At 45.4% G+C, this 72,089-nt stretch overlaps 2 protein-coding genes across 2 annotated transcripts in view; both read left to right on the top strand.

Annotated features, from left to right (window-relative positions):
* The window catches only part of stx19 (syntaxin 19), an 11,475-nt gene extending 10,108 nt beyond the window's left edge, over positions 1–1,367 (top strand). The window contains exon 4 of the mRNA XM_084309534.1: positions 1–1,367. This exon is cut by the window's left edge and continues 1,620 nt beyond it. The gene's annotated coding sequence lies outside the window, so the exon portion shown is untranslated.
* Positions 1,368–24,164: 22,797 nt separating this feature from the next.
* LOC311225966 (NXPE family member 3-like) lies at positions 24,165–51,638 on the top strand (the record flags this gene model as incomplete). Its single annotated transcript, XM_084311352.1, has 5 exons — positions 24,165–24,482; positions 39,194–39,495; positions 41,835–41,905; positions 44,562–44,768; positions 51,085–51,638. 5 exons carry the CDS (start codon positions 24,165–24,167, stop codon positions 51,636–51,638), a joined length of 1,452 nt encoding a protein of 483 aa, XP_084167478.1.
* Positions 51,639–72,089: the final 20,451 nt, after the last annotated feature.

Below are 72,089 nucleotides of genomic sequence, written 5' to 3'. Positions count from 1 at the left end.
TACATGTTATAGGCACCTATTTCTATATTTTATATAATTCAAAAAATTATCCCAGACCTGATAAAGGTTTCCTTTAGCTATCATCAATTCAAAGGAAGCACATTCAGACATCAGCTTAACCTGGTCAGTGAATTCTGGTTGAGTCTGACTCTTCCAGTAGAATAATTCTGACTTTCCACTCAGAAGAATTCTCAAACATGTCAGCGCTAAACCAAATTGTTCTTTATATATTTCTGATGGTAACTCTGATCTATCTCCCAGTAGACAACGTTGGGGATATCAAGCCCAATTTATGAAGTACCTAGTACAATAGCGAATTATGGTATTTGTTCATTTACTTACACCTCTAATGGACCATCATGCATTTGTTACTATGCCTTCCTATGCATATTCCTTAATGTTACAATTTAGATATTTGTGCCAAATTTGTCTTAAATTGTCATACTTCTGAAACTGAGCATTTTGCAACCATATTATAAAGGGCTGAGATTGAGTGAGCAGATCCAGGTAACTCAATAAAGAATTCCACCATTATTTCCCCCCCACGCCTGGTTTGATGCCTGTGGCGCCAATTCTTAACCTCCAAAAATATCCCAGAAATGTTCACTAATCTGTTCATAAAACCCTACCCTCATTCAGGTATTACCCCCCCCCCCCTTTCCTTTTTGTTTTGATAGATGGATTATTCCAATAGAGGAATATTGGGATATCCCAAAATACTTACTCCTCTCACCAATCAGACTACCCCCCAGAATTCTGTGACATGGTGTCAATCGGTTTGAATAGGACTGTGATTTCCTTTTATATTTGTGTTCATCCAAGTTGTGAACCATAGCTGGCCCAATGCTTGGCTAGCTTAACATGCAATATTATAACATTCTACATTGGGCAAGACTAGGCCTCCTTTACTTCCTGGGTCATAAAGCTTTATAGACAAGATAGTAATTGTCACTGGTCATCATGTATGGCAAGCCGTTTTAGCTTTTATTCTAATTGTCTAGCTAGCTGGGTACCTACTTAAACTGAGGAGGAGCAACTACCATTTTAATAGTATACATTTTCCCCAAAGGGTATGATTGATTCATTGATTTCCATTTATCTAGCAGTGGAGATATTATTTAATATGTATTATATTGTCCATGTCAGCAGCACACAGTCTATTCCCAAAATACTTAATTCCTGATGGTATCTATTTTAATTAGAACTGCTTCTGGATTACACACCTTGCACACCGGCATCCAGGGTGCAAACCACGGGGGAGCTAGGGGAGCCATGGCTCCCCTAGATGAGACATCAGCTCCCCTGAAAACATGATTTGTGAATTTTTGGGGGGTCTCTAAAATACTGACAATAAATGCTATATTTGCCATGCATTTCTAATTTTTCTGTAATTTTCTGTATCATCATCATCGTGTATAATGCGTAAAATTAGGCTATTTTGATGTACAGTATGATTCATGATTCACCGTAATAGATGGCAACATGCATGCTATTCTTGCGATTACCATTCGGAGCGTGGCGGCGCTGCATATATGGCAAGATTCAAGAGGTTTATTTGTCACATACATACACAAGTATAGGCTGTGTCGAGTACAAAAAGTGTCACAGTAAAGTCCTCCCTGCGAGGCACGAGCAGCACTGCTGACCCCCCCCCCCCCCAAAATTATGAGCTCCGCCGAAGACCAAGGTATGTTCGCACACTGCCGGCATCACCTCAGACTTATGCCAATGCATTTTATGACCAGGTATCTGTGAGAACTTTTAAATTCTGTCGAGAAGAATATGGAGCTTGTGTCCAGAATTGAGGTTGGGTCTGAGGTTAGCCAAAGAATGTCATCCACATACAAGAGCAATTCTCTGTCCCCTGCCTTCACTCCTTTAAAACCTCTTAAAAGGCGCCCCAAAAAGTGTCCGTTTTTGTTTTTGAGGACTGCATACCTTTTTTGCAAACCAAAATATACTTATACTTTATACTTATAGCACATGCATGAGCCTGGTCTCGTTTGAAAAATGACATTCTGAAGTTTCTGATTCAAAATGAACTTTTAGTGCTAATGAAATAGAGTAACATAGGTATGAACTTGAGTTGTAGAAAACTTGTTACTCACGTTTTTCTGTAGTAGTTAGTAATCCAGAAGTAGTATTTCCAAAAATGGAATCCATTGGTATGGCTGAAAAAACACGCTGGGTCCATAGCCTGAAGTCTTGTGTAGTACATGTCCAAATTTAATAAAAATCCGTTCAGAAATGAGTGATTAGAAGCGGTTTTGGTAAAAAGTGAGAGAGCTCAGAAAACGATTTTCTCATAGACTTCAATGCATTCGACAGAGAATTCTCTTCCTGTTTTGGCTCGTGACTTTTCACCTAGATCCCTGATGCGCTCATTCCCACATGGGGTACCATTGGAAAGCCCATTGGTTTCAACCCTGTCCAATAATTTTCGAGATCGCCAAATGATTGACGGAGGTAGAGGCTCGAGAGTCTGGAGTGGTATTTGAAAAAAATGTAAGTCTGCCATCTACTTCGGCGCACGCCTCCAATATCGTCATGTAACTCAAGAATGGATTTTGTCACCTGAAACGGCTATCAACAGGCAACAAATAGGGCTTTAATTCGATATATATATATATTGAATTAAAAGTAGTGTTGAGACTCGATTAAACATTTTAATCGAATTAATTCGAGACTTTATAGTCAATTAATAGAAATTAATCACATTTTAATCGCATATAAATATTTGATGCGAAAAGCAACATTTTTCAATTCAAATGAATTTTGGTATACGAGTGAATCAATGAATATACATTATACATACGTTTAAGCAGCAAAATCCTGTATTAGCTACTACACAGACCAACAGATCAATGGAATTTTTGACAAAGTGCAGCAATTGTAGGAATAATACATATATATATATATATATATATATATATATATATATATATATAGCGCAAAGGACATTTTGTAAACTCAAGCACTTTCGAGGTAAAAGTAAAACGCAGTACTTTCAAGTACATTCCAGAACAGTTGACCATTGGGGAAGAAAAATCTCTTGATTGATCTAAATTACTATTTTTTTTTTATGAACAAACCAGACTAAGAAAAAGTTATTTGCGATTTATTATACTTTATACTTATAGCACATGCATGAGTCTGGTCTCCTTTGAAAGGTAACATTCTTACAAAATAAATAAAAATCATCATGCGATTACATTTTTTTAAACTTTTAATTCTTTCTGTAGTTAAAAGTCCCAGCCCTAATTAAAAGATATGCACACCCGAGCCGCTAGAGGTCGCCATAGTGCCAGTGGGCAAATTGTCCTCAAGAGGGCCCACATGTAGGCCGTTGCATGTGTAGCAGTCTGGAAAATATGGTATATTATTCAGAACTGCTGACTGTGTTTATATCCCTTTTTGTACACAAAGACATTCTAACTAGTGTCATTGATTCACACGAACAAGGACACAAACGTCCCCGGCCAAAGAGCATGTGAATACGGATCATAAATGACAGTATTGATTCATATTTTACAGTGCGTCCCCCTTGTGACTGGCAGGCGGGACCAGCAGGGGGCAGTAGCAGGCAGAGAGTGGCGGAGAGAGCTGAGAGATGATAAAGGGAGGAGCCGAGCGGAAGTCGTTCTCTTCGGCAGTGAACTTGACAACGAGAAGTCACGTCTAACGGGGGGGCTCTGGATAGCCCCGTTACTGACTTTATGCCGGAGTGCCCCGTGGAACAGTGACGGGTGATAGGAAGTACTGGCTAGTGGATACGATATCCTAGCAGTACCAGTGTTATGATATTATGAACATTAAGTGCAGAGTCAGGCACTAAGAGTCGAGTTATACCTAGTTACAGTGAGCGGTATAGGTAGCGTGCGGCTAAGGATCACAGTAGCATTGCTCGTGTTATACCTAGTTACAGTGACGGTATAGTCTGCGTGCCAGAGACGTACGGGACATCCAAGCAGTCTGCCCGGGCGTCAACAGCTGTCTGCACCGGAGAGCAGCAGCACACCTGCTCCAGGCTGCCTGCAGGACACGGGGAGTTCTTTACCACCAGCAGAGTTCGCCCAGCACCAGCTCAGCCAGCACTGCCTCTCTGCTATAGCTCCGCCTGCTAGCACCTGCGGCGCGAGTGTTCGACGCCATCTTGCCACCAGGACGGTGGTGGAGCGGCGCGGCCGCCATTTTGGTAGAGTAAACATTAGGGCTTCGGCGCCCAGGATCCTATCGTACATTACACAGTGTGTCGCAGCCTACGGGCGAAGCTGGTGTTTGCTAACCACAGTGCATAGGGGTACCCCATAAACAGTACATGCCGGCATTAGCATAGGGCTTTTGTTTTGGTAATTGTGGGCCCACACTTTGGTTTTATTTCCTTTTCTTTGAGCGTGATACAATGTGTGTGTATTAATATTTTCCCATTCAATTAACCCTTCCCTGGGGGGGGGAAGTTACAGACCTGGTGCATTATAATTAAAGCCTTTTGAGGTATTATTCTGGCCGTATAATTAAAGCCTGTTGAGGTATTATACAGGGTGAAGACCCAGACGTGGGTGATGAGTCAAACACAGTGAAGCATATTATCCCGGATAGTAACCCAGAGGTGGGTGCATAATATACGTGTTTATGAGGTATTGAGTTGAACAGCAGGGGCTATAGTAGGACTTCAGCCCAATTGGCCAGTAGTATTAAATAATTGTAACTGAACAGTACAATTAACATAAAGACTTGAATGGGGTTCTGTGTGCGTGTCCATTCCTGTGCCCTGCATTAACTCTTTTGGTGTGGGTAACGTATATATATGGTTAACCCCTTCCTACCCAACTCTCCCCTTTTCAGTGGAAGGTTTCTAGGGTCATTGAGGGAGGGTACTGCTTGTGGGGGGAACTCAGAGTATTTGATTACAATTCAGTCACGAGGTGTGGGAGGGTCTAAGGAGCGACTGGGAGGAGTGGGAGCGTGTTGGGGAGTACTGCTGACCGCCCTGCGACAGGGAAGGAAGACCAGAGTACCAGACCAGGTTGGTAAATCCCGGGCCCCATCCACTCACACTACCAGCCTCCAGTCGACGCCCCAGGCCCAAAGACGAGGGTGCAGCCAGACAGAGTTCTGCTGTGTCCAGCTACCTCCTGACTGCCAGCAACCGTTCCCACGAAGCAGGGATAATCCACCCTGCTACATTTGGCGTCACGAACAGGATCAACATCCTAACTTACTCCCTTGACCGAGACCCGTAGAGAGACCCACGATGTCAAAGAAGGAGACCCCCGCCGCGCAAGAGATGGCGGCGAAGTTTGAGCAACTGCAGGAGCAGTGTCAGACTCAGGCAGCACTGCTAAAGCAGCAAGCCGCAGCGATGAAGGAGTTGACTGACCAGGCCCTCCGCACTCAGGCGGCCCTACAGGAGCTACGAGAGGGCCAGGCCGCCGCCACCTTGATACAGAAAGGGGAGGCCTACCACGCGCAGGAGAGGGAGGCGGAGTTAGAGGACCTGCAGGCGGAGTGTCGGAGGCAGGCGGCACTACTGGCGCTGGACACCGAGGTGAAGAAAGAGGAGGCCGAACGCATGGAGGAACTGACCGCACAGGTGAAGGCCCTGACGAACAGAACCCACACACTCGCCGGTCTCCTGGACCGACAGGCGCTGGTCCTGGAAAAGACCCAAGCCGCTCTCGACCGGGACGGCCGCGAACCCCGCACCGGCCCCTCTACCGTGTACGTCCAACGGGACCGAAAGTGCAGCGAGTTCGGAGGGGGAAAAGAGAGAGGAGGGCCGCTGGTGGAGGACTGGATCCAGGACATGAAAGCGCATTTCCGGATCAGCAGAGTGCCCGGTGACGAACAGGCAGAGTTCATACAACAGCATCTAAAAGGCGAGGCTAAACGGACGGTGCGCTTCGTGCTAGAAGGGACCGCCCCGGAGCCGGACGCCGTGTTCCGAGTGCTGCAGGAGACGTACGGAGATAAGACCTCGGTCAGTGCCCGCCTGAGAGAGTTCCTCGACTGCCGACAAAGAGAGGGCGAGACCGTGAGGGAGTTTGCTTACGATCTACAAGAGCAGATGCGCCGCATACAGGGCCGAGAACCCCAACGAGTCGCGGATCCTGCCGCCCGGCTGCAGGAGCAGTTTGTGGTAGGCCTGAAGGATGGGATGCTGCGACGGGAAATGAAGAGGTCCGTAAAGGAGAACGGGGGGCGGACGTTTTTCGAATTGATGATGGCGGCGATAGACTGGTCCGAAGAGGAGATGGTCCTTCCACCCACAGGGGGTGCCGGCAGGGGCATGATACGCGGCGTCACCGTGAAGAGATGCGAGCCACCTCTGGACATAGCCGCGCTACAGGAGCGAGACACGACCCCGGGAGGCTTCGCCGGAAGCCGACGGAGGGGAGACGGGCCCTCTACCCCGCGCAGACTACCCCGCCGGAGCGAGGATGGGAGACTGATCTGCTACACCTGTCAACAGCCGGGCCATATTGGCCGCGAGTGCCCTCGCGCGAGGGGAGAACCACGCCCGACGGAAGCACCGGGCGGTGCGGTTTCTCCCCCACAAGTACAGGACGCCACCCACACAGCAGCAGGCGGGTCGTCCGACCTGGCGACCGCCAGACCATGGTCTGAGGGGGGAGGTGTGGTAGCGTGCCGTAGTATTTGTAGGATTCGATACCACTGCGGCCGCTCCGACGGAAGCGCTGGCGCCCGGCCGCGCAGCCCGATGCGGTCAGAACCGGAGGCTGTACCCGAGAGACAGAACTATTACGGAGGCTTCCGACCAAGGAGTTTCCCCCGCCCCAGGCTGGTGCGAGAACGAGAGGAGAACAAGGGGAACAGGTCGGAAAGAGGTCAAGGGGGCGAGGCCGGCCAGGACCAGGGGCCTCGTCGGCGCCGCTACCGCCACAACTTCAACTACTGCCGCAGACGCTCGCCGGCCGGTGACAAGCCGGGCCCAGAGGGCGGCGATGGAAACGTCAAGAGGCCGTCAGTGTTCACGGTTCGTCCCGAAAGAGGGGGCCCCGAAAGGACCGTGCAGAGAGATCAGAGCAAGATCTGCTCCTTCCCGGCCTCCGACCCGGAGGAGCGGACGAGAGCTCCCCGAAGGACCTTGAGGAGAGCGCGGAGCTCATCCGAAGCAGACGTGGGTGGTGCCTTCGTTTACCCTCGAAAACCGCACCCTAGGGCGTGTAACCCACCCAGGGTCCCGCGGGTCGTCGCTGAAGCAGCGCCGAATGAGGGAGGAGAGGTAGAGTTGGTCCCCTCAGGGGAGAGCGGCGAAGACGGCGGAGACCGGGGCGAGGAGGGCGCCGCGAGCGGCCCCTCAGGGGCCTCGGAGGGCGAAGCCATGGCCGAGGACCTGCCAACCGAGACGGAGGAATCTGACATGGAAGTCAACAGCGAAGGTTATGTAAGGATCTCGGCGGAAGAAGTTCGGGCTCTCTTGCTTCGGGCTGCGGGGGGTCGAGCGGGCCCCATCCGTGCTCGCCGGAGCCCCGAGAAGCGGATCAATCCGTCGGAGCACCAGTGGTCGGCGACAGGACTACGTGCTCAAGAGTGTGTGAAACTGTTAGCATAATGTGTGATTGTCGATCTATGCGGGAAACTGTTGGTCTCAGGACCGTTTTCATGCATGCGTGGTTTTGTTGTTAACTTGCAGAGGACTTCGCAAGTTCAAAGTGGGGGGAAATGTAGCAGTCTGGAAAATATGGTATATTATTCAGAACTGCTGACTGTGTTTATATCCCTTTTTGTACACAAAGACATTCTAACTAGTGTCATTGATTCACACGAACAAGGACACAAACGTCCCCGGCCAAAGAGCATGTGAATACGGATCATAAATGACAGTATTGATTCATATTTTACAGTGCGTCCCCCTTGTGACTGGCAGGCGGGACCAGCAGGGGGCAGTAGCAGGCAGAGAGTGGCGGAGAGAGCTGAGAGATGATAAAGGGAGGAGCCGAGCGGAAGTCGTTCTCTTCGGCAGTGAACTTGACAACGAGAAGTCACGTCTAACGGGGGGGCTCTGGATAGCCCCGTTACTGACTTTATGCCGGAGTGCCCCGTGGAACAGTGACGGGTGATAGGAAGTACTGGCTAGTGGATACGATATCCTAGCAGTACCAGTGTTATGATATTATGAACATTAAGTGCAGAGTCAGGCACTAAGAGTCGAGTTATACCTAGTTACAGTGAGCGGTATAGGTAGCGTGCGGCTAAGGATCACAGTAGCATTGCTCGTGTTATACCTAGTTACAGTGACGGTATAGTCTGCGTGCCAGAGACGTACGGGACATCCAAGCAGTCTGCCCGGGCGTCAACAGCTGTCTGCACCGGAGAGCAGCAGCACACCTGCTCCAGGCTGCCTGCAGGACACGGGGAGTTCTTTACCACCAGCAGAGTTCGCCCAGCACCAGCTCAGCCAGCACTGCCTCTCTGCTATAGCTCCGCTTGCTAGCACCTGCGGCGCGAGTGTTCGACGCCATCTTGCCACCAGGACGGTGGTGGAGCGGCGCGGCCGCCATTTTGGTAGAGTAAACATTAGGGCTTCGGCGCCCAGGATCCTATCGTACATTACACAGTGTGTCGCAGCCTACGGGCGAAGCTGGTGTTTGCTAACCACAGTGCATAGGGGTACCCCATAAACAGTACATGCCGGCATTAGCATAGGGCTTTTGTTTTGGTAATTGTGGGCCCACACTTTGGTTTTATTTCCTTTTCTTTGAGCGTGATACAATGTGTGTGTATTAATATTTTCCCATTCAATTAACCCTTCCCTGGGGGGGGGAAGTTACAGACCTGGTGCATTATAATTAAAGCCTTTTGAGGTATTATTCTGGCCGTATAATTAAAGCCTGTTGAGGTATTATACAGGGTGAAGACCCAGACGTGGGTGATGAGTCAAACACAGTGAAGCATATTATCCCGGATAGTAACCCAGAGGTGGGTGCATAATATACGTGTTTATGAGGTATTGAGTTGAACAGCAGGGGCTATAGTAGGACTTCAGCCCAATTGGCCAGTAGTATTAAATAATTGTAACTGAACAGTACAATTAACATAAAGACTTGAATGGGGTTCTGTGTGCGTGTCCATTCCTGTGCCCTGCATTAACTCTTTTGGTGTTGGTAACGTATATATATGGTTAACCCCTTCCTACCCAACTCTCCCCTTTTCAGTGGAAGGTTTCTAGGGTCATTGAGGGAGGGTACTGCTTGCGGGGGGAACTCAGAGTATTTGATTACAATTCAGTCACGAGGTGTGGGAGGGTCTAAGGAGCGACTGGGAGGAGTGGGAGCGTGTTGGGGAGTACTGCTGACCGCCCTGCGACAGGGAAGGAAGACCAGAGTACCAGACCAGGTTGGTAAATCCCGGGCCCCATCCACTCACACTACCAGCCTCCAGTCGACGCCCCAGGCCCAAAGACGAGGGTGCAGCCAGACAGAGTTCTGCTGTGTCCAGCTACCTCCTGACTGCCAGCAACCGTTCCCACGAAGCAGGGATAATCCACCCTGCTACACATGCTAAGAGGTTCCTGCTTCCGCTCTTCTAGAAATATATTTCTAGAATAAAGTAAACAAACGCGAAAGTGGATCTCCTTGCTTCGATCGCCTTAAAAGCTGAAAAAGGGCACATTTGTCCATTGGTGTGGACTGATGCTCTTGGCTCTATATATAGATCACCAAAACCAAACGCTGTATTAAATGTAATAATACAAATTACATAATAATAAAAAAAAACACTTGTCCTATGCCTTCTCTGCATCAAGGGAGAAGGCTGCTACTGGGGTGTTTTCTTGATGGCTCATCCATATAAAATGGAGCAACCATCTGAGGTTGTCTGAAGATGACCTTCCCTTCACAATCCTTACCTGGGCCCTCATTTATCAACGTTGCGTACGCACAGATATGTGCTTAACCCGTGCGTACAACCATTTCTAAGCAAAGTGTGGGATTTATCAATTTGAACTTGAACTTGACTTTGTGCTTATATTTATGCACAGCTCGGAGCATGCGTAGCTGACGCCCCGTGGTAGAAGATCGTTACTGCAGACGGACGGCATATGCGCTCCTCAGTTCATGCATTAGTTTCAACGCGGAAATAAGCTTTCGTGCATTACTCCCGACACTGGCGCGTGTTCTGTATGAACCGTAATTCATTATAGTTCATTGTGAAATAGCGACAGTAGTGTAATTATAACGGGCTCATGCGCGAACAAGAGGTTGGCTTGCTTGTTTGGCACGGGGGGCAGACGCAGAACACCCACCTCCAAACGCCATTAAATATTGTTTCAAATAAAAAGCGACACACTATTATTTTGTGTCATGTTTCCAAATAAGATTGGCCACAACTAAATGCTTTCTACTTCAATTTGTTGGTTAGAATAGATTACCATTTAGTTTATTTTGAGATGGACTCTTATTTGACCAGCTTATTGAGAACTCCACTGGTTTGGATTCATAACCAATTGCAAAGTTTTGGTGCTCGGAGTTCTAATAATAATTACTGGATCATGGAAGGTAATTACACACAACACACGTGTGTGCGTGAGGCGACAAAACACAAACTCATTTCATAATTATGTACTCTGAAAATATGTGAATGTCCCCGAGTTTGGTGACTAGTATGGGGGTTATGGTGTTAAAAGCTGAACTAGTCAATGAACAGTAAGGAAGTAGGTAAAGGCGTCCATAGGCCCACAGTTGATGCAGTTGCTCACATCCTCCACACTGCAATATACTGAAGAATAATGATTATTTGTGTCATTTCAGGCTCCGAGCATCGACATCACCAGAGATGTTGCCATTCGGGGCTTGGTGATGTACCTTGTGGAATCTACAGATCAGCTCTTAAAGGCGTATGATGTAAATTGAAGCACATGTTAAAAGAGAGAAAAGGGTTGGGGGCAACTTTAAGCCTGAGGATGTTTTGTCAATACGGCCATTGGTTTTCTTGTCCAAAGGTTGGAAGGAAGGAATTTGGGAGATGTTCAATTATAGGACCTTCTCATGTGGCTGTACAGTCTAAAGTTTCTTGCCCTTTCAGGATGCTGATGGAGATGGTGTGTCGCAGGACCTAGCTGTACAAACAACAAAAATCTACACGATCAAGAAGGAAACATCAGAGGGTCCCGACGACATTGGTATCGTCATAGTGGCGTGAAAGTTCTGACTGCTCTGGGTAATTTCCCATGGGCTTGCTCCATGCTAGTTGGGTTGGCATATGCAGTGAATCTTGCCTATCCCAAGGAACTAAGGTACACAGAATTAAAGGCCTTTACATTTTTCTAACCTACGTTGAGTGAACCTGTATTATTTATGCCATTTTCTTTGGTTTTCTTCCTCTCTTTGATCTCAGGTACACATTCGAAGTCTTCCAGAAACTCTTCCTGGAGCTGGATTGTACAAGGCTGTCTCCAAAAGTGACCAACCTCAAGAATAAGATACTGGTAAGAAAGGTGACACTTGCAGAGTGAAAGGGAAAAGTCACTGTCAAAAATAACATTCTTTCCTTCAAGTTTTGGTTAAATGTGAGTTTCAGTGATCCGGTTACTGTAAGTAGTTGTTTCATCTCAGATTTGTCCAAATAGCCATACTTATTTGAGCGGAGAGGCTTCATGGTTTTGAATATTGGCACAGAACAGTTTGTTTATAATGTGCACCTTGTGTACACTTTACCTTGTGGGGTGAGGCAAGGTCAAGTGTTGGGGCATTTACAATGTTGTGAGACTGTTGTCCATTTCATTTTAAGCACCTGACATTGGTTTTCCTCCTCTCTTTGGTCTCAGGTACACATTCGAAGTCTTCCAGAAACTCTTTCTGGAGCTGGATTGGACAAGGCTGTCTCCAAAAGTGACTAACCTCAAGAATAAGCTACTGGCTTAAGAAAGGTCAAGTGTTGGGGTGGGGGTGAGGGGAGGCAAGGTCAAGTGGGGGGTGTGGGGTTATGTTGTGCTTAATTTTTATGTTTAAACTTGCAATAAACTTGCAATAAAATGTTTTGATTTTGCATAATACATGTTTACCTGGTATTCTTTTTAATATGCATGGTAATCTGTTGACCCAATTCAAGTAAACCGAGCACTGCAAGAAGACATGATATTGGGTATAGAAATGAAGAAATTATGGGAACAGTGACATTCAGTGTTATTGAAGTCCTATAATGCCATTAAAACACATTTGCATTATTCATTAGAGCAGGTAAATAAGAATTGCCATGTGTTGTAAATAATGTGTATACACAGTAAATTTTGCAGAGTACATTTTACTCAAACTGAGTACATTTTACTCAAACTGACTCAGTTTGAGTAAAATGTACTCAGTTTGAGTAAAATTTACTCTGCAAAATTTACTGTGTAGTGTTTACTTAAAAAAATTAAGTTAACTAAGGGAAACTTCATATAATTGAATAGATTTACTTAAAAAAATTAAGGCAACAAAGGAACACGTCATATAATTGAATACATTTTAATCACATAAGTTTGATTAAAATTGATTGAATAAGTGAACTAAATTTAAACAAAAAACTTAAGTGCATGTTATTAATAATAACAGTTCAAATGTGTTGGATTTAGTAATAACATGCCAAATCATGAGTTAATATAGCCAAATTTTTTTTTGCAAGTACAACTCAATTTCACAAGGGAAATTGATTTAAATGTACTTAAAATGTTGGGCTATATTAACTCATGATTTGGCATGTTATTACTAAATACATTTGAACTGTTATTATTATTAAAATGCACTTAAGTTTTTGGTTTCAATTTAGTTCACTTATTCAATCAATTTTAATCAAATTTATGTGATTAAAATCTATTCAATTATATGACGTGTCCCTTTGTTGCCTTAATTTTTTTTTAAGTAAACACTAGTCACATTATTTACAGTGTACATAGCTGGCCTCTTTTTGTTTAAGCTGTCTGGCCGATTTTCCCTATTTTCATATATATTCATATTTGTTTATTTGTCACATCTTTCATACAGTACAGTACTGCTTCCTGACGAACAACGGCTGGTGCAGTCCCAAGGAGGTGAAGATAATTTCATTTATCCATCCTTTGTTGCCCGTTTGATCTCCCACGGGAATTCACAGTCATAATAACAACAGCAGTTATATATTCGTACTTGGCTTATCGCGTCCCGCTCTTAAGCCCTATCGAGATACCCCTTATCTCATGTACCTATTGTACTCCATCACGAATAAAAAATACGTACACCCACACCTGACCTCTATGGAGGCGCAGCCTATAAGACCGTAACCATGGTCACCAATACACCCTTCCTCTATTTTCGTTCCATCATAACGGATGCAGTGCACCTTATGTAACTAGCGTTATGAAAAGATTAGAGAAATTGCGTAATGTTGAAAACTTACCGGAGGTTTGCTTGCCCCTGGCATCTTCGAGGCATGTTTCAGCGACACATTGGGCCTGTGCTGATGTTTCCTCGTCTGACGGCGGCAGACCAAGGGGCAGCGTACAAGGTTTGGCTATCAAGTCGGCTTGTACAAAGGTAAGGCCTGTGTCATTAGGCATCAATGTTGGTATTGGTAATGCTGTGGAGTATGTTTCGGCGCCAGGGCCGGGGTGGCTTGGTGATCGTTCCACTGCAGTGGACGTTTTCCTGGCCGCGGGATGCCGCTTTTCCCTCCTCTTGCCAGTTTCATTGATGAAGGTCAGTCGGTTGTTAATGTGGGGGGTTTCGCTGAGTCCTATTTACCTTTTTTACAGGTAAACGGGCTAACAACAGGGTGCAGGCCGGGTGTACCGTGGCTACGTAGCCAGGTAGCTTTGTTCCTGTGCCCCGGCGGGGATGAACGACATCCCACCCGGCCGATGCTTGACAGCGAATCGGCTCGGAGGGTGGCAGTATGGACGGATGAGTGTTATACTGCTGCAGGATGGTATTTAGCGGCGGCCAGTGTTATGGCTCAACTGGCTAGTTTCCTATCCACATTGGCGTCGGGTAGTAGGACTATGGATCCAGCCGACATTGTAAACATGGTTCATGTTTGTGGTGTTATAGAGATCTTGACTCAGTCGCAAGCTATAACTGCGGGGAGGATTAGGATGCTATCAACGTTGGTTGTTAGGCATTTTTGGTTGGAGCAATCTCCTCTTGGGGAAGAGGATAGGTTTTCTCTCCTCACGACTCCTTTTTCCACAGATAGTCTTTTTGGGCATTCTGTGGAGGTGCAGGCGGTTGTTGATCTGGGTCCTACACCGCCTCACGCTGTGCAGCCAGAGGTGGGAGCACGGTCTCGTCAACGACTGTGGCAAGATCCTCGACAGGCGGCCATGTTTCCCCCGTCAGTGGTGCCCTGGGTGGAGAGTCAACAGGGTCCCACAAGGCCGACAGCCTTGGCGGCCGAGGGATCGGCCATTTTGGGTGAATTCGAGTTTGGTAAAACAAGCCGTCGTCACTTTGCCGCGAGCAGCCCGCTCCCCGTTCAATCCTCTCTCTGTTACCCACGGAAGCGGGGCTCTGATCGTTCTCCTTTGGCTGCGGGCCGCGAACCTTCCTTGAAGCGCATGCGGCCCCATTCTTCACTTCTCATGGGGACAGGGGCTGACACCCAGTTGATGGCTGAGCCTGGGTCTGTCCGTGAGAATGTTCTGTCGCGTGGTTCCTGCACCACACGTTGTGTGTTGGATGAGCCTGGTGTTACAGCTGCCACTAGCTACAGTGGTCAGCAGGGGGACTCGAGGCCTCTTCTGTTGAATGCACAGCAAGGGTTACCCCGGCCTCGCCTTCGCCAGGCGGGGTATCGCGCTGATGCCTCCCACTCCCGTCACAGCGGCAGTGGTCTGCAAAGTAGAGGCAAGCGTGATTTGGGTGGTAGCAATATCACTGCAGGGCTTCGGCGTGTAGGAGCCGATGGGGTCCTCATGCCTTGCGTGTCTAGCTGCGGAACAACTCCTCAGCATGCGCTAGAGGGGTGTTCAGGGGGGGGGTGTGTGTCAACCAGTTTGATGACAGCTTCTCCCGTATCAAACCGGCCCTTTCTGTCGGGGTCCCCCCTTGGGTGCGTCGCACAGCGGGAGGGACCGAGCCAACTATCTACTGTTCCTTGCGGCCCAGCGTCAGTTGACGGCGGGTGCGCTGTGGGATTATTTTCACATATGGCGACAAGAATGCCATTTGGAGGAGTGCATAGAGAGAACGTTGAGGCAGGGGCTTGTGTTGCAGTTCGCACAACCCTACCCTCCGTTCTCAGGTTTGGTGCCGACCCTATTGTCAGGGTCAGACGCAGTGACAGCCCTGGCCGACGAGATCCGATCTCTGTTGGCGAAGCAGGCCGTCGTTGTGGTTCCGAGAGAGGACGCGATGTCAGGCGTCTACTCCCGTTATTTTCTGGTACCCAAGAAAAAAGGGGGGGTCAGACCTATACTGGATCTGTCCGCGTTCAATCGGTTGATTGTAGCGAGACCGTTCAGAATGTTGACCGTCAAACTCCTTCTGCTTGCTGTCAGAAGGGGAGACTGGTTCACCTCCATAGACCTGAAGGATGCGTATTTTCACATCCCGATTTTCCCTCCTCACAGGAAGTTCCTACGGTTCCTGTTTCAGGGCGTAGCGTACGAGTACCAGAGGATGCCGTTCGGTTATTCTCTGGCTCCCCGCACATTCACCAAGTGCGTGGCGACTGCGCTGGAGCCTTTACGTCGTCGGGTGGGTTACGAGTTCTATTCTATCTCGATGACATTCTACTCCGGAGGAGGTTGCCAGGTCTCATACCAGGCTGGTGGTGGAATTCCTCACCAGCCTGGGTTTTGCTGTGAATTGGAAGAAGAGTACGCCTCTTCCCAGTCAACAAGTGGAGTACTTGGGCTTGACGTTGAGGTTGAGGCCCATGATTGCAACCCTCTCGGAGCAGCGCCGGGTGTCTATCCGTCACGCGCTCGGGGGTTTACGTCTGGGAGGGACGGTCACGGCGCTGCAAGTGATGCGTCTGCTCGGCATGATGGCATCTGCTCACACGGTGGTTCCTCTTGGCCTCCTCTTCATGAGGAGGATACAGAGGTGGTTTTTCTCTATGAGAATAGATCCGGTGAGGGACAAATGGAAACGGTTGACGGTTCCTTTGTCGATATGGGGAGATCTCGTCCACTGGAGGAGGCTGGGTATCCTCACCATTGGGGTCCCCATGGGCAGCAGGCGCTCACACGTCACAGTCTTCACCGACGCCTCTCTCACGGGTTGGGGAGGGACCCACGCAGTGGGGGGCAGCTGGACGGAGGTTCATGCTGGCCCGTCTACCCCACACATCAATGTGTTGGAATTGAAGGCGGTCCTCCTGGTCCTCAAACGGTTCGACCACCTGGTGGTAGGCAAACACATTTTGGTCAGGACAGACAGTATGACGGCAGCGGCGTATATCAACAGGCAGGGTGGGACTCGATCCATCCGCCTGCTCCGGGCTGCGCAGTCTGAGGGCGCTCCACATTTCTGGTACAGAGAATATGGGCGCGGATATGATGTATCGGGGCGGTCCTCATTACAACAAGTGGGAACTCCGCCCCGACATAGTCAGACAGATCTGGGATAGGTTCGGGGAGGCCTCGGTAGATCTGTTTGCGTGCCGACGCTCTCACAAGTGCCCCTTGTGGTTCTCGCTCAGTCGTGCAGATCATCCCCCCTTGGGGGTGGATGCCTTCTCGACCTTTCCATGGCCGCCCGGTCTTCTGTACACCTTTCCTCCTGTACAGCTGTTGAATCAGCTGTTGGAGCGGATACGGAGGGAGCACAGGACGGTGATCCTGGTCGCGCCGGACCGGGGCACGGCAGTGTGGTTCCCGGTCTTGATCCAGCTTCTGGTCGCTCCTCCTTGGGTCATTCCTTGGTTGGCGACGGCCCTCTCACAGCACGACGGGTCTCTGTTCCAGTACCTGATGTTGGGCCAACGACTGTTGGTGTGGCTGGTGGGAGGGTGAGTCTGGCCAGTAATTAAAGTACATAACTAGCAGTGGTTTAATCTATCACAATCTTTAATACAGTCAGGGTTTTGTAACCCCTCAGTTACAGGTACAATACAGTACGGCTCAATACATACAATTGTTAAGGGGATGCAGACCTGAGAAAGGCGTTTGTCTTGTTTCCATCAGGGTCCCCCATTTTCATTTCATATAGACATTTATGACATACACAACATACATGACATTTATGGCATAGGGACATATAGGTATTTAGTACTGATACATTTGTGACATAAGCGGTATTCAAATATACAGTACTGTTACCCCTAGATCCTGACAGAGTATATACATATGATGGGGAGGGGACTGTACATTAGGAGGGGGTGGGTGGGTGGGAGGGAAATATACATATGGCGGGGAGGGAATATATACATGCGGTGGGGAGTAGAGGAGACTGTCTATTAGGAGGTGGTGGGGGTTTTGGGCATTTACGGTGGCCAGTTTCTAATTGCAGCCTCCCGTAGGTGCTCTTTAAGAGCGGTTTTGAATATGGGCAGGGATTCACATTCCTTTACAGCTTTGGGTAGGGCGTTCCACATTGTTGTGGCATAATTGCGAAACGTGTTTAGTCCCTTGTTTGAGCCGAATCTGGGTTTAACATGATTTGTTGAGCTTCCTCTGGTGTAGTGGTTGTGGTATTCGCTGACCTTTGGGAAGTATTTTGACATGTACATGGGCACCCCGGTCGTATAGTGTATCTTGTAGACCAGGCCCATTGCAAGTTGCTGTACTCTGTTGTCTACTCTAAGCCATCCTAGGTTGTCAAAGTGGGCAGGGGTGAGGTGGGTTCTGGGGTTCAGGTCAAGTAGTAGTCTGACCAGTTTGTTTTGTGATGTTTGTAATTTTGTTTTAAGCGCCTTTGAGGTGCTTTGGTACCATGAGGTGCATGCATAGTCATAGTACCCTTGAATGAGTGCTCCTGCCAGAGTCTTCAGGGTATTCTTGTTTACTAGAGAGGAGATCCGGTACAATAATCTAGTTCGTTGGTTGACTTTTTTTATTACATTGGATGCCATCTTGTCACAGGAAAGATTTGCCTCTAGGATGGAACCCAGGTAGGTAATTTCGTCTTTCCTTGTGACAATATTGTCACCCACTGCAACTGAGAAGCCGTCGGTCTTGCTGAGTTTGTTATTTGAACCGAAGAGAATGGACTCTGTTTTGCCCATGTGTAATGATAGTTTGTTATCAGCGAGCCATATGCAGATTTTGCCTAGTTCCGAGCTGAGGGTTTTTTCAACCTGCAACTTGTTCTTGTCAGAGACCAGCAGGGCTGAGTCGTCCGCAAACAGGAACAAGTTGCAGTCACAGGCTGACGACATGTCATTGGCATAAATTAGGAAGAGTAGCGGTCCTAGTATGCATCCTTGTGGAACACCACAGCTCACTGTGAGGGGGGGGGGATAGAGTACCGTTTACCTCTACCATCTGTTCTCTCCCCTCCAGGTAGGATTGCATCCAGCTCACTGATAAGCTATCAAAACCAATTGCTTTTAGCTTGTCCATTAGAATGGAGTGATTGACAGTGTCGAAGGCCTTTTGTAGGTCCAGCATGACCATGACCTGTACCGATCAAGAATACCACCAACCTGGTTGTGTGGCAATAAAGGAAACTTGAACTTGAACTTGAGCTGGGAGATTGTGTGTGTGAGAGAGAGAGAGGGGGGGGGGGGGGTGAGTCCTCAGCCCTTGTGTGGGTGAATGTAACAAGTTCCTAACATTTGATTTCCCCTATTATTTCATGCACACTTTATTCATTGTTTTAAATTATTATTTTCTTTTAAGTTATTGTCTGGAGTAACGTCTGCCTGTAGTAACATCTGTGTCTGTAATAACGTCTGTTTGTTCATGTTGCTCTTCTGTTTTTAAGCTGTATGTTATAATTCCAGTTCAGTTACTGAACATGGCGAATAAAGTCAACTTGAACTTGAACTTGATCTGAATGAATAGGCTAATTAATGATTATTATGGTTATGGTGTTACAGAACAAAGGCTGCTTCATAAATGATACAATGAGGAATAATTAACGTTGTCGTAAAGACTACAAGTGCACATACACACACACACACACACACACACATACACACACACACACGCACACACACACACACACAACCACATAACCATATAAACACACACGACCACATAAATACACACAACCACATAAACAACCACATAAACAACCACATAAACACACACCACATACACACTCACACTCAGGCACGTGCACACATAGAGCCCAAGGGGTGCTCGAGCACCTGCCATTTTGAGCCTCATAAAAAAAGTGCCCTTTAAAGGGGACATGTACTATAAATGTCATTTTTCAGTCTCTAGCATTGTATTATAGTAATAGGAGTTAGTATCAATGTGTTTTAGTCTCTAAATACCATATTGGCGGATTGCTCTGATTCAGCTCAGATAATTTCCTGCTCCAGTAAATTAGTCCATCCTGATTTGAAGGCCTGAGTCACGTCATTCAGGCTCTGGGTAGAAGACAGTGATGTGATTGGCTCTGTGGTTGTAGCTAATGCCCGCCCACTTCCTCATACTGCGAGGCAGATTGAAACCCGACACCTCTGCATACTCTGGAGGGAGAGAGAGAGAGAGAGATAGAGAGGGAGAGAGAGAGGGAGAGAGAGGGAGAGACAGAGAGAGAGAGAGAGGGAGACAGAGAGAGAGAGGGAGGGAGCACTTGGGGGGGGGGGACCTGCCGCGCCACACGGGAGAGGGGAGGAAGGGAGGCCCCCCCCCCCACACAAGCTGCCGCAGGGAGAGAAAAAATGAAAGGAAGAGACGGCCTGTCTTTTCTCTCTCTCTCTCTCTCTCTCTCTCTCTCTCTCTCTCTCTCTCTCTCTCTCTCTCTCTCTCTCTCTCTCTCTCTCTCTCTCTCTCTCGCACCCCCCCCCCTCTCTCTCTCTCTCTCTCTCTATCTCTCTCTGTCTACCAGTCGCAGACTGTGTGGACTGACTGTCACTCAAAGTGCTTATGGGCGGAGCCAGGCCATAACAGCCTGAAATCTTGGAGCTGAAAAATGATGGTTTTGAGTACTTGATTAGAAATATAAAACAATGCATTTTTTTGAAAAAAAAACTTACAGATGTCTTCAATAGACTAACAGGAATTGTGTAAAGTTGCCCAAATAGTGCTAGGAATAGCAGTACATGTCGCCTTTAAAAATATATATATATATATATATTTTTTTTTTATTTTTTTTTTTACCGTTGTGCATATAAATTGCCCTTCCAACAGAAAGATGTCAGGATAGAATCAAAATAGAATACAAATATTAGGTAAAGAGAGAGAGAGATGCCCCGTATTCCATTGCAGTTTTGCACGGCCTCCTCAGCGTGCCTCTCCGCGGACCTATATATTTTATGCATAGCGTGGGTGGTGATGATGATGATGATAGAAACCGCTGTGGCCCATACAGTTGAATGCTGGTATTACACTCACTGAGGGACACGAAGAAGTCAAGTCCGATGGGATTTGGGAATCTCAAATACAAATCGGGATTGGAATAAAAAAGGCATTTATATTAAACAATACAGAATATACAGCACTTCTTGGGGTCTGAAAGACACTTATTCCCTCCCCCCTGAACATTTATGGAGATGTATGGGCCTTTTAAGTCAGTGATAAAAGTGTCTTTCAAGGATAAGTGAGCTCCTGCACTGATTATTATAGTTCAATATTCAATATTTGATCACCAAAACCCCCCAAAAAGCATAAAAAGGGGGCCCCGCCCAAAAAGGGCCCCCAAAAATCGGGCATGCGCGATTTGCACGCTCGGTTCGAACACACCTGCCCCTCTAAAGTCCTGTGCACGTCCCTGCTCACACTCACACACACACACACATGGCTAGACGTTAGCCTGACCTGAGCCTCTATCAGTCCTCCATGACACATGACAATGTCTATCCAGCTGATATCTACTGGAAATATATATTCTTTTGTCTCCCACACTCTCTCTTTCTCTCTCTCTCTATCACATACACAGTTACTACTTTTCTCCCCCTGTCAATTTACTTTAAGTACTTTTTAAGTTACTTTTAGTCACTTTAAATGAGTTCCAAGGGTGCTCTTTGATCCTTGATCACCCCCCCCCCCACACACACACACACACACACCTCCAAGTGAGACACATGTCCTACAGACACCGTTTATTTGTCTCATATTTTGTATCAAATTATATCGCCTATATTTATGTCTTTCTACTATTACCCTGCCCATACCTGTACCTCCCCTCCCCCCTCCCCCATGCTGCTATTACCCTGCCCATACCTGTACCTCCCCTCCCCCCTCCCCCATGCTGCTATTACCCTGCCCATACCTGTACCTCCCCTCCCCCCTCCCCCATGCTGCTATTACCCTGCCCATACCTGTACCTCCCCTCCCCCCTCCCCATGCTGCTATTACCCTGCCCATACGCGTGTAGTCTTTTACCAACCCACTTTCAGTTCCGCGTTCAGGTTCCGCGATCTGATTGGCCACTGACGTTTCTCTCAGCGGCATTCGTGTTGCGCCTAGTTCTGCCTCTAACAGCCTGCTAGCTAGCTAACGCTATCACTGGTTAAGCTTGGCGACTCTTTCGAAGTTGGTTAAGGTTAGAGTTTGGAATCAGGGCTGGTGGTCTATCGCCCTGCTCTAAGACAAACTCTAACCTTAACCAACTTCGAAAGAGTCGCCAAGCTTAACCAGTGATAGAACTAGGCGTAACGCGATTGGCACTGAGAGAAACGTCAGTGGCCAATCAGATCGCGGAAAACTGAAAGTGGGTTGGTAAAAGACTACACGCTGCCCATACCTGTACCTCCCCTCCCCCATGCTGCTATTACCCTGCCCATACATGTACCTCCCCTCCCCCATGCTGCTATTTGCCTGCCCATACCTGTACCCAGTGTTGCGTTCCTCATATCAACACTGATTGCACGCACGCTAATGACGCCACATGCACGCACGCTCCCAGGCGCATGCGCATAAATGTTAAGACAATGCCTAATTGCCTCTACGAATGGAATGTAACACATTTCATTCACAAGTTCTGTGTGAATGTATCTGAGAATGTATTTAACACACCTGACGACCGGTGCTATTGATATGCAAAGTAGCCCCCCCCCCCCCACTCCTAACCAACCCCCCCCCCCCCCCCCCACCCACCCAACCACCTCCAATGTACAGTCCCCCCCCACCCCCACCTACCCAATCCAATGTACAGTTTCCATGCCTAATGTATATACTCTTTTCTTTCTGGACTCTTTTTGTATCACAAACAGTACTGTAATTGCAAATCTGGTATGTCATAAATGTATAGATGGAGCAGTACTGTCTATCTGTATGTCATGTATGTCATATATGTTACGATGAATTGAAAATGGGGGACCCTGATGTAAACAAGACGAAAGTCTTTCTCTGGTCTGCATCCCCTTAACAATTGTATGTATTGAGCTGTACTGTACTGTACCCATTCTGCAATCTGTTAATAAAGTTTTCATTCATTCATTCATTCAGCCCAGGTGGGTACTTATAGCGAGTTGGCGAGTGCAGCGCATTCCTGTGTGCACGCGTGCGCACGCGCTTCTGCTCACAAAACTTTGGCTGCACTGCATGCAACCCTGTCGGAGGAACGCATCACTGCCTGTACCTCCCCTCCCCCATGCTGCTATTACCCTGCCCATACCTGTACCTCCCCTCCCCCCTCCCCATGCTGCTATGATGCCCCAAATTTAGAATAAAATCCAAGTGATTCTTCCCCGCCAACGGTCATCTTTTTGTCCCTGAAACACAGTAACTGTTATCTAACGCTACAAGGCCGAACTGAACCCTGTGTGCTACCCTCCCCTCAGATTCCACTCGATTTCCACTTTTCAACAATGTCTGACTGCTCGGAAAGCTGTTGTCGGGGCGGAAAGCCCTGTCGCTGACGAGCCTTAAGAGAGGGTGCTCCTCTTTTCCAGGGAGCTGCTATTATCAGCAAGGAACAATGGTCAAGGATAAGACCCCGTCGTGGCACCACGCCAAGACCCCGTTGTCATAAGCGTTGTTAATTATTACTCATCGGACGCAATAAGCTCCCCGAGATGAGATGTGTTCATGAACATACAAGCGGAGCACAGCGGGGGGTGAAGGATAACCGGGAGATTAGACCCACGGAGAACCGTACCGGCCAGGTAGGCCTTTGTGTCAGTGTGTCATCAGCTGTACGGCCCAAGAGCAAAATCTCCTATCTGAGAAATTAGATTTTTGGGAGAAAACAAACCAAAAATGCTGTTGTTTTTCTTGCAAAATGCAATTTTATTTAAGGATACCCAACACAATACACTGTTTCTGGACTATATTACTATATGATGTGTTAACAATACAATACACTGTTTTTGGACTATATTACTATTATGTGTTAACAATACAATACTCTGTTTTTGGACAATATTACTATTATGTGTTAACAATACAATACACTGTATTAGTTCCTTGCAAAGTGCAGATAGGAGGTTTTGCTTTTCAGGCCGTATATTACATGAGCAGAATATAGTTTGTTTAAAAAACACTATAAAAAATAAATATGTATGAAAAAATTATTTTCGATTTAGTCTCTGTGAGTTGTTTTTGTGTATTTAGATTTAGTACAATATTTCCAAAGGTCTCTTAACTTTATTTGGAAACACCTGAGCTGACACAGCGACAGTCGCTCAGCAGGTAGAGCGGTCGTCTGGTAGTCGGAAGGTTCCCGGTTCGATTCCCGTTCCTCCCGGGCAGCGTGTCGAAGTGTCCTTGAGCAAGACACTTAGCCCCTGACTGCTCCCGGTGAGCAGGTTGGCAACTTGCATCATCGCCTCCGCCGTTATGCCTCTTTTCCATTGCATGGTACCTACTCGACTCTACTCTACTCTACTCTACTCGCTTTAGGTACCTGGTAATTCGTTCCTTTTCCACTGCAGGTACTTAAGTACTCAGTTTGTCTCCGTGTGGGGAGGCGGGGCCGCTGGTGATCAGCATGAGAGCTCCAGCATAGCTATGTCCGTGAGCTTGGTAGCCCCTTTCGTGACTGTGATGCACCGAGTGAATCCGCGTTGCGTTGAGTTGCTTGAGTGCCTCTTCGCACGGTCGGGTCCGTCACCCTCCCGTGAAGCCCCTAATAGGGGGGGTGCCCTCCATTAGGGTGGGTCGGGGGGGCTCGGCCCTCCCTGTTCTGATGGTTGTGGGGGGCTGTCAGCTAAAGCTTGGGAAGGAGGCGAGTGGGTGGCCCCACCCCTGCTTAGACCCCGCGCACAGCAGCTTCACCCTCCCCCCCCCACGACAGGGAGGCAGAGGGTGGCGTGTCGGGGAGCGGCTGGAGGCCGTCATCCAGATGTTCGACTTCCAGGGTAATCCCAAGCGCTACGGGGGAGACGTCCTGGTTGCTCGGCTGCACGACCCGGAGCTGGTGGCGGGCGTGGCGGGGCGGCTGGTGGACCACCTCAATGGGTCCTACTCTGCCTTCTTCCCCTTGCTCTGGGAGGGGAGGGCACAGGTGGGCACATCCCTACCTCGTTTCTCCACATCCCTACCTCGTTTCTCCACATCCCTACCTCGTTTCTCCACATCCCTACCTCGTTTCTCCACATCCCTACCTCGTTTCTCCACATCCCTACCTCGTTTCTGCACATCCCTACCTCGTTTCTCCACATCCCTACCTCGTTTCTCCACATCCCTACCTCGTTTCTCCACATCCCTACCTCGTTTCTGCACATCCCTACCTCGTTTCTGCACATCCCTACCTGATTTCTGCACATCCCTACCTGATTTCTGCACATCCCTACCTCATTTCTGCACATCCCTACCTCGTTTCTGCACATCCCTACCTGATTTCTGCACATCCCTACCTCATTTCTGCACATCCCTACCTTGTTTCTCCACATCTCTACCTCATTTAAAAATGTAAATGTCCTAACCCAACCCCCTCCAATGTACAGTAATTTACCTAGTATGGTTTTGTCAATATTCCTATGTACAATTTTGCTTGTTTGTACAGCGTGTGTGCCCCCCCCCCCCAATGTACAGTTTTGCTTGTTTATACAGTGTTTCTCCCCTCCCCCCCCCCCAACCACCTCTAATGTAAATTACCCAGTATGGTTGTCAATATCCCAATGTACCCAACCCCCCCACACAACCCCACCCAACCTCCTCCAATGTACAGTTTCTACGTCAAATGTATATACTCCCTTTTCTTGACTCCTTTTGTATCACAAACAGTACTGTATTTGCAAATCTGGTATGTCATAAATGTATAGATGTAGCAGTACTGTCTATCTGTATGTCATGTATGTCATATATGTCCTGATGAATTGAAAATGGGGGACCCTGATGTAAACAAGACAAAAGTCTTTCTCTGGTCTGCATCCCCTTAACAATTGTGTGTATTGAGCTGTACTGTATTGTACCCATTCTGCAATCTGTTAATAACGTTTTCAATCAATCAATCAATCAATTTCTGCACATCTCTACCTCGTTTCTCCACATCCTTACCTCGTTTCTCCACATCTCTACCTCATTTATGCACATCTCTACCTCGTTTCTCCACATCCTTACCTTGTTTCTCCACATCCCTACCTCGTTTCTCCACATCCCTACCTCGTTTCTGCACATCCCTACCTGATTTCTCCACATCCCTACCTCGTTTCTCCACATCCTTACCTCGTTTCTGCACATCCTTACCTCGTTTCTCCACATCTCTACCTCGTTTCTGCACATCCCTACCTCGTTTATCCACATCCCTACCTTGTTTCTCCACATCCCTACCTCGTTTCTGCACATCCCTACCTGATTTCTGCACATCCCTACCTCATTACTTCCTGCTTTCTTGCTGTCGGCTGATTTTTTCTGTCGCTCTGCCCTATTGCTACCTTAACCTTATAATTATTAATGATTAATTATAACCCTTCAATTCTAAATACTCAGACTTCCAGTTCCTATGATGGTAGTTCTCTAGAACCTTTAATCTATATTACTCAGATGTATGACCGCAGTGCATTGTCGAAAGGACTAGCGTAGCAGGATCTCTCCGTGGGAGGACTAGGGAGGAAGGGAGGTGAAGGGAGTCTCCGTCTTGTCAGCTAAACACAAAGGACTGTGTCGGGCACCTGGAGAGAGGATTGCACTGCTGAAGATGAGGATATTTCATAAAGAGACAGTACTCTAGACCCCGGTTGTGAAGCGACCAGCGAAAGACAACAAGGCCCACCATCACCAGCTAAGTACCTAGCTTAGCTTCAGTTTATTAGTGAAATATGAGTTTTGGAAATGTATTCAGAAACTAGCAAATATCGACAGAAGGAAATGTGCTGCGCCATTTTGTTTGTAGTCATATGAGGAGAGGAGACCCAGGGCTTTCGAATGGCGTTGGAATTTCGAAAAACGACACTACCCAGCTCAAGCCAGCTCCTGTCAATCAAATTACTTGTCGATTAACTTTTTATTTATATTATTTTTGGGATTATCTACCACAAATTAGAACACAGTTAGTTTATCTACCTTTATGTGAAGGTCTAGCAAAAAACGGCGTTGCAATCTGATGAAAAATGGTGGATCTCAGTCAAGTATGCAATGTAACCATGAGTAACTTTACATGCATCACACTAAGCAAACTGTGTAAAACTGTCTCAGAAGCAAACTCCACAACCTCAGATATTGATCCTGGACATTATAAACACATCTCTTAAAACTGGCATTGTTATGGTTTGTAACCGACCCCAATCGCACAACACAAGACAGGTATGAGAGTAAGCCAAGAACTGGGCATTTATTGAAACACACAGAAAACGGCACTGTCCCTTTAAGGGAGAACACAAATTACTGGAAAACAAGAAATGGGAAAAGGGCACAGTGCCTTTAGGAGGCGAGCTGGCTAAGGGGAAGGCTAAGGGAACAGGACCAGGGCAAGGGACTAGGGCAGGAAACAGGGAGGACTAGGAGGACCGGACGGGATGACTAGGAGGACTAGGAGGACTGGACAGGGAGGGCTAGGAGGACTAGAGTGGGGAAACAGGGACAGAGGCTCGCGGAAGCGGGCTGGGGAGAGGGAGGACTGGAAGGACTAGACAGGGAGGACTAGGATGACTAGGAGGGGAAAACAGACAAAGACTGGGATTCAAGCATAGATGAAAGTTGCTGCTCTGCAGCTTCTCCCGGGATGGTTCGTCTGGGGAAGCAGACGGTGACGTCAGAGCCGCTCTACAGATTCCTCTCGGCAGCTCTCCGAGGTGGTAAACGGGACCGAGAGGGAGAGAGGGAGCGGGTTAGCTCAGAGTACAGTTGGGAACAGAGCAGGTGACAGGAGAAGTGACTTGTCCCAAAACAGAGTAATCCAAGTGACTGAATCTTCGGTGTAAATACACACTGTGAGTAACGTCCCAAACACAAATCCACGTGATAGAATATTCGGTGCAAATAAACACTGTGAGCGAAGTCCCAATAATAATCCAAGTGACAGTATCTTCGGTGTGAATACACACAGTCAGCGAAGTCCAAACAATAATCCAAGTGATAATATCTTCGGTGTGAAAACACACAGTGAGCGATGTTAAAGCAAATATTATCCCAATGAACAATCCAAAAAGCTGACACTGGGTGAGTGACAGTCTGACAAAAAGCAGGATATCTTCAGTGTCTTAAACACACGAAAAACGAATAGGGTCAAAGACAGTCTTGCAAAACTCACCCAGGCGCTGTGCGTAAAGAGAGCAGGATCAACAGGGCGAGCGCGTCGCCACGGGGAACGGGTTGTCCAAGCGGAGGTCTGAGTGGTGCGCGACTGCTTGGAGTACGCGCCGGTAAGGAGGGCGCATCTGGCGCGGAGGTCTGAGGGGTGCGCGTCTGCTAGGAGTACGCGCCGGTACGGAGGACGCATCTGGAGTGCGTCTGAATGCGCGTCTGGAGTGAAGAGCGCGTCTGCGCGGAAGAGCGCGCCAGGCTCGGAGGTCTGGATGGTGCGCGTCTGCTTTGAGTACGCGCCGGTACGGAGAGCGCATCTGCTGCGCGGAGGTCTGGAGTGGAACACCGGAATACCTCCCGTAGAGGTTTAGAGAGCGCAGTGCGGTGTCTCCTTCCAGGCAAACGGCGACAGGTGGCGAAGGCTTGAGTGCATCTGGCGCAGAGGTCTGGATGCGCGTCTGGACGTCTGCTGCGCGGAGGTCTGAAGTGGAACACTGGAATACCTCCCGTGGAAGTTTAGAGAGCGCAGTCCAGTGTCTCCTTCCAGGCAAACGGCGACAGGAGGCGAAGGCTAGAGCGCATCTGGCGCAGAGGTCTGGATGCGCGTCTGGACGTCTGCTGCGCGGAGGTCTGAAGTGGAACACTGGAATACCTCCCGTGGAAGTTTAGAGAGCGCAGTCCAGTGTCTCCTTCCAGGCAAACGGCGACAGGAGGCGAAGGCTAGAGCGCATCTCACGCCGGAGATGAAAACAGCATAACAGACAGAGAACCTCCCGAAGGAGTCTTGGTGATAGAGATATGATACGGAACGACCCGACAAGGCTAGAGGGGAAGAGCGAGGTACTTAAAGCCCACAGGGGTGCTAATTAGAATACACATCAGGTGCGGGAGGTAATTGATAATCGAACTAGAAGTGTGTGTTCGGCACCAGACCAATCAAACACATAATGACAGGTAGTCCAAGGGTGTGGCTGCTGAAGAGCAAACGAACGCGAGGGTGGGGGCTAGTGAGGTGAGGAGAATGCAATTGATTAACAGAAAACTAAAGGAACAGAGCGAGTAGGCTTAAAGGAACAGAGCGAGAAGGTGAGCAACGGACAAAACCTCACAGTACCCCCCCCTCCACGGGAGCCACCCGGCGACCCAAAAATACAGACAGAGCGGCAGGGGACAAAACAAGGCAACAAACAAAAAGTACCGGGCCATGCTAGCAGGGGAAGCTACAACAAAAGTGGGGCTAGCAAGGAACAAGGCAGCCGAGGGGTAACCAGGGTAGCTGAGGGGTAAGTAGGGTAGCTGAGGGGTAACCAGAGGAGCTGAGGGGTAACTAGAGGAGCTGAGGGGTAACCAGAGGAGCTGAGGGGTAACTGCCAGGGCACTGATAGCTACAGGGCCTATGCTAGCTGTAATGCAACATCAACATAGAGGCTGCGCTAGCTGCCGGAGCTAGGCTGGCAGACAGGGCTGGAACAGGGGCACTGGAGAGGGGAACAGGGAAGGGGCTAGCAGAGGGAAAGGGTAGCTGCCAGGGCACTGATAGCTACAGGGCCTATGCTAGCTGTACCGCTACATTAACATAGAGGCTGCGCTAGCTGCCGGAGCTAGGCTGGCAGACAGGGCTGGACCAGGGGCACTGGAGAGGGGAACAGGGAAGGGGCTAGCAGAGGGGAAGGGTAGCTGCCAGGGCACTGATAGCTACAGGGCCTATGCTAGCTGTACTGCTACATCAACATAGAGGCTGCGCTAGCTGCTGGAGCTAGGCTGGCAGACAGGGCTGGACCAGCATGAGAGAACAAGCTAGCTGGAGGGACAGTCCTAGCTGTGGGGAACTGACCTTGCTAGCTGAAGGGGCAGTCCTAGCAGTGAGAGAAAACTGACCTTGCTAGCTGAAGGGGCAGTCCTAGCAGTGGGAGCAAACTGACCTTGCTAGCTGAAGGGGCAGTCCTAGCAGTGGGAGAAAACTGACCTTGCTAGCTGAAGGGGCAGTCCTAGCAGTGGGGCAAACTGACCTTGCTAGCTGAAGCGGCAGTCCTAGCAGTGGGAGAAAACTGACCTTGCTAGCTGAAAGGGCAGTCCTAGCAGTGGGAGAAAACTGACCTTGCTAGCTGAAAGGGCAGTCCTAGCAGTGGGAAAAACTGACCTTGCTAGCCGAAAGGGCAGTCCTAGCAGTGGGAGAAAACTGACCTTGCTAGCTGAAAGTGAGTGACAGTCTGACAAAAAGCAGGATATCTTCAGTGTCTTAAACACACGAAAAACGAATAGGGTCAAAGACAGTCTTGCAAAACTCACCCAGGCGCTGTGCGTAAAGAGAGCAGGATCAACAGGGCGAGCGCGTCGCCACGGGGAACGGGTTGTCCAAGCGGAGGTCTGAGTGGTGCGCGACTGCTTGGAGTACGCGCCGGTAAGGAGGGCGCATCTGGCGCGGAGGTCTGAGGGGTGTGCGTCTGCTAGGAGTACGCGCCGGTACGGAGGACGCATCTGGAGTGCGTCTGAATGCGCGTCTGGAGTGAAGAGCGCGTCTGCGCGGAAGAGCGCGCCAGGCTCGGAGGTCTGGATGGTGCGCGTCTGCTTTGAGTACGCGCCGGTACGGAGAGCGCATCTGCTGCGCTGACCTTGCTAGCTGAAGGGGCAGTCCTAGCAGTGGGAGCAAACTGACCTTGCTAGCTGAAGGGGCAGTCCTAGCAGTGGGAGAAAACTGACCTTGCTAGCTGAAGGGGCAGTCCTAGCAGTGGGGCAAACTGACCTTGCTAGCTGAAGCGGCAGTCCTAGCAGTGGGAGAAAACTGACCTTGCTAGCTGAAAGGGCAGTCCTAGCAGTGGGAGAAAACTGACCTTGCTAGCTGAAAGGGCAGTCCTAGCAGTGGGAAAAACTGACCTTGCTAGCCGAAAGGGCAGTCCTAGCAGTGGGAGAAAACTGACCTTGCTAGCTGAAAGGGCAGTCCTAGCAGTGGGAAAACTGACCTTGCTAGCTGAAAGGGCCGTCCTAGCAGTGGGAAAAAACTGACCTTGCTAGCTGAAAGGACAGTCCTAGCAGTGGGAAAACTGACCTTGCTAGCTGAAAGGGCAGTCCTAGCAGTGGGAAAACTGACCTTGCTAGCTGAAAGGGCAGTCCTAGCAGTGGGAGAAAACTGACCTTGCTAGCTGAAAGGGCAGTCCTAGCAGTGGGAAAAACTGACCTTGCTAGCTGAAAGGGCAGTCCTAGCAGTGGGAAAAACTGACCTTGCTAGCTGAAAGGGCAGTCCTAGCAGTGGGAAAAAACTGACCTTGCTAGCTGAAAGGGCAGTCCTAGCAGTGGGAGAAAACTGACCTTGCTAGCTGAAAGGGCAGTCCTAGCAGTGGGAAAACTACACAAAAAGTGGAGGCCATGCAGAGGGACCGGGTTAGCTGCCTGGGCATGGCTAGCTACAGGGCCTATGCTAGCTGCAAGGGCTGCATTAACATAGAGGCTGTGCTAACAGCCGGGGCTAAGCTAGCAGACTGGGGCCATGCAGAGGGACTGGGTTAGCTGCCTGGGCATGGCTAGCTACAGGGCCTATGCCAGCAGCAAGGGCTGCATTAACATAGAGGCTGTGCTAGCAGCCGGGGCAAAGCTAGCAGACTGGGGCCATGCTGAGGGACTGGGTTAGCTGCCTGGGCATGGCTAGCTACAGGGCCTATGCCAGCAGCAAGGGCTGCATTAACATAGAGGCTGTGCTAGCAGCCGGGGCAAAGCTAGCAGACTGGGGCCATGCTGGTAGTAGAGGCCCTACAAGCTGCAGGGGAGCTAACGAGGCTAACAGGGAAGCAAACAGGGGAGTTAACAGGCTAACAGGGGAGCTAACAGGGGAGACCAACAAGCTAACAGGGGAGCTAACAGGGCTAACAGGGAAGCTAACAGGGCTAACAAAAAAAAAGGCAAACTCAACATACACCGTCTGTGCTGGCTGGGGTCGTCGATTGGTCGGGTCGTACTGTTATGGTTTGTAACCGACCCCAATCGCACAACACAAGACAGGTATGAGAGTAAGCCAAGAACTGGGCATTTATTGAAACACACAGAAAACGGCACTGTCCCTTTAAGGGAGAACACAAATTACTGGAAAACAAGAAATGGGAAAAGGGCACAGTGCCTTTAGGAGGCGAGCTGGCTAAGGGGAAGGCTAAGGGAACAGGACCAGGGCAAGGGACTAGGGCAGGAAACAGGGAGTCATAGGAGGACCGGACGGGATGACTAGGAGGACTAGGAGGACTGGACAGGGAGGGCTAGGAGGACTAGAGTGGGGAAACAGGGACAGAGGCTCGCGGAAGCGGGCTGGGGAGAGGGAGGACTGGAAGGACTAGACAGGGAGGACTAGGATGACTAGGAGGGGAAAACAGACAAAGACTGGGATTCAAGCATAGATGAAAGTTGCTGCTCTGCAGCTTCTCCCGGGATGGTTCGTCTGGGGAAGCAGACGGTGACGTCAGAGCCGCTCTACAGATTCCTCTCGGCAGCTCTCCGAGGTGGTAAACGGGACCGAGAGGGAGAGAGGGAGCGGGTTAGCTCAGAGTACAGTTGGGAACAGAGCAGGTGACAGGAGAAGTGACTTGTCCCAAAACAGAGTAATCCAAGTGACTGAATCTTCGGTGTAAATACACACTGTGAGTAACGTCCCAAACACAAATCCACGTGATAGAATCTTCGGTGCAAATAAACACTGTGAGCGAAGTCCCAATAATAATCCAAGTGACAGTATCTTCGGTGTGAATACACACAGTCAGCGAAGTCCAAACAATAATCCAAGTGATAATATCTTCGGTGTGAAAACACACAGTGAGCGATGTTAAAGCAAATATTATCCCAATGAACAATCCAAAAAGCTGACACTGGGTGAGTGACAGTCTGACAAAAAGCAGGATATCTTCAGTGTCTTAAACACACGAAAAACGAATAGGGTCAAAGACAGTCTTGCAAAACTCACCCAGGCGCTGTGCGTAAAGAGAGCAGGATCAACAGGGCGAGCGCGTCGCCACGGGGAACGGGTTGTCCAAGCGGAGGTCTGAGTGGTGCGCGACTGCTTGGAGTACGCGCCGGTAAGGAGGGCGCATCTGGCGCGGAGGTCTGAGGGGTGCGCGTCTGCTAGGAGTACGCGCCGGTACGGAGGACGCATCTGGAGTGCGTCTGAATGCGCGTCTGGAGTGAAGAGCGCGTCTGCGCGGAAGAGCGCGCCAGGCTCGGAGGTCTGGATGGTGCGCGTCTGCTTTGAGTACGCGCCGGTACGGAGAGCGCATCTGCTGCACGGAGGTCTGGAGTGGAACACCGGAATACCTCCCGTAGAGGTTTAGAGAGCGCAGTGCGGTGTCTCCTTCCAGGCAAACGGCGACAGGTGGCGAAGGCTTGAGTGCATCTGGCGCAGAGGTCTGGATGCGCGTCTGGACGTCTGCTGCGCGGAGGTCTGAAGTGGAACACTGGAATACCTCCCGTGGAAGTTTAGAGAGCGCAGTCCAGTGTCTCCTTCCAGGCAAACGGCGACAGGAGGCGAAGGCTAGAGCGCATCTGGCGCAGAGGTCTGGATGCGCGTCTGGACGTCTGCTGCGCGGAGGTCTGAAGTGGAACACTGGAATACCTCCCGTGGAAGTTTAGAGAGCGCAGTCCAGTGTCTCCTTCCAGGCAAACGGCGACAGGAGGCGAAGGCTAGAGCGCATCTCACGCCGGAGATGAAAACAGCATAACAGACAGAGAACCTCCCGAAGGAGTCTTGGTGATAGAGATATGATACGGAACGACCCGACAAGGCTAGAGGGGAAGAGCGAGGTACTTAAAGCCCACAGGGGTGCTAATTAGAATACACATCAGGTGCGGGAGGTAATTGATAATCGAACTAGAAGTGTGTGTTCGGCACCAGACCAATCAAACACATAATGACAGGTAGTCCAAGGGTGTGGCTGCTGAAGAGCAAACGAACGCGAGGGTGGGGGCTAGTGAGGTGAGGAGAATGCAATTGATTAACAGAAAACTAAAGGAACAGAGCGAGTAGGCTTAAAGGAACAGAGCGAGAAGGTGAGCAACACAGTAGCAAACCACAGACCAATATCAAATTTACCATTTATCAGTAAAATATTGGAAAGAATAGTCTCAGTCCAAATAAATTCCTATCTTAAAGAAAACAACATCTTAGAAGTCTTTCAGTCAGGTTTCAGAAGATACCACAGTACGGAAACTGCACTCACAAGGTAATTAGTGACCTCAGACTCAACTCTCCATCCTTATCCTATTAGATCTCAGTGCAGCTTTTGATACTATTGATCACAACATCCTAATCGACTTGAAAAGCGTTTTGGTTTCTCTGGCTGCATGTTGAACTGGATCAAAACATATATCAGAGGAAGGATGTTTTATATTAGTCTAGGAGACTGTTACGTTCAACCCTACAATATGGCTCATTTAGGCCTTGAACGTAAAGTGGTGGACACAGGACAAGACAGGAGTTTATCAAAAATACATCAGATAAACATAAGAGTCGCTATGGGGTTGCACAAGGCATGCTGCTTAGGTCCATTACTCTTTTCTCTCTGTATGCTACCGCTCGGCAACATCATCAGAGAGTATGGTATAGATTTCCACACCTATGCGGACGATACACAATTGTACATATCTGCTGAACCAAATGATGCGACAGCCATAAACTCCATTACCAACTGTCTGTCAGCAATAAACAAATGGATGAACGATAACTTTCTCAAATTTAATGAGGACAAAACTGAAGTCCTACTTGGCCCCAAATCAAAATCATATAATCTAGGAATCTTAACCACTTGGATTAAACCGGAGGTGACAAGTCTCAGTGTCATCCTGGACTCAGATTTGAACTTCAACGCCCATTTAAACAAAGTGACCAAAATAGCTTTCTTTCATCTCAGAAACATAGCGAAGGTACGACCATTCATAAATCTAAATTCAGAAGCTAATTCATACTTTTATATCTAGCCGAATAGACTACTGCAATGCACTATTCACTGGTCTCCCCAAGAAAACTACTGAAAGACTCCAGCTCATTTAAAACTCTGCAGCTAGACTACTAACTAATACCAAAAGGAGGGAACACATTAGTCCTGTCTTAGCTACTCTACACTGGCTTCCTGTAACTTTTAGAATTGATTTTAAGGTGCTTCTCCTCACAAAGCTCTAAATGGACAAGGACCCAGCAACATTGCTGACTCTCTAATAAATGACACACGCACCCGCCAGAACACTGCGATCATCAGATGCAGGTCTATTAGAGGTCACCAGAAAGAGTCATAAGAAGATTGGTGATGCAGTTTGTAAACTACGCCCCAAAACTGTGGAACATGTTACCCAACAGTATTAGGGAAGCCAATACGTTAGGTTTTAATAAGCTGCCTTTTAAAAATGTCTATCTCTTTACCAAAGCATTTGACTGACTTTACACTATTATACTGCACTATTTCTCTGTGATTGACATTGCACTATTTATCTATGTTTTATTCCCCATGTTTTTATTCCCCTTTATGTTTTTATTCTCTTGTATTTTATATATACGAGGCTGGACATCTGTACTAGATAGGCAGGAGGTTTTGGGACCATGAGCAGGAAATGTGAAAGGCTTTAGAGACCAAGTCTTGGTGTCTTTATTATTTATTATTATTGTTATTGCACTGCACTATTTTACTCTGTCTACTGTTTTTTATTACAGGTTCAAAACTGTCGGGTATTATTGATGTGTGGTATCATGCAAGAAAGACTGTCAGGCTTTAAAACTGTAAGACCCAGGCCTAGAACCGCGCCCTGAGAGAGGGAACCGCGCCCTGAAAGGGAGGTTTGCTCTGAGTGGGAGGTTCGAATGGTCAAAGTGGGTATCAAACAGGAGGGAAGACTGTCAGGTTTTAAACTGTGGATACCAAACAGAGAAGGTAAAGACGACTTTAAACTGTTAAAACAGTAATTCAGGGGCGGCTAGGTGGTGTAGTGGGCAAGGCACTCGCCACCAACGCAGGAGACGCTGGGTTCGAGCCCAGCTCTCTGCGTTGCTACCAGCTTGGCTGGTCGCTCATACTAACACAATTGGCAGTGTTAGGGGTGGGAAAGCTGGTGGGTGGGTCCTGGTTGTTGTAAACAGCGACTCCTACAGTTTGGTCGGGGCACCTGCACAGCGAGGGAAGGATCTGGAGGGAGGTAGTGTGACCTTCCACATGTTACACTCTGCATACTTTATGCATACTTTGACAATAAATAAAATAATAATTTGTTCTTACTTGCTTGCCTGGGTAAATAAAGGTTAAATAAATGTAAAAATATCGGACATCCCTACTTATTTTAACTTTTATTTCTATGCCCCACTATCCGCTGGGTGCATACTATGACCTAGATTAGAGAACTTCAAGAAGCCTATTGGAACGTGAGGTTCTGATATGATTTGATTAATATATCTGCATTATTTTATCCCACTTTATGCTTAGCTCTTGCTGCTTGTTTTACACAGATTTGATGTCTTATTTCTTACTGATGTAAAGCACTTTGAACTGCAATCCCCTGTAAGAAAGGTGCTATACAAATAAAGTTATTATTATTATTATTCAGCACATCCCTACCTCATGTAAGTAAGTAAGTAAGTAAGTAAGTAAGTAAGTAAGTAAGTAAGTAAGTAAGTAAGTATTTATAAAGCACCTTTCATACATGTCATGTAGCTCAAAGTGCTGTACACAAATATAGGCATATATAACGATAAAAGCAATAAAGTCACAGTGATCAGTTAAGATCAATGTTTAAAAAAATAAAAATAATAATAATAATAATAATAATAATAATAATAATAATAATAATAATAATAATAATAATAATAATAATAATAATAATAATAATAATAATAATAATAATAATAATAATAGTAACGTAAAAATGAAAATAACGTAAAAACAGTCATTTGCTTACCAGTTTGGGAGAACAGGTCCGCACAAACATGTCCGCTCAGTAGCAACCGGAAGTGCACTAAACCAATGCACTTGTATGGTAGGTAGCAATGTTTAGCTCTTATAACGCTAGTGTAGTTACGTTTTTATCAGTGGTCATAGTTGGGTCCACAGTGCTTTTCCAAGTCCCATGGATCCATCAGTGGCCGTGTATTGTGTGCGTATGTACCCGTTCCTTCATGTGGTCAGTGGCCAGAGTTGGGTCCACAGGACTTATCCAAGCCCCATGGACCCATCAGTGGCCGCGTATTGTGTGCATATGTACCCGTTCCCTCATCTAAAGAGTTGGGTCCACAAGACTTTTCCAAGCCCTACGGATCCATCAGTGGTCGTGTATTGTGTGCGTATGTACCCGTTCCTTCATCTAAAAAGTTGGGTCCACAAGGCTTATCCTAGCCTCATGGATCCATCAGGTTTTTCCAAGCCATAACTATTTGTAAGCTAGACTGTATAGGTACGTTTTAAATTTTCCTTCAAAAATGTGTATGGAGCTGGCGTTTCTGATGTGTGTTGGTAGTGTGTTCCATAGTTTTGGGGCATAGTTGGCAAATGCCATACTTCCTATCCTCTTTTGGTTTCTGGGCGTGTCTAGTAAACCTGTAGTGGATGACCGTAGCGTTCTTGAGGGCAGATAACTAACTAGGGAATTTGCTATGTATTTTGGGCCTTGCTCATTAAGAGCTTTATATGTTAGGAAAAGGACCTTAAAATCAATTCTATGAGTTATTGGAAGCCAGTGCAGAGTGGCCAGGACTGAAGTGATATGTTCTCTTCTCCTTGTATGAGTTAGTAATCGAGCTGCAGAGTTTTGGATAAGCTGAAGCTTCCCAATGGTTGCTTTGGGAAGACCAGTGAACAGTGCATTACAATAGTCAAGCCGACTTGATACAAAAGCATGAATAAGTTTCTCTGCATCCTTTTTATTTACGAAAGGTCTTACTTTCGCTATGTTCCTTAGGTGGAAGAATGACGTTTTCATGGCCTTATTTATATGAGACTTAAAGGTCAGGTCTGAGTCCAAAATGACACCTAGGCTTGTAACCTCAGTCTTTACATAGGATGACAGACTCCCCAGGTTTTCACACAGCACTTCCCTTTTCGCTTTTGGGCCGATCAATAGGATTTCGGTCTTGCTTTCGTTTAATTTTAGGAAGTTATTGTTCATCCACTTGTTTATTGCTAACAGACAATTTGTAATGGACTGTATGGCTGTAGTGTTATTTGGTTCTGCGGAGATATATAGTTGTGTATCATCAGCATAACTATGGAAGCATACATTGTGGTCTCGAATGATGTCCCCGAGGGGCAGCATATATAGTGAGAAGAGTAATGGACCAAGGCAGCTTCCTTGTGCAACTCCAAAGCTGCTGTCATGTTCCTCGGATACATTGTCTCCAAGCTTAACATAGAACCTGCTCCCCTTAATGTATGTTATGAGCCAATTTAGTACATGATCGGAAAAGCCAACCAGTCTTTCAAGACGACTGATCAAGATATTATGGTCAATCGTATCGAACGCTGCACTAAGGTCCAATAGGACAAGAATTGAGACTTTGCCAGCATCGGAGTTTAGCCTGAGGTCGCTAACTATTTTGGTAAGGGCAGTTTCAGTGCTGTGATTTGTTCTGAAACCTGATTGTAATTCCTCCATGATGTTATTATCTTTGAGAAAGGAGTTTATTTGTACTGAGACTATCTTTTCTAATATCTTGCTGATAAATGGAAGGTTCGATATTGGCCTATAGCTTTTTAGTTCGTTTACATCTAAGTTTGTTTTCTTTAGTAGTGGTTTTACTACAGCCGTTTTAAATGCATCTGGAAAAGTGCCTGTTTGAAGAGACATATTTATGATTTCAAGGACATGATTTGAGACACTATCGAACACCCGCTTGAGAAATGCTGTTGGTATAGGATCGAGGCAGGAGGTGGCGGAATTACACTCAGAGACAATCTTACAGAGGTCAGGTAATGTAATACATGTGAATTCCCCCATAGTTATCTCAGGTGGGTTTTCACTCACAGCCAGATCTATATCAGCGGTAATGCTTGCTCTAATCAATGATATTTTTTTTGTCATGTCTGCACATCTCTACCTAATTTCTGCATTTTAACATTTTAGAAAGTTTGCATTTTGTACTTCATTGTTTGCATTTGTACTTTATTGTGTACTTTAGTTCGTAGTTGTATATTGTATATTTTGTGTAGTGTTTGGTCTTTATTCTTTTTTATCCTCTTTTTCTCCGCCTGATTTTCAATTTTTTTCTGGGAGGGGTGGGTGGGGAACACTGTACAACTGTACAAGCAAAACTGTACATTGGAATATTGACAAAACCATACTTGGTCATTTACTGTACATTGGAGGGGGCCAGTTTCAAATTGCAGTCTCCCGTAGCCCGTAGGTGTTCTTTTAGAGTGGTTTTGAAAGTGGGTAGTGATTTGTAGGGGCTCCCTCTGGTGTTGTGATCGTGGTATTCACTGACCTTTGGGAATATTTTGACATGTACATGGGTACCTTGGTCGTGTAGTGTATCTTGTAGACCAGGCCCATTGCAAGTTGCTGTACTGTAACTTGAACCTGAACCTGCAGGTGGAGGTGACGCTGGTCCATCCCAGCGAGGCCGTCTCCGTGCTGAGCAGGCTGACGAGCGAGCAGCCGGACCGCATCTTCTTCAAGAGCCTGTTCCGCTCCGGCTCACAGAGCGAGAGCACCGTCTGCAACGTCTGCCTGCCGCCTGGGCCGCGGCCGCTGTGCAACTTCACGGACCTCCACCAGGGGGAGCCCTGGTTCTGCTACAGGCCCCAGCAGCTGGGCTGCCACACCAGGAGCATGCACGTCCGCGGAGGGTTCAGGCAGAACCTCAGGCCCAAGGAGGACATGCTTTTTAAGAGGTGAATGAACCCGAGGGGGAGAGAGAAGAGAGGGGGGGAGAGAGAAGGGAGGGGAGAGAGGAGGGAGGGGGAGAGAGAAGGGAGGGGGAGAGAGAAGGGAGGGGGAGAGAGAAGGGAGGGGAGAGAGGAGGGAGGGGGAGAGAGAAGGGAGGGGGAGAGAGAAGCCAGGGGGAGAGAGAAGGGAGGGGGAGAGAGAAGGGAGGGGGAGAGAGAAGGGATGGGAGAGAAGGGAGGGGGAGAGAGAAGGGAGGGGGAGAGAGAAGGGAGGGGGAGAGAGAAGCGAGGGGGAGAGAGAAGAGAGAAGGGAGGGGGAGAGAGAAGGGATGGGAGAGAAGGGAGGGGGAGAGAGAAGGGAGGGGGAGAGAGAAGAGAGGGGGAGAGAGAAGAGAGGGGGAGAGAGAAGAGAGGGGGAGAGAGAAGGGAGGGGGAGAGAGAAGGGAGGGGGAGAGAGAAGAGAGGGGGAGAGAGAAGAGAGGGGGAGAGAGAAGGGAGGGGGCGAGAGAAGGGATGGGGAGAGAGAAGAGAGGGGGAGAGAGAAGAGAGGGGGAGAGAGAAGGGAGGGGGAGAGAGAAGAGAGGGGGAGAGAGAAGAGAGGGGGAGAGAGAAGGGAGGGGGAGAGAGAACCGGGTGACGTGACACTGCGCCGCAGCGCTCGCTTGACCTACGTTTCACACTGCAAGCCTTAGTTATTCGGCAGCGTGGCTACATGAGCAGAGCTACGGACTCATGATCGGAAGATCACCGGTTCGAGCCCCGGTCAAGGGAAAGTGGTGTTGTTGTCCAGCAGGGGGCACTCTGTCCTCTGGACTATAGTCAGTAACAACGCCCCTGTTATGGTGCTAGGGACACCTAGGGTGAGACGCTAAACCGAGGTCCTGACTCAATTTCGGTCGTTAAAGAACCCAGGACGCCTATCGTAAAGAGTAGGGGGTTCCCCGACGTTCCTGGCCAGTGTATGGTAGTCATTGTGTAGTGTGATGTGTGCCTGGTGCCAGTGTATGGTAGTCAGTGTGTAGTGTGATGTGTGCCTGGTGCCAGTGTATGGTAGTCAGTGTGTAGTGTGATGTGTGCCTGGTGCCAGTGTATGGTAGTCAGTGTGTAGTGTGATGTGTGCCTGGTGCCAGTGTATGGTAGTCAGTGTGTAGTGTGATGTGTGCCTGGTGCCAGTGTATGGTAGTCAGTGTGTACTGTGTAGTGTGATGTGTGTATGGTAGACATTGTGTAGTGTGATGTGTGCCTGGTGCCAGTGTATGGTAGTCATTGTGTAGTGTGATGTGTGCCTGGTGCCAGTGTATGGTAGTCATTGTGTAGTGTGTTGTGTGTCTGGTGCCAGTGTATGGTAGTCATTGTGTAGTGTGCTGTGTGCCTGGTGCCAGTATATGGTAGCTATTGTGTAGTGTGCTGTGTGCCTGGTGCCAGTGTATGGTAGCCATTGTGTAGTGTGCTGTGTGTCTGGTGCCAGTGTATGGTAGTCATTGTGTAGTGTGCTGTGTGCCTGGTGCCAGTGTATGGTAGTCAGTGTGTAGTGTGATGTGTGCCTGGTGCCAGTGTATGGTAGTCAGTGTGTAGTGTGATGCGTGCCTGGTGCCAGTGTATGGTAGTCAGTGTGTAGTGTGATGTGTGCCTGGTGCCAGTGTATGGTAGTCAGTGTGTAGTGTGATGCGTGCCTGGTGCCAGTGTATGGTAGTCATTGTGTAGTGTGATGTGTGCCTGGTGCCATTGTATGGTAGTCATTGTGTAGTGTGATGTGTGCCTGGTGCCAGTGTATGGTCAGATGTGTGAGCCTGCGTACCCCAAGGTTGGGTGCTACCAGTGGTGGTGAAGGAGGCAATTTCCACCCTACATTGTGGGGAGCGCTTTGAGTGTCTAGAAAAGCGCTATATAAAATGTAATTAATTGTCGTTATTATTATTATTATTATTAGTGCTCAATTCTGATTCATTGCTCAGATCTGATCTGATTTCTTTTGTTTGTCTGTTCACATCATTCAAAAAGAAATTGGTCACATGACTTTTCAGACTGAGGTCACATTGCAAAATATCTGACCTATTTGATTCACGACCACATTTGAAAGTGGCCCAAATCAGAATTGAAAAGAATAGATTCCATGTGATTTGTGCTTTATTGTGTGTCTTTGCATTTGCATTTGATTTCTCAGTAGTACAAATTGATATATGTCTATAACTTATTTTCATTGTACTGTGCTTGTGCTGTATGATGACAATACATTTTAATCTAATCTAATGGGATTGGAGAACATGTACACATGCACACCACATTTCTGAATCTCAATAATATAACATAATCATCTAATTTCTGTCTCGTTGTTTCCTCCTCAGTGGTGTCAACATGAAGGTCTCTATTCCTGCTTCAGGGATCAACAGTGTGATGGTCTCTCCAGAGGAGAAAGGTACAGCAGGAGGTAGAGCGGTCGTCTGGTAATAGGAAGTTTCCCGGTTCGATTCCCGCTCCTCCCGGGCACAGTGTCAAAGTGTCCTTGAGCAAGACACTTAACCCCTAACTGCTCCCAATGAGCAGGTTGGCACCTTGCATGGTCGCCTCCGCCGTCAGTGTGTGAAAGTGTGAGTGAATGTGTGATTGTGAGGAACAGAATTGTAAAGCGCTTTGGATAAAAGCTGTTGTATAAATGCACCGTTTACCTTTGATCTCCCTGAATGCTGTACCACCATGACAGCCACACTGTGCTGTGACACTGTAATCATAGTAATCATACTTGCAAAGCACCTTAAAACTCAATACTTTAGTATCCATTGGTCAGTTTACATCTATAACGGCCGACTATTTCACCTCAGCCTGTAGTTGTTTTGATTGATTTGAATTGTTTAATTGATTGACTTTTCTTTTTCTATATAGTTTCTGTATTATGTCTTGTTCCTCTCTACGTTGTTGTAAATGAGAGCTGCTCTCAATGATCTTTCCAGGTAAAATAAAGATTGAATGGGTGGCCGGGTAGCGCAGCGGACTACGCGTCTGTCTACCACCACAGAGACAGTGGGATCGAATCCAGCTGTGGTACTTCCGGCTTGGTCGACCGTCCATACTAACACAATTGGCAGTGTCAGCGGGTGGGAAGCCAGCGAGGGTGGGTCTTGGTCGTTGTAAAACAGCGACTCCTACAGGTCGGTCAGGGCGCCTCCACACGTTACACTCTCCCAGTGAGAGTCCGCGCTGCCAGGTGAAAAGAAGTGGGGATTGGCTACACATGTGTCGGAGGAAGCATGTGATAGTCTTCGCCCTCCCAGACCGACGGTAGGGGTAGAGTGCGCAACGACCAGGTAGGGGATAAACTGTATGATAGCATGTACAGTAGTGCTGTATATATGGTATATATACATTTATATATTTATATTCACTGCATATATATAAGATAAGATACAATGATCCTTTATTAATCCCCTTGTGGAAATTCGGGTGTCAAAGCAGCATGGGGGAGGGGGGGATACAGAGCATCACAGTCCTATACAGTACAGTATCTATATACATATTGTGTATATAGATACAGTGTATGTATATGTATATATATCTCCATATCTATCTGAATATACCTGCATATAATCCTTCTATATATCTACTTATACACCTGCATATAACCCATACAACTCTCATTAACGGCTCTGCGACAGCATTTCTTACCAAATGATTTTAAGGCCTAATCATTGTCACTATTACATTTACTAAACATGATACATAGATATTAATGTACTTATCTCAAGGACACGCATGTCAACATAAAACATTACTAGTTTGTGCCAGAGTAAACCACAAAGCTTATAGTCACATTAGTTATTTCCATTTCAGTGTATTAAGATTGCATTTCATCATTTGACTTATTCAAATTATTTACCTAGATTCCTTAAAGTCTTAAACCATGCCTTTCTAAATAATTACATTTATTTAATACTAATATCAACTATTTGCAAGTTCTCTTTCATTAATCCTGTGAGTTTGGCTATAAACCACTTCAAATTTAATATCATTCTGTTCCCCTCATTGAACACATCATTTCAGTGATAATTGTTGTTTAATCAAAGTTAAATTGAATATAGACAATTGCCTTTTAAAGTTTTTTCAATACATTCTTAATCCATATCAAATCCTCCCCACTGTCTGTGTCTCTGTTTATCAGAAGAGTTCACTTCTCACACCTCTGTGAGCCACAGCTGTTGACCTGCTTGTATGCAAATACTCTTTGTCAGCTGTCCCCCTTTCCAGTTTCAGTCCCAGCATATCCTGATCCTTGAATTACTTAGTTACAGAATGAGTTATTATTAAAATATATATACTTTATTATAACTGGCATTTCAAATTAAGTTGTATTTGGTTTCTATTATAGCAATTTACTTTTCCAAAGTAAAACGGCTTTCTGTAATATCTATTTTTCCAGCTACTTCGTGGGCGGTTTCCTCTGTCTCTGTTCTTTGCACCAGGGCCTGATAAATCACACTCTAATGTGGTCAAACCTGTTTCTTTGTGTATGTTCCTTTGAAGCTGACTTAGGTGTCTGTATGTAAAGTTGGTATCTCTGTTGAGACACCCCTGCTTGCATGATACTTATTTGATGATCACAGCGCATGAGCATCATGCACCCAACGCCGGAAATAATGCAGTGTTAATCAGTTTATAAAAAATATTTAAAATGTTTATTAGCAACGCCGGGCTTTCAAACCACCCCGGTTTGTGTGTGAAACCCTCGTGCATCTGTGAGTACCTTTGACATTTCTCTGTGATAAATTTAGAACAAACAGTTCGTAAATAACCAGTGCTTCAGAGTGAATGTTCCTATGGCTAGTTAGCTCGAGCCAGCAACTGCTGTATTCAAAGCAAGGCGTGCATCAACAGTCACGAAAGGGGCTAATTGATCCCTACCCCCTTACACATATGCAGGTGTATAAGTATGTATATAGAAGGATTATATGCAGGTATATTCAGACAGATATGGATATAACTATGCGGTAAATACAAATATATAAATGTATATTATATACGGCATATACAGCACTATTGTACATAAAGATATGATGTATATTATTTTTACTTGCTCCAAGACAAACCAGAGGTGAACCCACGGAGCCTGGAGGTCATGACCTCTGGGTACTACTATCAGGGAGCATGGAGAACCCTCGGAGGGGTCACAGATCGCCAGTTCAGCGACGCAGCCGCCATCTCGGAGTGTCTGAGAGACAAGGAGGTCCACATCTTTGGTGACTCCACTGCAAGACAGTGGTTTGAGTACTTCAATGCAGCTTTACCAGGCAAGTGTTTACTGGCTGTGATATCTTTAAGGGGTAAGCTAGTGTTTACTGGCTGTGATATCTTTAAGGAGTAAGCTAGTGTTTATTGGCTGTGATATCTTTAAAGGGTAAGCAAGTGATTATTGGCTGTGATATCTGGGGTAAGCAAGTGATTATTGGCTGTGATATATTTAAGGGGAGAGAGAACGCTAGATATTTTCACTTGCCAAGTGTTAAAGTTATGTGATGTATACGATTGCATGTAACTGTATAACTGTTTCCACAAGAGGGCGCTATAGGCAGATCTATTAATGCTGGCGCCAGGTAAGAGGTATAAAAGGAGATGTTAACTCCCCCTCTGTCTCTTCCCATCTACCTCTCATGGAGAGAAGGTCTCATGTACTAGTATGCTCAATGTGATAATAAACCACGCCGATTAATGGCTGAAGTGAGAGAACCTTGTCGTCATGACCAACTTATTGTCGCCCCATAAGTGACTCTGTCAACACCAAGCCAAATTTGTTTACTGCACTGGCAGATTATTTTACTTGTATGTGCTTACAACTAGTTTTTATTTCTCGTCAGAACATTGGTACATTGTGGAGTTCTGTCTCCTAATTGCATAAAGTGGGAACGGGATACCAGAACATGTATTTTGTGTTTAGTGCAGAGCGGAGGGACTGGGAGACCCATGTTACTGACCAGACACTCTATATCAGTGATGGCTGTTTACTGTAGAGTGGAGGGACTGGGAGACCCATGTTACTGATCAGACACTCTATATCAGTGATGGCTGTTTACTGCAGAGTGGAGGGACTGGGAGACCCATGTTACTGACCAGACACTATATCAGTGATGGCTGTTTACTGCAGAGTGGAGGGACTGGGAGACCCATGTTACTGACCAGACACATTATATCAGTGATGACTGTTTACTGCAGAGTGGCGGGACTGGGAGACCCATGTTACTGACCAGACACTCTATATCAGTGATGGCTGTTTACTGCAGAGCGGAGGGACTGAGAGACCCATGTTACTGACCAGACACTCTATATCAGTGATGGCTGTTTACTGTAGAGTGGAGGGACTGGGAGACCCATGTTACTGATCAGACACTCTATATCAGTGATGGCTGTTTACTGCAGAGTGGAGGGACTGGGAGACCCATGTTACTGACCAGACACTCTATATCAGTGATGGCTGTTTACTGCAGAGTGGAGGGACTGGGAGACCCATGTTACTGACCAGACACACTATATCAGTGATGACTGTTTACTGCAGAGTGGGGGGACTGGGAGACCCATGTTACTGACCAGACACTATATCAGTGATGGCTGTTTACTGCAGAGCGGAGGGACTGAGAGACCCATGTTACTGACCAGACACTCTATATCAGTGATGGCTGTTTACTGCAGAGTGGAGGGACTGGGATACCCATGTTACTGACCAGACACTCTATATCAGTGATGGCTGTTTACTGCAGAGTGGAGGGACTGGGAGACCCATGTTACTGACCAGACACTCTATATCAGTGATGGCTGTTTACTGCAGAGCGGAGGGACTGGGAGACCCATGTTACTGACCAGACACTCTATATCAGTGATGGCTGTTTACTGCAGAGCGGAGGGACTGGGAGACCCATGTTACTGACCAGACACTCTATATCAGTGATGACTGTTTACTGCAGAGTGGAGGGACTGGGAGACCCATGTTACTGACCAGACACTCTATATCAGTGATGGCTGTTTACTGCAGAGTGGAGGGACTGGGAGACCCATGTTACTGACCAGACACTCTGTATCAGTGATGGCTGTTTACTGCAGAGTGGAGGGACTGGGAGACCCATGTTACTGACCAGACACTCTATATCAGTGATGGCTATCAGAATGTAGAGCTATTATTTTAACATGTCGACCACTTATTTTAACAAAGAAAATACCCATTACAGCACCCTTAAAGGCAGGCTTTCCCAACGTCGGAGCTGGGAGCTCCCCAAACTGAGATGAACGAGACAGAATGCTCCTTATGAGCAGGTCGGCACCTTGCATGGTCGCCTCCCCCGTCGGTGAGTGAATGTGTGAGTGAATGGGTCGAATGTGAGGAACAAAAATTGTAAAGCACCATTTACCATTTATTTACCATTTTCTAAATAAATAAAGGGGCGACAGTGGCTCAGGAGGTAGAGCAGTCATCTGGTAATCCGGAGGTTTCCGGTTCGATTCCCGCTCCTCCCGGGCAGCGTGTCGAAGTATCCTTGAGAAAGACACTTGATTGATTGATTGAAAACTGTACATTGGATTATCGACAAAACCTTACGTGGTCCCAAGAAGAAGGTCTCTGTATTACTGGGTTAGGACATTTACTGTACATTGGAGGGGGTTGGGTTAGGACATTTACAGGGGCCAGTTTCGAATCGCAGTCTCTCGTAGGTGCTCCTTGAGAGTGGTTTTAAATGTGGGTAGTGATTCACATTCCTTTACAGCTGTGGGTAGGGCGTTCCACATTGATGTGGCATAATTGCGAAACGTGTTTAGTCCCTTGTTTGAGCCGAATCTGGGTTTAACATGATTTGTGGAGCTCCCTCTGGTGTTGTGGTCATGGTATTCACTGACCTTTGGGAAGTATTTTGACATGTACATGGGTACCTTAGTCGTGTAGTATGTGCGGAGCAGCTGGCAGCACCGCTCCAGCATCTTTTCAACCTCTCCCTGAGGCTGGAGAGGGTGCCCCAGCTCTGGAAGATCTCCTGCATTGTCCCGGTGCCCAAGAAGGGACGTCCCAGCACCCTCAACGACTACAGGCCAGTTGCTCTGACATCACACGTCATGAAGACGTTTGAGAGACTGGTCCTGCAACACCTCAAGCCCCTGGTGCGTGACTCCCTCGACCCCCTGCAGTTTGCATACCAGGCAAACATCGGGGTGGAGGATGCCATCATCTACATGCTCAACAGAGCGTACACGCACCTGGAGAAGCCGCGCAGCTCAGTGAGGATTATGTTCTTTGATTTCTCCAGCGCCTTCAACACCATCCAGCCGTCACTGCTAGCAGAGAAGCTCTCCGTGATGCAGCTGGAGCACGGCTTGGTGGCCTGGATCAAGGACTACCTCACTGAGAGGCCACAGTACGTCAGACTAAAGGACAGTCAGTCTGACGTACTGGTGAGCAACACCGGCGCCCCCCAAGGAACTGTGCTGTCACCCTTCCTCTTCACCCTCTACACCTCAGACTTCTGCCGCAACTCAAGCGGGTGCCACCTGCAGAAGTTCTCAGACGACTCCTCCATCGTAAGCTACATCGCCGACGATGATGAGGAGGAGTACAGAGCCCTGGTGGAGAGCTTCGTGGGGTGGAGCGACAGCAACCACCTCCAACTCAACACCAGTAAGACCAAGGAGCTGGTGGTGGACTTCCGGAGGGGCAAGAAGAGGCCCCCCCCGATTCCCATCTCCATCCGAGGGGTGGATGTGGAGATGGTGGACTCATACAAGATCCTTGGGGTACACCTGAACAATAAACTGGACTGGTCGGACAACACAGAGGCCCTCTACAGGAAGGGACAGAGCAGGCTGTTTTTCCTGAGGAGACTCAGGTCCTTCAATGTGTGCAACAGACTGCTGCAGTCTTTTTACCAGTCTGTTGTGGCCAGCATCCTCTTCTATGCTGTGGCATGCTGGGGAGGCTACATCAACTCAAGGGACACCAACAAGCTCAACAAGCTGGTGAGGAAGGCTAGCTCCGTGGTGGGAGTCGAGCTACCTAGACTCGAGGTGATGGCAGAGAGGGGGATGATAAGGAAGCTGACTGCCATCATGGAGAACCCCTACCACCCCCTCTACGACGAGCTAGTCAAGATGAGAAGCTCGTTCAGCCACAGACTCATTCCCCCCCGACACTCAACTAACCGCCTCGGACAGTCCTTCATACCAGCGGCCATCAGGCTCCACAACAGTGGGCAGCGACTAGCAGCCTCCAGGCTCCACAACAGGGGGCAGCGACAGCGACTGCTACCAGACATTGACCTGGGACTCATAGGAACCCAAGGAGGACAACCTACACTACCTTAGGCTTACTGCACCTTATGTGGATACTGTGATACTGTGAATAATGTATATTTCAGTGGATACCGTGATACTGTGAATAATGTATACTCAGTAGATAGTAAATTATAACACTACCTTATGCATACTGCACCTTATGTGACACTGTGAATAATGTGAATATTTCTTCAGCTAGTCAGATAGTAATTATATTGACCATATTGATCAATTGTTTACACTGCCTGTGTTGTTTTTTACTACCTGTACACTGTGTTGTTTTACTACCTGTACCCCCCCCCCCCTCCCCCCCCATGCTGCTATGATGCCTGAATTTCCCCAAGGGGATCAATAAAGGAATATCTTATCTTATCTTATCTTAGTGTATCTTGTAGACCAGGCCCATTGCAAGTTGCTGTACTCTGTCGTCTACTCTAAGCCATCCTAGGTTGTCAAAGTGGGCAGGGGTGAGGTGGGTTCTAGGAGTAAGGTCAAGCAGTAGTCTGACCAGTTTGTTTTGTGATGTTTGTAATTTAGTTTTTAGCGCCTTTGAGGTGCTTTGGTACCATGAGGTGCAAGCATAGTCGTAGTACCCTTGAATGAGTGTGTCGTATATTCCATGTACATTTCTAGGTTAATTACAGTATACACAGGTTTGCTAAGCTGGATGGAGGAAATAGAATGTGGAATGGTTCCCCCTTATGACGGGGAAATAAACTGTGCAGTCAGGACAACCGAACTAGGATTCAAAATAATATTTATTGCCAGAGGCCCAAAAGGTGTAGAGAGCAGGTTATTACATACAGGGATTATTTCATATTCCATCAAACATGATGCACAAAGGGTTGTTGATGCTTATACATACTTTGAGCCCATCATATTGGCTGTTCACATCAAACAAGTCTGTACACACATATTAGTCATGTTTGTAAATTAAAGGAATGTACTGTGCAATCACATGGTTCACCTGGTCCAAGATTAACTACCTTTACATTTACACTATACAACACAAAACAGTGGTTCCATGGTTTACTTACGTATTTGCAAAGCACATTCTCTGGTGGGCGCGGCGGTTGGAGGCTCAGACGGGGGTGTCTGGCCTCCTGAATTAACACTGTGTTCTGGTTTTTATACTAGCCATGACCTCACAAGTTTAGACTGGGTTTAACCAATCACAGTTTCATCTAAATATGGAGTTGTTCCAATCAGGTGTCTTGATACTAAACCAAGAGGCCTGGGTCTGCCTCTTCCAAATATGGTCATGTCATTTTCACACCCGGCGTCCTGCTGTTTGTGGCAGAGAGGCTAATTCCTCAAGAGTCATTTCTTGTATGGGCAGTTGAATAATTAAACATTTATAAGATTTATCTTCAGTGTAATGAGTTACATATATCCAGAACTAAAACAATGTAGTCGTTATCCATAGTTTAATACCAAACATTCTATATAAGATGACAAAACCTGTATTTACCAGACTGAACTAATGATATAGAGATTTGCAGATTATTTATATAAACATTTCAACAGAGAATTAGCAGAACATATTTAATTATCTTCACAGACAGTTGAATTTGTAATGACATTAAAATATCCCTTTTTTATCTAATAAGTCAGATTAGTGTGATATTCAATGTGTCCTTCAGTTGACACTAAGCACTAATGTGCTACAGATAGTTAAACCTTTTACCTTGATTTATGAAATATGACTGACATGTTCCTATTTGTATTGTGTGAAATTCATGATGAACATTTCTACACATTAATATCCTGTTGTATACACCATATACATCCAATATGCTCTTTCTTAAGTCTTAAGGATCTTCTGACCTCAGCGGCCCCACTCAGACCCCTGGAATGTGGCTCTGAGTTTCACAGATAAGCAGTTACTCTGGTGGGGGGTTGGTTCCTGTTGGCGATACAGTTTAACATAGTGGGGGTTGGTTGGCTGTTCCTGTTTCTGCTGTTATCTGATGCCACTGTCACCCCCAGCTTTGGCCTGGTGACTACACAGCGTTCTCTGGTGAACTATTTACGATGTTTAGCGTAGACCAGTCAGTTTAAATTGCCCCCAGGATCTAACCCCCACCCTGTTATCTATGTTACCACAAGTGCTCCTGCCAGAGTCTTTACCCCTAACTGCTCCCGATGAGCAGGTTGGCACTTTGCATGGTCGTCTCCGCCGTCGGTGTGTGAATGAATGTGCGAGTGAACGGGTGATTGTGAGGAACAAATGGTAAAGCGATTTGGATAAAAGCTGTTGTATGAATGCAGTCTATTTACCATTTATGTTGTCAATTTCAGAGCTGAAGGAGATCAACCTGCACAATGACAGGCAGGTGGGGCCGTTCATGGCGGTGGACACCGGCCGCAACATCCTGGTGACGTACCGCTGCCACGGCCCCCCGATCCGCTTCAACAACGTTCCGACCAGTCAGCTACGCTACGCGGCCAACGAGATCGACGGCATGGTCGGGGGCGCGCACGCGGTGGTGGTCCTCAGCGTCTGGTCCCATTTCGGCACGCTCCCGGTCGAGTTCTACATCCGCCGGCTGAGGAACATCCGGAGAGCGGTGGCGCGCCTCCTGGACCGCTCACCCGCGACCACGGTGGTCGTCCGCACGGCGAACCTCAAGGCACTCACCCTCTACGAGACCATAACCAACAGCGACTGGTTCTCGCTGCAGCGTGACAGGGTTCTCCGCGCCATGTTCAAGGGGCTGAGGGTCCACCTGGTGGACGCCTGGGACATGACATTGGCCCACCACCTGCCCCACAGCCTCCACCCTCAGCCCCCCATCATCAAGAACATGATCGACGTTCTGCTGTCCTACGTTTGCCCGCAGAAGAAGGTGTAACAAAAGGGCACATTTCTATTAGAAAATCTGATTAAAATGTAAAACGTGCTCGGAGAGATCATGAAGAAGACGGAGCGGTAAACATGCATTTCAGTTCAGTTGTTATTTTTTATTTTGGGTTTTGGACACATAACAATGGTCATTCCATAAATCGCCAAAGTTTTACCAGCTGCTATTGCAGCATCGTCCAATTGTCCGAAAACGGCTTGGGAGAAGCACTAGGCTTGTCGGGCCCTACCCCTGAAGACTTACGTTTTATTTTATTTTTTATATTTTTTATATTTTTTCATTTACATACATACATAGTACTACATACATATAGTACACATTACAGTACACACATATAGTACACATTACAGTACACATTACAGTATATATATAATAGTATATATAATAGTATATAGTACATAATAGTGTATACAACACATATATAATGTGATATGAGATATATAGTACATTATATATATAATATAGTACCATAATATAATAGTATATAGTGTAAACATAGTTTAATATAATATACAAATTAATTATAATATGATTATATAATGTGATATGATATAATATACAATACATTATCATATGTATTTTTTTTTATTAATATGCAATTAAAGCTAAAGCTCTTCTTCCCTTCTGTATCTGATTTTTTTTTATTGATTTATGTTTTCACAATATTTTTGTTCATCCTCTAGCGGGGTCGACAACCATTTTGATTGGCACGCAGCACCCATTGACAACCATTTTTTTTCTTCTATTTTTTACTTCACTTTGAATATTTAGCACTGGACTGTTGCCGCATTTATCTTGTTGAAATCCTCCCACAGGTTATTTTTTGTAAGTCGACTCTTTTGCACACCCCTATGACATGTCAAATCACCTCTTGAACAGCCATTGGCTACACTTTTTTCATTTAGTTTGATTGAGGTGTGTCACACCGTGTGTGGGGCCTCCCGCTCGCATTTCCCATTGTAATCATACACAGTGCCGCGGTTGCGTTCTGCATAGTTGTAGATGTCATGATGGCAACCCCGCTAGCTAAGAAAGCTAAGGTAAATGAGCTTTATGTGTGCTTTATATTTGGAAAATGTTCTTAATGAGGTTATGGCTACGGTGGCAACGATTGTTAACTTCATAGTTAACACTTTGAGCGCCACGCCTGGTTTTCCTTTTTACCGGCTGAATGCCACCATCGGCGCCAATGTTAACGTTAATATCGCCTAATCTATGTTTTAAATTATGGCAATGCGTCTAATCTGCCCATCGCATTATCAAAGACTATTTTCCAGTCAGTGCTGTCAAGGCAGATTGTTTTTTTATCGCGTCGTTTCCGTTTCAGAGCAGTTAGAAAAGCCCCCGTTTTGATATAAAAAACAGCCCGTTCTGGAGCATTCTATGAAAATCGTCTTTTAGTGGAATATTCCACAACGTTGATATTCGTCAGCCTTTTTATGAATCGTTTTCAAATAAACGCTAGATGATCAATATTATACGTGCACGCAAGCACATTACGGCCGCGCACTGATAATCGCCTCGTTGATTTCCTCTCTGACTTTTACAGTGAAACCGAAAGAAGACATTTCACAAAACAGCCTATATCTTCATCAAACTTACTCTGATTATCCTAACACTGATAACATAGAGTCCTTACCTGACATCAGATGGTATCCAACTGGTATATTCCAATTCCTGATCACCATTCGAAAAAATCGATACGTGTATGGATCCAATGCGATACTGTAGAACTCCATGATCAGCGGGGATCTGAGGTTCCAGAATGAACTGTGGTAACCCCGGCTGGATCAGTGGACTGGAAAATGTGGAGTACCGGATTTTTTTCCCCATTCATTTTCATTGAGTCCATTCCAAAATCACTTATGTCATCTGGGAGACGACAGGGGGCGCTTTTTTCCACAGTGATCGCCGGCGCCCCTCGGCTATACTCGGGTAGGCTCGGGTGATGCAATAATTTTTCAGATCGCAAAAAAAAAGAAGAAAAAAAAGAAAAAAAAAAGAAAAAAAAAAGAAGAAAAAAAAGAAAAAAAAAGAAAAATCTGAGAAATCTCGTGAGTGGCTTTCAACCACCTATAAAAAAACACGAGAAATCTCGTGAGTGGCACGGAAAGAGTTAACTGCTAGAGGAAATACAAAGCTTGCATACAAAGATGTCCCGCTCTACTCCGCGGTTAGGTGGCTACGCTGTGGAACAGTTTGTCGGCTGCTTTGATAAAGAAAGGCCAAGACTACCCGGCCAGAACTCGAGGACGAGAAGTGAAGTGGGTTGTGAAACTGATGTTTCTCACAGATATTACGCGACACATCAACGAGATCAATCTCCGACTGCAAGGTGCAGGGCAGACTGTTTTGGACATGTTTCGGAGTTCAAATATGGGGGTAGATTTCTATCAAAAATAAACAAACGCAAAAGTAGAATCCACAATCGTAAAAACGATCCACACACACACACCTCTCAATTTGTGTTTCATAAATCATAAAAACACGCTTGATTTGCTTAGATTTACGTACGGAATTCTAAAAACAGCTTGATCTGGTTAGATTTACGTACGGAATTCTATGGACACGCTTGATCAACTTGGAGTTATGTACGGAATCTTGAGACAAATATTTCACTGTTTTCCCCGTGGGGATTCGTGTGTGAAGCTTCTTCTTCTTCGGCGCTACCGAACACGGCCCGAGTTGTGTTCGGCTCATGAGCGCTACCAGTGGCCAAAATCGCACATTATCTTTAGCCCTATCAACATTCCATTATGAAAATGAATGCTCAAAGTAAATATATATAGTACCATTTTGAAGATAACAACTAGGGCTTTCAAATGATATAAAATATCTGTATGATTATCATGATTATTATTATTAATATCTTTCATATTTGATACAGAAATTATTACAAAAATCTTGTCCGACCACCACATTTCAACAAACGACTGCATTTTCAACCACTTTACTGACAAGCTATAGCAGGAAACTTAGAGGGTATGGGATATAGATAATTATATGGACAATATAGAACAGCTGACAGATTAGAAATATAATTTATTGTTCAAAAGTTATTATAATTATAGTGATAGTAATAAAACAATTCCGTCTGAAAATTTACTTGAATGGGTTTATGATCATGAATATCTGTTTGTGGGTATGCTCAAAGTTATATATTATTCATATCTTTCATATTTGATACAGAAATTATTACAAAAATCTTGTCCGGCCACCACATTTCAACAAACAACTGCATTCTGAATTAATTTAGCCTTGTAGTTTTCTAATCTCATCGTTTATTAGTTATATTTGTATTGATTAAATATAAGTCAGTTACTGTACATGACACTGTACATGTCAAATATGCTAAGGTAATTAGCTTTAACTTATTGCTTATGGAGCAGTGTCCCCATTTATCCCAGAGGAGTTGATGAACACTGCAGCTGTATTATGTAAGAAATACATACAGTATATAATAATTGTAAAGTGTTTTTTGATGTTTTTTTTTGTTTTGGTGTAAATCTAATATAATATATAATCTATAAATGCTAAATGCTATATGATCTGATAAAGTATACAGTATTCACATAAGGTGCTATAGGGTCCTAGTTGGAGGTCTGGCAGCAGTCCCTGCCCACTGTTGTGGAGTCTGATGGCCGCTGGTATGAAGGACTGGCCGAGGCGGTTAGTTGAGTGTGGAGGGGGGCTTCTCATCTTGACTAGCTCGTCATAGAGGGGGTGGGAGGGATTATCCAGGATAGCAGCCAGCTTCATTCTCATCCTCCTCTCTGCCTTTAGATTGGCAAGAGTATAGGGTTTTAGGATGAGGTGGAGTCATATAAGTTCCTTGGGGTACACCTGAACAATAAACTGGACTGGTCGGACAACACAGAGGCCCTCTACAGGAAGGGACAGAGCAGGCTGTTCTTCCTGAGGAGACTCAGGTCCTTTAATGTTTGCAATAGACTCCTGCAGTCATTCTACCAGTCTGTAGTGGCCAGCGTCCTCTTCTATGCTGTGGCATGCTACATGGCATGGGGCTACATCAAATCGAGGGACACCAACAAACTGAACAAGCTGGTGAGGAAGGCTAGCTCCGTGGTGGGAGTCGAGCTGGTCAGACTAGAGGTGGTGGCAGAGAGGGGGATGAGAAGGAAGCTGGCTGCAAGGCATCAGGGAGTGAGGAAAACGTATGCCCGTGCACTGAGACCGTTTTTGGCCCAGTTAAAAACGTGATGTTTCCGCTTACATCATAATGTGTCACACTTGTCAGTTAACAGGGAAGCCGAGTCAGACAATCAAACCGGCCCCACTCTCTCCTAGTGCAGCGGTTCTCAACAGGGGTGCCGCAGAGAGCTGCCAGGGGTGCCTTGAGATTTCTCAAAAAAATAAAAATAGTTTTAATATGATTACAGAAAATTATCACTAAAGTGCTATCTGTTGCAGCTGCAGTTTTCCCTAAAAATACCATATTTGGATAAGTTTGACCATTTCTCAAAACTGAAAATCATTATTTTTAAAATTTTCTTTAATATGTCTTTGGTCGCTTTTTCATTTGTTTATTGGACAAGTCCGGCAGAGAGGAAGGATGGGAGAGAGATATGGGGGAAGAAATTCAGCAAAGGTCAGGACGGCCGTGTTGCACTGCAGCACAGTTACATGGTGCACCACCCTGGCGCCCTGAAAATCATTATTTAATAAAACACAGAAAAGTTCAAGTTCATTTATTATTTGTCATACAGAAATACAGAATACCTTGCATGAAATGTTTCTTTCTGTTCTGCTCCTGAGAGTGTGCTAGACAATAACAGATAGTATAGATAAGTATAATAAGTAAAACAAAATTGAAAGTCAAGAGTCAAGTAAAACAAGTGTAAACAACAATTGTTCAGTATACCTCTATTTACAGTATGTACATCTGGTACAAAAATGGTGAGGTAGGATGCGTGTTTTTATGATTTATGAAACACAGATTGAGTGGTGTGTGTGTGTGGATCGTTTTTACGATTGTGGATTCTAAAAGGATCACCAAGTTACTCTGGATAAAGAACCCCTTTACAGACAACATTGAGACAAAGCTTCCTGACACATCTCCATCCAAACTCTTGGAAGAACTCGTTTAAATCTCATCTGATACCACCTGGAGAGCTCGTTTCAGTGAAGTGCCCCTGGAAACATTTTGGTCTGAGTGTGGTGCTGAGTACCAAGTATCTCATGATGCAGCAGTTAAAGGGGACATGCATTGCTATTCCTTGCACTATTTGGGCAACTTTACACAATTCCTGTGAGTCTATGGAAGACATCTGTAAGGTTTATTTAAAAAAAAATCATTGTTTTATAGGCCAAGTCATATTCTTATTTTAACCTCCACTGTATTTTTTTTAATAGCGTTAGCGTTTTAAGGGAGCCTACTTGTAGAACCTACTGTCCTGACTTTTTCTTTTTAAGTTTTAAAGTTAAATGCATCAATCTGGTGCACTTTGAGAGCAAAATTTAAAGGCTAGATCTATGATGAACGTTGTGCTCAAAACACAAAATCGACTAGACACTAGAGCAGGGGTAGGCAACCCTAGGCATGCGTGCCTGCATAGGCATGCAGGGGCATTTTCATAGGCACAGGGGGCAGCATTAAACAAAAATAAAAATAAGAAAATATTATACTTTTTTTTTTTTGCTTTGAAATATTATAGTGAAATATTTTGCACTGTTGTCGCATTTATCTTGTTGAAATCCTCCCACAGGTTCTTTTTACTACCACATATTTAATTGAGACCCTTTATTTGTTTATTATTTCAATTGAGCTGGAAATACATTGCTACATCATTCAGTAACATTTGGAGAGCCTTATAACAAAAACATTATTACGGTCACCATTGTGACCAGTGGGATTAATCAACACATTTTATTGTTTATTTTTCTATTTCATTGAACATTACACATGTTAAACGCCAAAGTATTACCAAGTCAACTTGTGTTCTTAAAACAATGACAATAAACATAGTTTTATTAGGTTGAAATAATGTGGTTGTGTACTTATTTTTCTGTTAACTTATTATGGATTGAAAACTGAAAACCTTAATGCACAGTAACAACTCAATATTTTTAAGTTCTGGTAACTTATTATAATAAAAAAAAATTACAGTGTAGTCTTGCGATCAATCAAAACTTATTTACACGATATACCTCACATTCACCCTCCATTCACATCCTGGTGTTCTCCTGGTGTTCTCCATTAGGCCTGTAGGTGGAGCTATGACAGCACACGTACAGTACACACACCGATGGTGTGTGATGTGTCCAAAAATGAATGGGCAAATGTGAGTGAAATGGTCGCACTGTATGCAGCTGTTTGTCTGCATTGCATCCCCCCCCCCAACTCAGATTTAGGGTTGATACAACCATCATAATAATATTGTTAATAATAACAATAACAATAATGATGTAATAATGTAAAATGTATCATTAAAAAGACCTGATTATGAGAACAAAAATGTACGATGCATGGAATATTGTTGAGGCACACTAGTTACAACTATATTTCAAACAGGCACTCCATGTCAAAAAGGTTGCTGACCCCTGCACTAGAGCATACATTTGAGCCATCAAAGAAATTAAGCAAATGTGGTTACCTGTGTTGAACTAGTTTATTTTTTAGAAAATTTTAAAAACAATAGACTGGATTACTATTACGACTACTACCACTGCCAATACTACTGATACATCCCTTTTGGGAAACTTTATATTAAAAAAATATATATTTAATTTTTTTATATAAATCAAAATATTAATGCCTGTATATATAATATACGAAAAGAAAACGTTAAACTCTGGTTACCTGATCAGCTTGTGATTTGTGTCTATGTGCACAAGGTACTTTGGACAGGGCACAGAGTATGTACGCCTGATGACGCATCCCAACTGAGTCATTCTGGACAAAACCCCAAGACTGTCCACACGGTGCATGGATGCTCTGACTCTGTCCCATTGCAGACGGTGTCCCTGTGCCTGCAGACTCCCTTTCACAAGTCGATAGCCGACATGGGGCATCCTCGTCTTAATTTCTGTGACCATTGCATCCAGTTCTTCATCGGTACAGGTGGTGTACAATGCCCTGACTGATATGTTGTTGTCTTGCATCCTTCTGTAGAGGGTGGCATATGACACCCCCAACAAATTGGCGATGCAAGCCACAGGCAGCCCTATCTCAAGGAGATTAACCAAGCGATCCATGTCGACTACTACCCTTGGGCGTCCAGGTCCTCTTTCCAGGTGTATCTCTGGAGGTGGCAGTTAGTTTTGTCTGTGTCTCTGAATCATGTTGTGCAGCTCTGTCAAACATTCCATAAACACTTCAGACATTTGAATGTGCTGTGATATGGCATCAATAAAAACCATTTCCTGACTGCACACAAACTCAAGATAGTCGATATCCAGTGGTGGGTGCTGGAGCACGTGTGAAAGGCGGTCTTGCAACCTCGCCATGATGTGCTGTTTTAACAATTCGATAAAGGAAAAACCTGTGAGGGGACAATTCAACTTTGCTATATTTTACACTATATGTAAAGAAAATCTCCTTTTGTATTTACCTATACCCATATATAATCCCTAATAAGACGATAATAATAATAACAATAACAATAACAATAATAATAATAACTAGACAATTCCGCGCAGGGGAAATTGTGAAAGTGTGGGTGACGCCTGTGCACCGCCGGCCAACGGGAGAGGGTCTCTCGCGAGTCTCTATGACAAACGGTACACTATTACACTATTAGACACTATTAGACACTATTACACACTATTACACTATTACACACTATTACACTATTACACTATTACACACTATTACACTATTACACTATTACACACTATTACACTACACTATTACACTACACTATTACACTACACTATTACACTATTACACACTATTACACAATTACACACTATTACACTATTACACACTATTACACTATTACACTATTACACACTATTACACTATTACACACTATTACACTATTACACTATTACACACTATTACACGATTACACTATTACACAATATTACACTATTACACACTATTACACACTATTACACTATTACACACTATTACACTATTACACACTATTACACTATTACACTATTACACACCATTACACTATTACACACTATTACACTATTACACACTATTACACTATTACACACTATTACACACTATTACACTATTGCACTATTACACTATTACACACTATTACACTAATACACTATTACACACTATTAAACTATTACACTATTACACACTATTACACTATTACACACTATTACACTATTACACACTATTACACTATTACACTATTACACACTATTACACTATTACACACTATTACACTATTACACACTATTACACACTATTACACTATTACACTATTACACTATTACACACTATTACACTATTACACACTATTACACTATTACACACTATTACAATATTACACGATTACACTATTACACACTATTACACTATTACACACTATTACACTATTACACAATATTACACTATTACACACTATTACACACTATTACACTATTACACTATTACACACTATTACACTATTACACTATTACACACTATTACACTATTACACCGAGTACAATGGCACAATCCGCAAGTCTCTACGACAAACGGTTCAAGAGATACACTGAGGGGGTGTGGCCTAAGGGGGCGTGGTCTAAGGATCAGGGGAGTGGTCAACATTGACCAATGAAAGGTGGTCAACATCGACCAATGGCACAATCCGCAAGTCTCTACGACAAACGGTTCAAGAGATACACTGAGGGGGTGTGGCCTAAGGGGGCGTGGTCTAAGGATCGGGGGAGTGGTCAACATCGACCAATGAAAGGTGGTCAACATCAACCAATGAAAAATGAAAGAGGATATCCCTACTGAGTACAATGACACAACCCGCAAGACACAACCCGCAAGACAGAGGGCGCTGTCCAGCAATTCAGTACTGCAACACAGTGATGGGCAATGATGGGTTAAGTGGATGATGTCATTGGCAGGTCAGCTGAGCCATGAGCCCTGAGCCTCACAGCTGTTAAGCCTGAACCAATCAGCCATGAGCACAATGACTTGCATATTCTGAATTTTCTTTACATGACTGCATTGTCACGTTGATTAAAAGAAAACTATAAGAGATGAAGCGTTGTGACGCGCACATGAGCACTACAACGAGTAGGCGAAGGGTTGTGCGCGATATTGTGGCATTCGTGCGATATTGTGGCACTCCTTCGGCGATCGGAACAGAAGGCTAAAAAAGAGTGTGAAAAAAGAAATTCCTAGAGTGCGATTGCATGGCGGTCAATGGGGAGGAGAACCTTCAAACAAATGGTCGTCAGTTGAGATAGAAATGTCCAATTCCATTTATCTTTTTTTTGTGAGCGGGCTGACAGCCGTGTCATCGTTTTGATGTGTTTTTTTATTTCTACGTCCAAAATTGAGATCACACTCGCAATTCACCCAAGGTAGGGGAAAAAAGATTATTTCAGCTGCTACACTCTAAATTGCAATGCATTTCCAATGGGACCGTAATTTTACCGTTTAAAGTCGATTCGTAGCCAAACGGTGTGGTGAAACTTTACGAAAAGCAATAGCATATCGAGTTGGAGCAAGCCGGTCGTTTTGATACCTTTCACGTGTATGGGGCGCAAACGCTCTGGGAGGAGTTTGTTGGCAAAATCGGTGGAATAAAGAAGAATAAAAAGAGTATAGATATCTATAGTGTGGGTGGCAACCTGGCTTCGCCAGGTCACCCACACTAACTAGACAATTCCGCGCGGGGGAAATTGTGAAAGTGTGGGTGACGCCTGTGCACCGCCGGCCAACGGGGGAGAGGGTCTCTCGCGAGTCTCTATGACAAACGGTTCAAAGGATACAAAAAGGGGGCGCGGCCTAAGGATCGGGGGAGTGGTCAACATAGACCAATCAAAGAGGATATCCCTACTGAGTGCAACGACACAACCCGCAAGTCGCATAGCACACTATTACACTATTACACTCTATTACACTATTACACTATTACACACTATTACACTATTACACTATTACACACTATTACACTATTACACACTATTACACTATTACACTATTACACACTATTACACTATTACACACTATTACACTATTACACTATTACACTATTACACACTATTACACTATTACACACTATTACACTATTACACACTATTACACTATTACACTATTACACACTATTACACTATTACACACTATTACACTATTACCTACTATTACACTATTACACACTATTACACTATTACACACTGTAACTGAGGGGTACAATTCCCTGACTGTATTGATAAGTATGGTATCATTAAACCACTACCGCTTTATGTACTTTAACTACTGGCCACACAGTACATGATATAGATATGATGAACACTTTCCCACCATGAAACCAAGTCCACACAAATGTATAAATCGAATATTTAATATATAGCAAAGGGTATATACAACGTTCACTTAATGACATTTATGATTTGAATGCACTTGTAAGGCAAATGAGTATTCGTAGGCAAATCAACATTGAATGTCCAATCTCTGGTTACGCAGGAAGCAAGTATACAACCTGGTTATTTAGGGAACTATAGCGATGGTACTTAAATGATTATAGCTGGATATACTAAAGGGGGGTCCCGCTGGTTGTAAATCAGTAGGGGGGGGGGGATTAGGAGAGCCGCTGGCGATATCCCATCTGGCCAACGATTTCTTGGGAGAATTCAGAGTGCTGAACACGGTGCCCACAGAACCTTGGTCCACAGATGAATACAGTTGGGCCCTCTTGTAGACGGTAGCTGCCGGTCCACAACGAAGAGACGTGAGGCGACCTCACTCGGTGTAGAGCACCGTCTCACCTGGACTCCTCTCGGGGGGTAGTTCCAACACTCACCAGTGTTGGCTGTTATCCATGGCATAAATCAAAGCACCCAAAGCAAGTAGATAATCCAACCCGTGTAGGGCTCGCCGTCGTCCGGGTAAGGTAATCCAATGTGCAGGTCCACTCGTCCTAGCCCAGAACTCCTCGGATGAAAGCACCACACGTGGTCTGCCCAGCCTGGTTAAGACTCTAGATAACGCGAGGAAACGATGGGGGTACTACTCACTGTATAACTCTAACCGAACGATGCACCATACATAATAGACTATTATCAACTTAATAGAAATACGTCCCACTCTACGGTATAGTGCCAAACTATGACAATTCAACTATTAATCCACACGATGTCTCAATGCCATTCTGAGGCCAAGTTGACCATACTGCACCACACGTGTATCGTGGGTGAGGCTTAACGTCTTGCCACTAGGTTGGAGGGTAAAGAACTAAGGGCTAAGGGACTAAAAAGTTCTACTTTACTTGCGCCATATATATATGCGCTGTGAACAAATAGTACCATTCGTATTTCGCCAGACGTATTCCTACGCGGAACCGGGCTAGTAACGACATGTTCGTCGGCACGATTGAACTTGAACCAAGGGGCTTGGCTGCTGGCGCCAAGTTCTTGTCCAATGAGAGAATGAAACTATTATGGGCTGTTAGTAGACTAAAGGGATATTCAGTGTATATGTACAAGGAATATACAAGGGATATCAAACAATATACAAATACTATTAAATATATATCCATAAATAAATATATATATTCGGTTTAATCTGATCCTTCACAACACACACTATTACACTATTACACACTATTACACACTATTACACTATTGCACTATTACACTATTACACACTATTACACTATTACACTATTACACACTATTACACTATTACACTATTACACACTATTACACTATTACACACTATTACACTATTACACACTATTACACTATTACACTATTACACACTATTACACTATTACACACTATTACACTATTACACACTATTACACTATTACACACTATTACACACTATTACACTATTACACTATTACACTATTACACACTATTACACTATTACACACTATTACACTATTACACACTATTACACTATTACACGATTACACTATTACACACTATTACACTATTACACAATATTACACTATTACACACTATTACACACTATTACACTATTACACTATTACACACTATTACACTATTACACTATTACACACTATTACACTATTACACCGAGTACAATGGCACAATCCGCAAGTCTCTACGACAAACGGTTCAAGAGATACACTGAGGGGGCGTGGCCTAAGGGGGCGTGGTCTAATGATCGGGGGAGTGGTCAACATCGACCAATGAAAGGTGGTCAACATCGACCAATGGCACAATCCGCAAGTCTCTACGACAAACGGTTCAAGAGATACACTGAGGGGGTGTGGTCTAAGGATCGGGGGAGTGGTCAACATCGACCAATGAAAGGTGGTCAACATCAACCAATGAAAAATGAAAGAGGATATCCCTACTGAGTACAATGACACAACCCGCAAGACACAACCCGCAAGACAGAGGGCGCTGTCCAGCAATTCAGTACTGCAACACAGTGATGGGCAATGATGGGTTAAGTGGATGATGTCATTGGCAGGTCAGCTGAGCCATGAGCCCTGAGCCTCACAGCTGTTAAGCCTGAACCAATCAGCCATGAGCACAATGACTTGCATATTCTGAATTTTCTTTACATGACTGCATTGTCACGTTGATTAAAAGAAAACTATAAGAGATGAAGCGTTGTGACGCGCACATGAGCACTACAACGAGTAGGCGAAGGGTTGTGCGCGATATTGTGGCATTCGTGCGATATTGTGGCACTCCTTCGGCGATCGGAACAGAAGGCTAAAAAAGAGTGTGAAAAAAGAAATTCATAGAGTGCGATTGCATGGCGGTCAATGGGGAGGAGAACCTTCAAACAAATGGTCGTCAGTTGAGATAGAAATGTCCAATTCCATTTATTTTTCTGTGAGCGGGCTGACAGCCGTGTCATCGTTTTGATGTGTTTGTTTTATTTCTACGTCCAAAATTGAGATCACACTCGCAATTCACCCAAGGTAGGGGAAAAAAGATTATTTCAGCTGCTACACTCTAAATTGCAATGCATTTCCAATGGGACCGTAATTTTACCGTTTAAAGTCGATTCGTAGCCAAACGGTGTCGTGAAACTTTACGAAAAGCAATAGCATATCGGGTTGGAGCAAGCCGGTCGTTTTGATACCTTTCACGTGTATGGGGCGCAAACGCTCTGGGAGGAGTTTGTTGGCAAAATCGGTGGAATAAAGAAGAATAAAAAGAGTATAGATATCTATAGTGTGGGTGGCAACCTGGCTTCGCCAGGTCACCCACACTAACTAGACAATTCCGCGCGGGGGAAATTGTGAAAGTGTGGGTGACGCCTGTGCACCGCCGGCCAACGGGGGAGAGGGTCTCTCGCGAGTCTCTATGACAAACGGTTCAAAGGATACAAAAAGGGGGCGCGGCCTAAGGATCGGGGGAGTGGTCAACATAGACCAATCAAAGAGGATATCCCTACTGAGTGCAACGACACAACCCGCAAGTCGCATAGCACACTATTACACTATTACACTCTATTACACTATTACACTATTACACACTATTACACTATTACACTATTACACACTATTACACTATTACACACTATTACACTATTACACTATTACACACTATTACACTATTACACACTATTACACTATTACACTATTACACTATTACACACTATTACACTATTACACACTATTACACTATTACACACTATTACACTATTACACTATTACACACTATTACACTATTACACACTATTACACTATTACCTACTATTACACTATTACACACTATTACACTATTACACACTGTAACTGAGGGGTACAATTCCCTGACTGTATTGATAAGTATGGTATCATTAAACCACTACCGCTTTATGTACTTTAACTACTGGCCACACAGTACATGATATAGATATGATGAACACTTTCCCACCATGAAACCAAGTCCACACAAATGTATAAATCGAATATTTAATATATAGCAAAGGGTATATACAACGTTCACTTAATGACATTTATGATTTGAATGCACTTGTAAGGCAAATGAGTATTCGTAGGCAAATCAACATTGAATGTCCAATCTCTGGTTACGCAGGAAGCAAGTATACAACCTGGTTATTTAGGGAACTATAGCGATGGTACTTAAATGATTATAGCTGGATATACTAAAGGGGGGTCCCGCTGGTTGTAAGTCAGTAGGGGGGGGGGGATTAGGAGAGCCGCTGGCGATATCCCATCTGGCCAACGATTTCTTGGGAGAATTCAGAGTGCTGAACACGGTGCCCACAGAACCTTGGTCCACAGATGAATACAGTTGGGCCCTCTTGTAGACGGTAGCTGCCGGTCCACAACGAAGAGACGTGAGGCGACCTCACTCGGTGTAGAGCACCGTCTCACCTGGACTCCTCTCGGGGGGTAGTTCCAACACTCACCAGTGTTGGCTGTTATCCATGGCATAAATCAAAGCACCCAAAGCAAGTAGATAATCCAACCCGTGTAGGGCTCGCCGTCGTCCGGGTAAGGTAATCCAATGTGCAGGTCCACTCGTCCTAGCCCAGAACTCCTCGGATGAAAGCACCACACGTGGTCTGCCCAGCCTGGTTAAGACTCTAGATAACGCGAGGAAACGATGGGGGTACTACTCACTGTATAACTCTAACCGAACGATGCACCATACATAATAGACTATTATCAACTTAATAGAAATACGTCCCACTCTACGGTATAGTGCCAAACTATGACAATTCAACTATTAATCCACACGATGTCTCAATGCCATTCTGAGGCCAAGTTGACCATACTGCACCACACGTGTATCGTGGGTGAGGCTTAACGTCTTGCCACTAGGTTGGAGGGTAAAGAACTAAGGGCTAAGGGACTAAAAAGTTCTACTTTACTTGCGCCATATATATATGCGCTGTGAACAAATAGTACCATTCGTATTTCGCCAGACGTATTCCTACGCGGAACCGGGCTAGTAACGACATGTTCGTCGGCACGATTGAACTTGAACCAAGGGGCTTGGCTGCTGGCGCCAAGTTCTTGTCCAATGAGAGAATGAAACTATTATGGGCTGTTAGTAGACTAAAGGGATATTCAGTGTATATGTACAAGGAATATACAAGGGATATCAAACAATATACAAATACTATTAAATATATATCCATAAATAAATATATATATTCGGTTTAATCTGATCCTTCACAACACACACTATTACACTATTACACACTATTACACACTATTACACTATTGCACTATTACACTATTACACACTATTACACTATTACACTATTACACACTATTACACTATTACACTATTACACACTATTACACTATTACACACTATTACACTATTACACACTATTACACTATTACACTATTACACACTATTACACTATTACACACTATTACACTATTACACACTATTACACTATTACACACTATTACACACTATTACACTATTACACTATTACACTATTACACACTATTACACTATTACACAATTACACACTATTACACTATTACACGATTACACTATTACACACTATTACACTATTACACAATATTACACTATTACACACTATTACACACTATTACACTATTACACTATTACACACTATTACACTATTACACTATTACACACTATTACACTATTACACCGAGTACAATGGCACAATCCGCAAGTCTCTACGACAAACGGTTCAAGAGATACACTGAGGGGGCGTGGCCTAAGGGGGCGTGGTCTAATGATCGGGGGAGTGGTCAACATCGACCAATGAAAGGTGGTCAACATCGACCAATGGCACAATCCGCAAGTCTCTACGACAAACGGTTCAAGAGATACACTGAGGGGGTGTGGTCTAAGGATCGGGGGAGTGGTCAACATCGACCAATGAAAGGTGGTCAACATCAACCAATGAAAAATGAAAGAGGATATCCCTACTGAGTACAATGACACAACCCGCAAGACACAACCCGCAAGACAGAGGGCGCTGTCCAGCAATTCAGTACTGCAACACAGTGATGGGCAATGATGGGTTAAGTGGATGATGTCATTGGCAGGTCAGCTGAGCCATGAGCCCTGAGCCTCACAGCTGTTAAGCCTGAACCAATCAGCCATGAGCACAATGACTTGCATATTCTGAATTTTCTTTACATGACTGCATTGTCACGTTGATTAAAAGAAAACTATAAGAGATGAAGCGTTGTGACGCGCACATGAGCACTACAACGAGTAGGCGAAGGGTTGTGCGCGATATTGTGGCATTCGTGCGATATTGTGGCACTCCTTCGGCGATCGGAACAGAAGGCTAAAAAAGAGTGTGAAAAAAGAAATTCATAGAGTGCGATTGCATGGCGGTCAATGGGGAGGAGAACCTTCAAACAAATGGTCGTCAGTTGAGATAGAAATGTCCAATTCCATTTATTTTTCTGTGAGCGGGCTGACAGCCGTGTCATCGTTTTGATGTGTTTGTTTTATTTCTACGTCCAAAATTGAGATCACACTCGCAATTCACCCAAGGTAGGGGAAAAAAGATTATTTCAGCTGCTACACTCTAAATTGCAATGCATTTCCAATGGGACCGTAATTTTACCGTTTAAAGTCGATTCGTAGCCAAACGGTGTCGTGAAACTTTACGAAAAGCAATAGCATATCGGGTTGGAGCAAGCCGGTCGTTTTGATACCTTTCACGTGTATGGGGCGCAAACGCTCTGGGAGGAGTTTGTTGGCAAAATCGGTGGAATAAAGAAGAATAAAAAGAGTATAGATATCTATAGTGTGGGTGGCAACCTGGCTTCGCCAGGTCACCCACACTAAAAAAAGAGTATAGATATCTATAGTGTGGGTGGCAACCTGGCTTCGCCAGGTCACCCACACTAATAAAAAGACGTACAATAACTACAGTGTGGGTGGCAACCTGGCTTCGCCAGGTCACCCACACTAATAAAAAGACGTACAATAACTACAGTGTGGGTGGCAACCTGGCTTCGCCAGGTCACCCACACTAATAATAATAATAATAATAATAATAATAATAATAATAGTAAATATAAGGAAAATCATCATAGACATACTCAGCTTTGTGAGCCCCTATACTATTTCTAATAGTAGGCTATACTTTAATTAAATTATTTCACTATTGTATCACCGATTACAGAGAACAGAGTGAGAATTGTCACGTGAGTGTGAGAAACAAACCCTGACGCACTCCAACAGATGAGATACAAGCATGCTCATCCCTCGCAACCTCGTCAACCCCCTTCACAGACAAACTAACACAAAGGCATATACAGCTGCTACACTCTAAATTGCAATGCATTTCCAATGGGACCGTAATTTTACCGTTTAAAGTCGATTCGTAGCCAAACGGTGTGGTGAAACTTTACGAAAAGCAATAGCATATCGGGTTGGAGCAAGCCGGTCGTTTTGATACCTTTCACGTGTATGGGGCGCAAACGCTCTGGGAGGAGTTTGTTGGCAAAATCGGTGGAATAAAGAAGAATAAAAAGAGTATAGATATCTATAGTGTGGGTGGCAACCTGGCTTCGCCAGGTCACCCACACTAAAAAAAGAGTATAGATATCTATAGTGTGGGTGGCAACCTGGCTTCGCCAGGTCACCCACACTAATAAAAAGACGTACAATAACTACAGTGTGGGTGGCAACCTGGCTTCGCCAGGTCACCCACACTAATAAAAAGACGTACAATAACTACAGTGTGGGTGGCAACCTGGCTTCGCCAGGTCACCCACACTAATAATAATAATAATAATAATAATAGTAAATATAAGGAAAATCATCATAGACATACTCAGCTTTGTGAGCCCCTATACTATTTCTAATAGTAGGCTATACTTTAATTAAATTATTTCACTATTGTATCACCGATTACAGAGAACAGAGTGAGAATTGTCACGTGAGTGTGAGAAACAAACCCTGACGCACTCCAACAGATGAGATACAAGCATGCTCATCCCTCGCAACCTCGTCAACCCCCTTCACAGACAAACTAACACAAAGGCATATACTCAGATCATTGTTTGCAGTGAAAATCTTTAGCGAGTCACTGAGTCAGTGACCCAAGTGTCCGGTGACAGCAGGCGAAGTGGGTGTGCCGTTAAACCAGACTGGTAACTCTGGTTTGGCAGATATTTAGAGGGCGATGCTGTGTAAACACAACCGTTACTTTCCAAGAGACAGTTGTAGGTGTACAATGTAGGTGTAAGATTCGACTAGCTGGGAAACCGTAATATTATGTGAAAGAGGACACAGACCAGATCTAAGCAAGAAGCCATCCAAGAAATCTATGTCTTCTAAAAGCACATTTTAATTAGTTTTTCTCATTCATTCTGGGTTAGAAGATAGAGCGGGACAAGTTTGATGCAATGAGGGTATGTGTTTACACAGCAAGTGCCTGGTATAATGCAGTGTCTGCTTTCACAGTCTGCTGCTTACCATATAACAGCACTAGTGTAAGTACAGATGTTGTCAAAAAGCAAGCATGCCATCCTGTGTTCACTGAGAGAATTGCCATGTAATGGAATAGTGGTGATATAGAATCCCATACATATAACTGCATATGGATAATTATTAATTGTTGAACCCTTGAAATGAAGAATATGCTGTAAGTCAGTTTTGAAATGTTCCCAACAAGCCATGTATTTTCTGTTGTTAAGTCCACCCCAATCACTTGTATTATGAATGTGATATACAGTATCACCTGAAAGTACACAGCCCTCTACTTTAATAATTATCACTGTGCACAACACTACAACAATTTTAGAAGCTTAGGTTTGAAAGCAGTGCATCTAAAAACATAAATCTTACTCATATGGTCGACAAATGAGAACATCTTTGATACAGTACATGGTATTCATCAACATGATACCAACAGAACTCCTATGGACCATCCACTCATATCCGGACAGAAAAACAACCAGCTTTCCTTTGACGAAGTAGGAAGAGAGTTGTCGAATCGGTTTTCTTATCAGTCTTGGACTATGGTGATGTAATCTATAGACATGCTGCAGCCTCAACTCTTAAATCCTTGGACTCATGTCTATCACTCTGCCCTCACATTCATTACTGGTGACAGATACGACACTCATCACTGTGTCATTCATGAGAAGGTTGGTTGGCCCTCTCTGGTATTGTTTTGTGCATTTTTAAGGCCCTTACTGGTAAGCTACCTCTTTATTATTGTATCATTATTGGAATGGAATGTTGGAACCTATGGAACTTGTTCTAGTGATTTGCTGGTCCTTGAGGTCCCCCGAGTTTGAATAAATTAGAGCTCCTAGCTCATGATGCTCCTAGCTCATAATGCTACTAGCTCATGACGTGAATTCCAACAATCCCTAAAGATTGAGAATCTACCTCTGTTGCAGAATTGATCACTAATCATTGTCAATTAAGTTTTATGTGTTTTAATTGATTTGTTATCCTTGCTTTTGTCTACCCTCGTTTTGTTGTCTTATTGTTATGATTTTATATGCTGTGTGAGTTATATGCTTTATTTATGATTGCTTATCTCTGTAGGTAAACTTGACGTAACTGCCAAGTCTGTGTATAGTGGGTGGGAGGGGTTGTCCCTGATGGCATGGAGCTTAGCAAGGCTCCTCCTCTCCGCCACCACCGCTAGAGAGTCCAGCTCCACCCCTACCACGTTACTGGCCTTTCTGACCAGCTTATCCAGCCTGTTTGTAACCCCCGCTCTCAGTCCGCTGCCCCAGCAGGTCACAGCGTACAAGAAGGCGCCCGCCACCACGAGTCGTAGAACATCCTCAACAGCCTTATACAGATGTAGGAAAGAGCAGATCTTACTATATTCATTCACCCTGTAAATTTTTTTAACAATTATTATTATTATTATTATTATTTTTTACAAACCTTTTGTGAACATAGTGGTGGCCTACTTTGAACCCACCAATTATTCTGCGGTGGAGGAACTAGGACATGACGGGGCTGGAATGACGGCTTCTCTTGAGTGTCCAAGGCTAGCGTCACAGTGATGGCAGATGACTCAGAACTTCACAAATAACAAATCACTTCCTGTTTATCATTGCATTTCTGCGAAATAATTGATCCAAAAATGGTCAAATCTCATATAATCATTTCAAGTTAAACTGCCTGCACCTAATTGGCATTCTGTTCATCATATTTATTTTTAAAATGGGAGAAGATGAATTTCTCAGAGTCACTTCTGCTCACATCGCCTAAAAACTGTAATCTCATTTATAGCATTTTGAAAAGGTCAGTGTCAATCACGGTCACAGTTGAAATAAATTCAACATTGACCACAGCGAATTGGGCACCAAACCCTTCTCCGTCTGAAAAGCGATGGCCAGGCCAACTATAGGACCATCTGCTGGCCAC

The sequence above is a fragment of the Notolepis coatsorum genome (assembly GCF_963971535.1).
Source record: "Notolepis coatsorum genome assembly, chromosome: 3".
Lineage (NCBI taxonomy): Eukaryota > Metazoa > Chordata > Actinopteri > Aulopiformes > Paralepididae > Notolepis > Notolepis coatsorum.
The sequence above is the reverse complement of the archived record's forward strand: the minus strand, read 5'-3'. Positions and strand labels throughout refer to the sequence as shown.